Source organism: Anas acuta, chromosome 14, assembly GCF_963932015.1.
Source record: "Anas acuta chromosome 14, bAnaAcu1.1, whole genome shotgun sequence".
Lineage (NCBI taxonomy): Eukaryota > Metazoa > Chordata > Aves > Anseriformes > Anatidae > Anas > Anas acuta.
Window position 1 is genome coordinate 6,516,974 of NC_088992.1, and position 72,089 is coordinate 6,589,062.

Genomic DNA, 72,089 nt, shown 5'->3' on the forward strand with positions numbered 1-72,089 from the left:
GAATGACCTAAGTGAGTGTGGCTGAACTTCTGTCATACAGAGACTTCACTTGAATTTCCCAGAGCTCTAGTACTTTATTGTCATTTCCATCCTAGATGTGTGCCTAGAGATCTGGTGCAGTTCAAAAGTAAATGGATAAGTTATGCACTTCCCTTTGAAATCTGAACTAAACTTTGCGATGAGGCAGTCAACAAAATAAAAAAGATTTATCTGAGTTACCAGTCCCAGCTCTTTCTGCTGATGGAGACTCATGTCCTGCAGCATTACACACATTGGCAGTAATTCCTCATCACTCTTCCCTTGAGGGGGAAGCTGACAAACAGCAAGGCCAAGAGCTGCCTTCAGCTAGAACACAAGCATGTGGTTTGAGGCTGCCTCAGGTGCCTGCCAGGCACATAGCCAATGGCACTGAAGTTTGATGTGGCTGATTTTCAGATCATAAGAATTCTGGATTGCCGGAATGGTAAAAATAACACAGTGCCTTTTAGTTTGTACTGAGACTTCTGCAAATTTAGATTATAAGGCAATATAATAGCAAGATTCAGGAAAACAAACAATTCCAAAAGCAGCTTAGGGGTTCTGCCTTTTGGTCACCTCAACAGCCAGGCTTTGCATCCAGTAGCTGGCTTCATGTTGCAAATCTTTACCTTGTAATACAAGCTCTGAAAAACTGAACTCTGCCCTCTATCAAATGACAACTTTTTTTCAGCATATCCCATATTAGAGGCAAAGAACAGGGGTTATATGGTGTAACAGCGTCGTAGGACTGAAAATAGCTCTTGAAGGAAAACAGAGCCAGTAGCGTTTGCTATCCTCCAGGGTGATGTCAAACAGGTATCCGCAAATAAATCTATAAAATCTTTGTACACAGCACAAAGAGGGAATTATTGATTGTAGCTGCCTTTGACCAGCTAGAGAATCAGATAGGTGCTACAAAGAGATAAGAGCACACTAGACTGTTTGTCAATCTGGCCATGGAACATTTTGCCTTATCAAAATCTCTGGGCAGTCTGAGAAGACCCAGCTAGATTTCAGTCCCTCCTGATGTTCTCCACAATATGACACTGCTTCCCGGGCTCTTTTGCAGACTGATCTGTGCCACAGACCCATGAGTCTCCCCTTGTGGTAATGGCCAGGCAATCACCAGTGAGTATTGCTGTGGGAAACCATGAGGTAAGAAATTCTATACCACAAAATACTTCAGCTCTTCACATGCTAGCTATTCGCTCCAAGGATATGAGAAAGGAGCCTCCATGGAGCTGCTCCCTAACTGACCATCATTAGAGCAGGTACAAGGAAGCATTGATTGCTGGATCTGCTGGAGGAAAATAATCTACTAGGGGACAGATCTGGTGCTCTGTGCTAAACTGTATAATTTGACTCTTGGCCTTGGACAGCCTTGAGGCTGACAACCACTTGCTATGGCTGAACCACAACAGAGACCAAATAAATATTTTGGAATAAAGCCTAAAGATCTAGTTCAACAAAATTCAATGTGTGTTTTAACTGTTGCATCAGGGTTCAGTAACAACAGTAGCTGGCTCATAGTGGTTTAAGCTAATTCACTTGTTCACCCATGTAAGGTAAGCTAAGGGTGCCCCTTCACCCAGGAGATGATAGCATTCAGCTCACCTACAGCAACTGGCTCACTGGATAGACTTCAACATTAACTGAGTGTCCATATTCAGAAGAAAAAGCAATAGTGATGTCTGCTTCACTATTTCTCCTTCTGGTCCATGTAATACAGAGTGCATTGTTTATTTTCTCCACATAGATGTCACACAACATGTGTTACCTAATTATCTCATACCCGTGGAAATGGGGGACTCCTGATGCAAATTTTGATTACTGAAATTGCCTGCTTCTCAAAGATGACATCAAAAGTTAGCAGAGAAATCTTAATCACATTATCAATTTGATCTAGTTATAAGGACCTAGACAAAACCCAGTAGCTAAAAACAGCAAGCAGAGATAATAAACAGAGTTTCTGCCTAGATGTTAGAACCCACCCAGTCAATTACTCCTTGGCACATCACTGCTTAGGAGTGAACATCACTTAATTAATGTAGCAAGTGCAGTTACAAAGGAATTTATGTATTTATAGAAAAATGACATTTTTTTCTGAAAGTAAGGATGTAAAATGCATTAATGTATTTATGCATGCCTCACTTACATAAAAAGAGCTTAGCGTGCTAGTTGATGTTAATAGCAAAGCTTCCACTGACTACACTGATGCATAAATTTTTGACACATGTGCACAAGTCAGGTAGTGTATTTGCATACTAAGCAGGGAATTTGAGTTCTAGCTTTCTGGGGCAGAAACTGCTTTTGATTGTGTGTGATGCATAGCACAGGGAGGTTGACAGCGCTAATCGAAAGTTAACAAGCAGGGAGGATTTGTTCTTTGAAAGCTGAAATTTCCAAGTAATCCTTCACACCTAATCCAGCTTGAGCTAAGGAATGGGAGAATAATTTCAACTGGACATTTGTGACCTCTTCAAAAGATTGTCAGCCAAGTTTCTGCTCTCCCAGAGAGACAGGCATAGTTGTGGCCTGGTCAGTGACATAAACAAGGGGAGAATACTGCACAAAAGCAAACTGGAAAAAAAAAGTTCCATTGCATTTCTCTAAGTTGACTTTTTTGTTGGGTGGCTGCCAGCTGCATGTCAATGCCTCTCTTGTATTGTTTGGGATTTGCTGGTTTCAGCACTAAAGTGAACAGCAATGGAAGCTTTCAGTGTGTTTGAAGATTAATTTCACATAATCGCAACAAAGCTGAAGTCAACAAGCTGAATTTAATTACTACCCTGACAGCTGGGAGGCAATTAATGCCCTTAAACTTTCAAGCGCTCCCTCGCTTGTATTTTTCCCCTTGTCTTACTCCTACTAATTAGAAACATGCTTCAGGGTACAGCTGACCATAGTGTTAAATTACCACCTTGTCATCAGAACCACAAAAACCTCCCAGTTAGTGCTCAGCTCTTTCACCAGATTGAGAATCAAGGCCATCTCTGAACAGTATGTATGAGCTGCAGAGTACTGCTAATACTTTTCTGTCCTACGGTATCTTCCACCATATTCATTCTCAAGGACCTATTACTAAAGGAATATCCCATTTTGACTGTGGCAGGAATATTTTTATCACCTTATATAACCTTTCAGATTTCTGTATTGAGTATTAAAGTATAAGAAAAGCTTTACAAACAGAAATTAGTGTGCTAACAATTTAGATAAGAATATAAAGAATTGTTCCTGTTGTGCTTAGTATATCCCATCTTGGATGTGAAAGGAGTGGGGCTGCACATCTCCAGGGATAGTAAACATAAAAAGCTCCCAGATGTAATGGCATTATTAAGGGAGGGTTGCACACAGCATACAGAATCAGGACCATTATGCTTTATTCCCAAACTGGAACAAATATGGTGATTCAACAGACTGCAACTTGGAACTTCATCCCCAGATAAATTTTCAGTCTTTAAGTTCATTGTGAATCAGACGAAAACTAACTTCTCATCAGGGATTTTAGTGTGTGTTTTTTTATTTTCAATATTACCAAAATTAAATTCCCAAACTAAATTAACAAAATTTAAATATTTTGATTTATTGGATTGACGTAAATATCTCTCACTTCTGTCAATATTAAACAGCATTTTCCTGTTCCAACACCTTCACTAATGCACTTAAAGTTGTTTGTCATGATGACTGTGGTGCCATGTTGAAGACAACATGGAAGTCCACAATATACATCTGCATGTACACCCAGTACATTCAATTACAGAGCCCAAAGAGGGTTCAGAAACAACTCCCCAACAAAACACGTTGTCCATGACACAAAAACAAACAAAAAAAACCAACAATACAGTCTATCACATTACTGAAAAAGTTAAGAATATCACAGGTAGGCTACTTCAGACAAACAAAAAAATTTATTTTGATTTTCCTCTGTGGAAAAAATAATGATAGTGCCCCAAACAGTTACATTTGTAAAATTGTTGGATAGTGTAAAACCTGCATTTTTAAGGGTTCAGATCAGAATACATCTGGCTTTGTTTGAAAGCTACCTACATTGTGCAAAGGTCAGTGGAGCTACTGCTGGGACTGGGAGCCCTTGTGGCTTCCTTCCTGGTTGTGTTCTTGTACTTGCTAAGCCTTGCCACTGGCAAATCCCAACTATTTCTGTGTGTGCTCAGTCTGACTGCTGTCAGCAGAACAGAATCTGGAAAAGAAACTCTGCCCAATAGTTTTGCTTTATGTCTACATTTCAGCGAGTACTGGCAATTAATGATCTGTTGGTAAATTAACACTGCACATGGCAATTGACTGTGGTAATGAAGTTATAGAGTCTTCTTTATGGTTTATTAGTACAATAATAACCCACACTCAGCATGTAATAATGGCACACAGTTAAATTAAAGACTTGCTGATGCCTTATAAACCGTTTTGAGAAACATTCTTGTAGCAATCGGTAATAGTCTTCCCTGTGAGTGCAGGCAGGCTTTGCTCTGTATTCTGTGGATATGGTTTTGTCAATATATTTTTTCTATTACTCTTACATTACTAACAAAGCAGGTCAGATAGTGGAAAAACAAATTGACTGGAGCATTCACTTCAAGTTGAACTAATTTTTAAGCACTTTGTGTGAAAAATCAGTCTTGGCTCCTTCAGACTGCATCTATTTCTTCTGCTATTATGAAATATAACACTAGAGTTGTTCATCACTTTCCTCTCAGACAGAGTCACCAGCTGAATTTTACAGTGTTTCTCAACACTTGGCAACTTGAATTGCCCATGCAGCTTTTTTAAGATGAACAGAGACTAAATCTATCCTCCCAAGTCAGCCAGGTGAAACATAGTGTTGTGACCCAGGTGTTACAATGAACTTCCCTCAACCTTTCTACTTCATATGTGTGACTGAGATCCTCCCTGTTCAGAGGTGAGGCTTGATCCAGACTCCCTGCCTGTTCACTGATCCCAAAAGCGGCAAAGCCTTCACACTGGGCCTGAGCTCTGTGTCCTGAACCAGCTCAAACCACCCAGCCAAGCCTGGCACCAAAGTACTTTTGGATCTGCTTTAGAGCCCCTACTGTAATACAGGAGCATTATTTCTGTCTTTCTTCTGCGGGAATGGCAAGTGCTTTGCTTTATTCGGTGTTGCAATACAGGATTCATGCTGTGAATCACGGGCTCTTAGAGGAGCCAGTAATGGCATCTGTACACCGAATTTAACAACTGACAAAAATATCTGGAACTCTCCAGACTTGTCTCTGTGGGAAGCCAAAGCGATGCTTAGGGAAGCTATTACCTGTTTCTTTCCAGAAAAGATGCGTTTCTTTCCTCCAGCTCCCAGTGTGCCATACTGGCCACTAGAGGACATCCCAGACCTCGGCAACTGCTGGCCCCGTTCACAAAGCCATGCTGACACCAAGGTCCTAGTCTGCCTCAATTCAATATTAGAGCTGAATGGTTTTTAGGTGAGTTAAATTTTTCTCTTTTTGTCTGACAGAATGAATATAGGAATATGGCAATAAACGTGCATTTTTCCTATTCTTTACCTGTCTTGCTTGCTTAAACCGAAAACTCATTAGGCAATGCCTGGGTCTGGTGTGAGCCTTGACTGTAGGTTGACGTATTACCCTGGTATCTGATTCAAGATTTTCTCTTAGACAAAACACTGAGATGACACTGTAGTCAGAGTGCATAATGCACTGCCCCAACAGGAGCAAGTAGTCTGTTCCAGAGGAAACATCTTAATTTGGTTGCTGAAATGTTTGCTTGCATTTCAGAAAGATGTCAGGTCATGCCCCTAAACTAAACAAAACGGCCTTCATTGTGCTGATATAGGCATGCTCACAGGGGTCACACAGGGATTTCTGCATCTTTCACCGGTGTTTGTGAAAGAAAACCCTTGAAACCTTTTTCCTTTACCTTATATAAAAGCTAGGTTACAGACCAGAACAGTGACCACTGCCTTCTCCTAGGAGTCATCTGAGGAGGTGGCCAACCCATAAAACCATGATGTGACTTTGGGGATGTGCATAATATTTCACTTTAGTCAGTGCAGGGAGGCTGAATAGTGGCTCTGAGGAGCTCTTAAAACTTCTCTCCATTCACTGCAGTGGGACACTCATCTTCCTAAACTAAGGCTGCAGATACCTCACTCTATGCCCAGCCCAGTGTTTAGTGCATTTTTGTTTTTTATTTTTTGCACGCGTGTTTGCATGGAACATACAGGATCTAAAACTTCCTTTGTGATAAACATCTATAGATCCTATATCACCTCCTGCTTGCCAGCTTTTGCAGATTCCTCACCAGGCAGTAGGTCTATTTTAATGCCAACTCTCCCTTTATTTTATCCCTTAGAAAGGCTTAATCGACGTTATATAAGTTCCTTGCAGCAGAAAGCTTTTCTTCTTATGAGCACTTTTGTAATATTACCATCTTTAAGACTGTTCCCATTAAAGAGCTTAAAATCTTCTTGAGGTCTCCAGGTTAACCTCTTAAGACTGACAGCATTTTCTAGCCACTTCTGACACTGTCATTTCCTTGAATTGCCAAATTCCCCTCTCTCCCCTGTTCATACATGCACTGCAAGAAGTTTCTCAAGCAATTTAGGGAATACTTGACAGGTTCTGCTGAAGTCGAGTGTCCTAACAGGGGAATGGAGAAGTCAGCAGGGAAATGGAAAGCGTGCAGCTGCATCCTGCTGTTGCAAGACAGTCTGCTTTAATTGTCATTCAGCTGCTCCTAGCTGGTCACTTCCATGCCGACATTCAAAATGCTAATCCAGAGCTTCTCATTAATTAATGAGCTTTTCCCAGTGGGAATCTGCTTACTGGGGGGTATCTGTGCCTGAGATGAGCAGCTTCTCTAGAAATCTAATATCCTCAGCAGGAGATGCTCGGTAAACTCAAATGTGTGCACATGCACTAATTAACATGTAATAAATACACCTAGCAATGCCAGGGTTTAAAGACAGGCTCATAAATGCTGACTGGACTCAAGGAGCTGTAATGACTCCTAATGAGCAATTATGAGTGATGACTTCCTTTTTGTTTAGTGTTTTGGAAAATGCTTATCTAGTGACAGTGTAAAATAAAGACTTGCAGGAGCAAATGGAGCAGCTCAGACTATGGTTCCCCTCCACCAGCCGCTTTATAAAGGGAATGATTTCTCTTGTAGCTATTTCACCAGGGCTCTTTGTGGCTTGTCCTTGCCCTGGCCCTACTAGCTAATGGGACACTATTTCATTGGCCTGTTAGTCACCACTAGATAGCAACATCTTTCCTTCTTTTGCAGTATGGGAAGAATTTCAACTGCATTTTGTTATGGTTCAAGTCATCCTCTCACTGCCCTAAGAGGTAATCCAAGCTCTTTCACTCTATTTCCATAGAAACCACTGTCACACTCTCTCTGACCTTTATAAAAACAAGAGGTTACTGATATTACTCTCTGTTCATTTCAGAAGAACACAAATATTCATACTAAAATAACACAGAAAGCATCTGTTCCTCCTCATTTTCAGAGCAGAGCCCTTGAGGTGTTCAGGGACATCAAACTGGAGAGCTGTGCAACTTCTGCTCAAAAAAATGAACATGGGCTGCATCCCAGGACAGGTGGATGGATTAAAGGACCTCTTGGGATCCTTTTAATTTTAGTCTATAAGGCCATAGCCAGAGCAGAGCTGAATGTTCAGAGGGTGTGAATTTAGGGGGTGTGTGGACTCAGGAATGCAGATTGCATATATTTGTAACGTGCTGCTTTGGAGATTAACTGTAAGGATTAAGTCTGTGACATTCAGATTCCAAAACACAACTCTTTTGTTAAGGAAAAACAGACATCCGTATCTTCCATTTCTGTTTGAAGGCAGAAAGCAGCCAGCCCCACTTTTAACACAAGTTATGCAGTGGACTAGAGACAGCTCAAAACTGATTTCAGAACTTCTCTTATGTTTTAGATGAGGAAACTGAGAAGCCACTAAGGTTTTCTGGTTATTGATTGCCGTGCTTAAAATACAGTGACAGATGCTCAGTGCTAAGACCTACTCCCTCTAATGAGATAGAATAAAAAAAAATGTTTGGATGTTAAAAGGGTAGCATCAGCAGCATCAGCACCTCTGAGAGATCTCAAATCTGAGCCTGCAACTACCTATCGCTTTGTAAAACTTTGATCTGAAGGACCATGGGTAATAAGTGAAAACAAGCTGGCTTGTTTTCATTGATCACATGCCAATAAATCCCCCCCCTCTTGTCATCTCTGGACAATTTCATCTCCATTGCTCCCTTCTCTCTCAAACTGCTCAGACATCTTCATTGAAGAAAAAGAGAGAATGCATGACACATTGTGTTTGTAGGTTACCTTTGAATTCAGACTAATTTGCAACCTGATCACACAATTTCTGAAAAACCAACACATAACAGTGCTTGCTATTTTTTTTTTCCCAGACTGCTACAATTTTTCAGAAAAGAGAATTTATCTAGACAGGAGTCTTGCCGACACTTTAGTACAGAGTTATGGGTTTACAACTCCTTGTACCAATCAAAATATGTGCTCTAAATGTTCTGTTTGCCAAATTAGCCTTGTTAACACTTAATATTTTATTGAAATCACTGGATCTCTATGTCAAGGGAAGTGCTTCATTCTGTTGGCTATGGTGTAGGTGATATGTAACTGAGAGAACAGCCACATGGATGAATTTACTCCTTCCTAATATTGCCAACACCTACTGTCCAGGAAAGCTTCGGTGCTACAGAAAGAGCAGCTGTACGTATTATGTATAGCAAAAGCCAGGAAGTAGAACTACTTTTCATGGTCCTTTTGTTTCATTGCAATCAAACTCTTCTGAGTCCTGTTGCAGACGGGAATGAAAACATGTTTTCTTCTGACCACACTAATTCGCTATTGCAGCTCATGTTTAATTGACTACGAATTAATAAAATAACTGTTATGTTCAAGAAACCAAATATCCACTGTCTCCAAAGGAAATATTTGGAAGGACAATTTCAGTTGTTCTAACACCATTTTTTTTTTTTAATTTCCACCAAAGTCCACTTCTCTTGTATGACTAATAGAGACAGAGGATGTGCAAGTACAGGATGAAAGGTCAGGTTCCAAACCTCAGCTACATCTTTATCAAGCAGAAGTAGTCTGTCATCTGTGCAGTGAGCACATCGTGGCCAAGTGACCTAAGTGCTCTGAGGGACCCAGCAATCAGTCCAGCCACTGGAATATTTAGACTTTGGGTAATGATGCAAAGAGGCTTCATTTTCTTCCAGGAAGTTTTCCCAGCTCTTGATAGCAGTTATGAATCTTTGACTGCATCAACTATTTGCAGTCTGCCAGCAAAACCTCATAGACTGTGACTTTCATAAAGTTTCATCTCAAAAGAATTACACAGGCTTATTTTGCAGTAAGAGAGATTCACATATGTACAAGAGAAGGGATACTGGTCTGTGCCTAACCAACTTTTAAAGGAGAAAGAACAAATGAACAGCTTGGAAGCCACTTCTCATCTCTAGGCAACTGAGACTCTCATAATGGCAGCTAGGCTCAGCTCAGACTGTAAATCAATTCTTGATTACCATATCCAGTGAGAGCATTACTACTTGGGTTACTGATGATGATAAAGTAGGTTGTTAACAATGAGCCTGGACAAAGCGAGTGATTTTAATAGTTGAAATGTTATCCTCTCTAAAGAAGTCATAATAATAATGCAATATTATTGAGCCTTTCTAGTATGAAGGCATCTGTCTGCCTAAAACTGATAGGGTAGAGTGCATTTGAATTTCTTATGCAGGAAAGAAATGATAAAGCTTTATAACTGCTCTCTCTCTCTCTTCTCTCTCTCTCTCTCTCTTTTTTTTTTTTTTTCCCTTTGTTTCCTGAACATGGCAATAACTATATTTAGTCTTTCTCCTTCTTCCTCAATTTTTTTTTTAACTTGCTACACATGGGTACTCATTGATACACAGAACAATACTGGCCTGCTACTACAGGTTTACTGGTTGAGTTAACATGGGAGTAACAGTAAGCATACACAGATATTTTCATATCAGAAATAATGAAAGAAGTACCCTTAGCAAAGGTAGTCCTTTTTTTTTTTTCTTCTTATTTATTTTTTTTCCTGCTTTGTGCTTCCTACCCATTCGTTTGTGAGAAATCAGCACCAGAATGTCTGCACCAGAAGGCGTTGAGTGTTCCTACTGTAAACCAAGCACAGACATGTCCATCCATCAAAAAAGTACCAGAAACACTTCTTTTCCTTTCCAAAGGTGCAGAAAACATGCAGCTTCCATAGATTTGAGTAGGATTCCTGAATGTTCAGCATGTCAGAAACAATGCAGAAAACACTGGTAAATATTGCTTATGCATATGGGTTACCTAACAGCACCTGAAATAGCACAACAGGTTTTCATAACCCTGACCTGAAATGACACTGCAAGATTTGATAAACCATGCTCTGAAGCACAGCAGCACTGATATTAATACATTTCTCAGACACAGGTTTTGGATGACTCAGGAGACTGAACACATCTAATCTTGAGGTCATTGGATTTAAATCCCAATGACTCCTGAATCTAATAACAGCACAAAATGTAGCTCTAACCATCCCAGGCAGGTTAATTTGGAAGGGACAACCTGCTTATCAGGCTTTCCACCTGCCCAAAGTATATCTATTTATTTATTCATCTATTTATTTTTAATAAAGTTGTGTGCTTTGTAGCCACAGACCTGCAGTATCAGAAACATGATTGAACTGTTCATGTGAGAACATGATTTAAATGCTGATTGGTCTGCACCAGAAAGATGTTGCCTGAATCTTTACAAACGAGAGGGCTAGTTAATGTTAATGTATGCAACTACTTATCCAGCCACCTAATTTGATCTGCTTTGGAACTTAACACAACCTCCATCATCAGACTGAGTGACTTTTGTTTAATCAACTCCTACTGCTTAATGAGTGGGGTGATTAGCATACAAGTAGGGGATTTGATGTGTAGTATGTCTGGTATTAGTGGAGGCCAACACCTAACAGAACTTCTCCTTCCTACTTTTCTCCCTTTCCCAAAATGTGGGGTTTCCCATATGCGAAGCGTAATCCCCAACCCACTATCAATTACCTTGCTATTAGAAAATCATTATGGGATTCTGTACCTAGTAACTCACAGGAGCAGACCAAGTCTAGAATATGAACATACTTGGTTATAAAATCTAGGTATATTGCCCTCCCATGATAACAACCGAAGCCCCCTCATGTCTACCCCAGTCAGATGTCTCTGACTATCAGGATTTGAACAAATTCACCTCTCTCTTCTGTAGTTATCTACTTTTCTCTGAAAAACTACATTATAGGAATGTGCTGCTAAAAACTTCAGCATGCTTGCAGTTGTTGCATGTTGCCCACTGCACAGAACTGTTCAGTAATCACCTGCATAATTAAGATTATGTGCAAGACAGAGTGACTTGTCCAAGTCATCAGTGCATACTCAGGATAGAGATAGCCAGATGGGAAGATGACACTGAACAGAATGAACTGAAATAGGGGATATAGAGGACTCTAAGTCCAGCCTGTTATTCTTCTGGTATCTAAATATTATCAAGAAGATGACTGAATCTCGTTGATGAGCATAAATCATGTTTGGATAAACAAGCTCCCAGCTCTGGAACCAATAATCAAATTGTGTTCTTTAAATAAGAGTTATACTTAAAGCAGCCCTCTGAAAGAGTCTTGGTTTTGGAATACGAAATGCAAAAAGGTGTGAAATCCTTCAAACTGGCCCTCACATCAGCTGAAGTTGCAAGTGATCAGCAGGTGCTCAGCACATCCCAGCCTTATGTCTAATTTTACTATAAATTCAACTATTATTGTTATTATTATTCAATTGTTTACCAAAGAAATACTCATACCCTCTCCTATTCACTTCCTCTGAATGTAAATTGTAGTTGATCTTGTGTCAGCTAATTAGCAGTATTTGTGAATCTCATATTCCAAACTGACTGTGTTAAGAATATCCTGGATTATTGTTTGGTTTCATTTGTACCAGTACTGCCGCATTCTTCATTGTTGTTCTTAAACCCGGTGGGGTTCTCATGATCTTTGTATGTCTCCTGTGATTCCAGTATATCCAGGACAGATTTGACTAGGATTGCTGGGCTTGGTTTACACAAATACTTTTAGATAAAGGCTTTTCAAAACTGCTTTTTACATCAGGTACTGCCTAAATAACATGCTGTTTCCAAAGCCTGGAGGCAGCTGTTTGCATCTGAAGAAATGCTCTCAAAATGAGTTTGACAGCTTCACTTCTTGTGGAAGAAGTCACTCATGCAAAGTTATTCCTGCTCATGGATGCTTATCTTCCAAGGCCAGGGCAGAATTGACTTTGGACTCAGATTACCTTTCCTGCCAGGCCTGTGTCAATGCTTCTCCCACATGCCAGCCTTTTTGGAACTGCTTTTAGATTTCTTTAACTGAAGAGTGTATTGTAAAGCAGTGTTATTGTTACTCCTCATTTCTCCTTCCTACACAGCATGAAATTCTATCACGCAATCAAGCAGCTAACCCCAGGACCACTATGTTTAATGCTCTCCTAATGCCTGTGATTAAGAAGTATAAATGCCAGAAATTTATCTAGGTGCCATGAGAAATAAGTATATCCCTCTTTGGGGACAAATTATACCAGCTCTCCAAGGGCAGAAGAGACTGCACAGCAGGGACATACAAGGGGAAGCTTTGGCCAAAACCAGCACGATGCTCTGCACTACCTGAAATGCCCATGCCAAACGGTGCTTTTATTCTAAAGCAGTATTGAAAAACCTCCCATGCAGTGAACTGCTCAATACTTCATTTATCTATTGCATCTTGCAAGGGTATATGGGACTGAGTTAACTCTGCCAAGATTTTCAATACAGGAGGTTAATATAAACCCAAGGCATTTCTTCCAAGCCCTATTGTACTCAACAGCTAGAAATAACAGCTTCTCTGCTTCCTGTACAGTAGAAGCAAAGAAATAGTAGGGCCTTTAGAAGGAGAACCTAAATGCAAGCCAATAATCTTCCTCCTGGCTCCTGCTGGCTCTCGTCTCCAATTACAAAGAAATAATTCACTATCCAAGCTATTTCTACAGCATTTCAAACTGGGCACTGAAGTATCAAAAGTTATTGTTAGCCTGCTATGCTCATGGGAAGGGAAATAAGGAGGAGATAATAGAAAGACAGAAATGACCCAGATCAGTGAGATAGTCTTTATGGTTTATCACAAAGGAGTTTCCCAAGAGACCTTCATGTCATGCCCCATGCACACACACACAGCACAACCCAGAAAGATAATGAGGGAGGGAAAACTGCAGTTTGTATCAGTACGAGCACCGGTTTCTTTCATGACTTTCATCCCCATGAAAACATTTTCCCTCTGTATCTCTATGTGCATGGCCATAGTTTCTCCTCTAGGTGACACTGTGCCTGCTTGGAATCCAGAGCTGGAATGGCAGGAGCCCTTCAGCACTGGAAAAGTCATGTGGAAGAAAATTGCACCAGCACCTGCGTACACTATTCTTGTCTCCAGTGATTTCTGTACAATTCAGAGTTGCTTGCTTAAGGACTCAAACCCACCGAATCTCAATACCTCAGCAGTAGCTGGTATTACACATGCAATCCGTGGTGTGAGCAAAGCTGCAGGAATGGTTTGTGTATGCATATGTCTCTATATACATAGCTACCTCTTGGTTTGTCTGGCTCTGTTTACAAACATCACGAGGCCAAAGACTGCAAAGCAATTTGCAGCCCTGGGCAAATCCGTTTTGCAGTGGATAAAATTCAGTGCAGGAGTGGGCTAACAGCAATGACAAGCTAGGAGAGTAAAACAGACTGACTGAGTCTAGGCACTGCAAAGAGCCTGGCACTTATAGTTTAAGCTGACTGCGTGTGCTCTCTCCAGGGGAGAGAGATTTCCCTGGGGAGGAAGGTTTCAGAAGTTAGGCTTGCATCCGGAGTGCCCTGGAATGCCTCTGATTTCCCCAAGGCTACTCCCTAGTTGCTGTGAAGTAATTTGGATCAGTTTTAGACTCGTGACAGTTCAAACGTATAAATAGTACAAACAGATTAATTAGCAACAAAGCAGGAAATAAATGCAGATGGCTCCAAGGGAGTTAACAGAAATGCTGCTCCTTTTAGTCTGTACCTCAAAAGTTGACAGCAGGGCTCAGAAACTCATTACTTTTCTGAGAAAATAAAGACTAAATTTCTTCTAGTTTCACCAGTTTCAGGGTAAAATTTTGCTTTCTCTCCTGAATAAGATGGCTCCAAAGAATCAGGTCAAAATCTGGATGACCTAATCATCCAGGCACCTAATGCAAAGATATCCAGGTTTGAGGGTATTTTCCTGCTGGCATCATTAGCTACCCTGTGGTTAGGAATGTCTTGCAAAGAACATGGACTAACACAGCAACAGGCTAATGCACATGTCCAAGCTTCAAGTGCAGTTACTTCTTTTCAAAAATCTGGAAGGAGACTCCGCTGGAAGTGGGGTAGAGAAGGTGAACTCTGAAGAAGGTTTCTTAATGACTTGTCACCCCCCAAGAGAAGAAGGACATGGCTTAAAATCGATTCCTTCCTTCTTTGTTTGTTTGGAAGATGGAAGAGTAGGATTTCTTAGCTTGCTCTGAACATGGGCTGCCAGTTTCGCATTGCAGTGTCAGAAGGCCAATACCAGCCCAGGTCTCTGCAAATTGACTCTCAGTTTTACTCTGTGTAATGAATAAACAAACCTTCCTCTGTAAGATTGAATTAATTTGGATTTATTTGCCTACGTATAGACATTGCATATGTTTTCATTTAGGCAGTTTGCACTGTCAAAGTGCCTTGTCTGGCTTAGCCTTCAATTTCTGCTCATGCAGGCAGAATTCAGAGTGGCTTTTGCAGGCTTTCTGACCATGGGAAGGACAAATCCAGCTCAATATCATCAGAGGAAAAGAAGTCAAATGAAGTTTAACTGAAGTACATGGAGTGGTTGCCATAGCAAAAGTGATGGAAGCCTCTTCATTTTAGCTGTTGAGAGCAGGGCTGAGAAATGCATGTGGTACTATACTCTCCGGAACATTTCCGCAGCTGAGATGTACATCTCCTCTAATTTACACTTTCCTGATCAAGAAATGAATTGAGAGAGAAAGGAAAAATTAAGGAAGAAAACTTTCCCCTTCTGAAAAGGGACACCAACCCTGCAGACCTCAGGGGAAGGCTGGTGAAAGGGAAGAGGCTGTGGATTCAAAGGGGAGAAGATACAAGATGCCTCCCTCCAACTGAGACCTGAGTGCAGTGACCCAAACAAATACTCTTTGTTTTGGCCACAGAATCCTATTGTTTGCCAATGGATATGTTGACCCAGCATCTCAGTGAATCTGTCTTTATTTTCTTGCCTCAGTGAACACAGAGATCCCAGGAGTGAATGTTGTTGATAATTTACAATTCTCCATTGAATGCTGAGTTTGTCCCACCAGGTCTTACTCCATTCTGATGTGTTTCTTTTGGCTTTAACTGATAACTCCAGGGAGGACTTAAGTACCTCGTTTATTTCTGTCCCACGAAGGGAAAAAAAAAGATAACAGCAAAGAAAAAAAAATCTTTTATTCTTAACATTCAATTTTGGTATTCCTTCACTTCCTCAAGGATTTTGTTTTCTCACATCACACCCCATCAAAGGCTCTGGTTTGTAAGTGAGTAATAGCTTGTTCTCTGTCCTCTCATCATCCACCCCCACAAATACTCCTGCCTGGCTCCCAGTGCCATACCATCCTCACGTCCGTGCGTGGGTGTGCTAGAGCTTCTGCAGATCAATAGTAATTGGAAAAAAAAACAAATCTGTGGTCTTGCCTGGGTCAGCGCCTGCCCGGGGAGCACCAGGAGTTTGTGGGAAGCATGCTGCAGATGATGCAGAGGAACAAAAAAAGAACTCCTAGGTCCCAGAGTACCAGCTACAGGTATCTGTATCACACAATACTTTTGCAAACCACTTAAGCTTCATCTTATAAATTAATACTTATTTTATGTGTTCTCTCTATACCTAATGAATATTGCAGTGTTGTTGCTCTGAGAGAGCTTTCCAGTAAACCCAGAGTTGCTGCAGCTGGTTTTCAAGGGCAGCACATTCTGGGCTCCCAGTGAGGTTCCCATCATGACATTGCCACTACATACATTTTGGGGGAAAAGTAGTTGTGAGACTGTCTGGAGCCAGGTCTCTTGTAAAGCCCTCTCTTTATAGCTTCCATCTAGCTTCCATCAATCCTTGCCTCTTAGCAACTCATCATTTTCTCTACAATCAATTTTAGCCTCTAAGATCTGCGTCTGAGCTCCCATTCCATTTCAGCCCATCTCCATAGAAAACTGGTAACAAAGAGGTGGGCTTGAGCTTTCTTCTTTCAAAATCTTTCCTTCCCTTTCACTGATTTCTCTCTTGCCATTTTAATTCTGTTACTACAGCAACCTTGTATTTCTTGCTTTGGCGAAGTTGACATGTTAGCATGGGGACACACACAAGGCCTCTCTAATCAGTACTTATGTGGTCTAAAACATTTAGTTCATCTGCTCAGAAGACTTATTAAAATGTTCGACCCATCTGCTGTGGGAGGCTCAAGTGAAGCTGGAGCCAATATTTTCCCACTCGGTTTCCTGTCATGCAGCCTGACCAAAGCCTCTCATTTCAGCAACACACAGCAATGGTGTGTCTCCACCATAAGGCAGAACACTTGCTTGTATGTGGTCTTTGGACACACTTAAAAGAATGTCAGCTCAGTCTACTGCAGCGGCTGTTGGATAAAATGCTGGAGAAATCATTTGCCTTTCAGAGTGCTAAATGCTAGAAAAACGATTTGACTGCGACACAAGAAATTCAGAGGAACATCTTTCAGGATGCTTCCTTCATCCTCAAGTGCTCAAAGGGAGACAAAATGGATGGGACCATCCCCAAGGTCCCAGTCCCTTGAAGGAACAATTTAACCTAGCCAGCAATGTGGCACTTCCTTTTCCTGCTTTTCAGCATCTCGTCGCCTGGAGAGCTGTGCAACTTGCTCTGTTCCATTTTGATCTACTCCACTACTCTTGTCATCCCCGGAGGGAATATCACAATTTTCTTTAATTCCCTCTCCATCCTCTGATGCCATCCAGGCTGCCTGTATGCAATCAGCTGACCCGTGCTATGTTGCCTAAGTCTACAGCTTTCCTGAGGGACTTGCAGGCGGTGGTGATTTTGCAAGATGTATGGCTCCATCATCTGAGTAGTTATAGCCATATCCATATCTGTGAGAAGCTGTATCTGTATCTATAAGAGTTCATTCACAAAAGCATTTGTCTCCAGCCTGCTATGAGTGCTGGACTATTAAAAAATGTGAAGTTTTCTGTTATCTTTGCTTATCAGTTCTGCAATCCTTCCTGGCCATGGAATACATTAGGAAGCTGAAGGTAGTTCCATGCTTATTTGCCCTACAATTTTTTTGCCCTTGAAGGGAGTGGCAGCAAGTCGGAAACAGGAGATGAGAGGTGGAGAGAGTCTGCGTGGTGTAAATTTGGCCAGCAGAAGATGGATGAGTACAATTTACACGGTAAGCACAGCGTGAGGATGAACAGCAAACAAAAATACCTTCAGCCAACTGTCTGGGCAATCACTGTCAATTGACTGAGGCATCTCTGAGAGCAGGTTTAATCACGCAGAGCTCTGCTTGCTCATCTCAGCTAATGGAGCTGATGGGTGCTTGTAGTCAAATCCCCTTCATGGTGATCCTGTTTAGAAACCAAGTTGCATGGAGGGAAACCTGTTAAATAGTCAGTTCATCTCCCCATTACTGGTGGAATTTACTTCTTTAAGTAGCTCTAGGGATTACTGAGGTATTAAGGGAAGTGCTGTGACATTGAATTGTATTTCCTCTGCAAGGGGATGGCAGTGTGTAGCTGTCCTCTGTGGAGATCATGACAAGGAGTCTGTGATTTTTGTGAAGGGCTCTTTGTGTGTGTGTGTGTGTGTGATGCTGTTTTGCTTTAGTTTTATAATGAGGAAAGAAAAAAAAAATCCAGTGTCACTGTCTCTATTAAGGACTTTAAAAGTGTTTAAAAACACCAAGAAACCCTTTAAAATGCAGACCTCATACTAGAGATAAAGCATCGACCCAGAGAAGAGATGCTTTGATGCCTTAGATGTATTTGTTTGTTTGTTTTAGAGGGGAGAAAAGAATGGTATGTTTTACTGATACAGCTATTAACCATCAAGATTGCCCAAAGGCATCAGCAGGTTCATTTAAAATGTAAATGAGCCTTTCCGGCATTCAGTTGCTCAGATTCTACTGGCTGCTATTATGTGAAATTGGATGGGGCCTTCACATGGCACAGCTGAACAGTTAGGCTGGCCTGCCCTCTTCCACCCAATTATGGCCAATGTGAATGGCCACTCCTGTGGGCCTGAGAGCTTCTCTCCAGATTAGGGGAGTTACTTTATTATAGGAGACAGGGACAATTAACTGAGACCCTGCGCTGCTACTGAATTGTCTCCTTGGGAAATACCACTTAGCATCGCAAACAGCAAGTGGGCATTTATTCATGTCCTTCCTACACCCTTTTGGGAAGGATCATTCTTTTGAATTAATGCTTGGAGACTACCAGCTAAAAACGAGCATAAACCACAAAATGCAATTGGACTAAGGAAGGCTTTCTCTTTTAATTCTTAAGCACAGCATGCCTTGAGCTTAAATGGGGCTGCATTCACCAGTGAGATCCCTTCCCAAACAGCGCCCTGGTGAATCGCTCCAAATAACAGCTGAAGGAATACTTTTGCCTTGGAGTGATTCTGCATCAGGGACGTGTTAAAGATTTGCATTGTCACTTTGTAAAGTTCTGCAATATTTTTGATCCATAAAAGAACGCTTGGGAGGCACGTCTCCCACTTAATGGATAAGTCACGCTGGGGTGGATCATCTTGGTCTCCCAGAGAACATTGGTCCCAAACCAAGAATCCTACTGTGCAAAGGATGTCAGGGTTTTACCACTGGGATTTATGTTGATGTGGAACAAAACACAACACCATCACCACTGATTTGCAGTTTGGTGATGGCAGAACTACTAACAAATGAACAAGTGACAAGTGAGCTGAAGGCTCAGAGTAAGAAAGCTGGTTTGTGGAAAGGAGGCAAAAGCAACCAGAGAGATGGATGTGGAGCGGGGATCCTGTCTTTCATAGCCTGATCAGAGTGGCCTTGAAGGTCTCACTTGTTTAATAAACCAAAGTGTAAGAATTCATTTTGGTAAGTTAGGAACAATGATGTGCTTTCATGATGATGATGATCAGCATCATGGAAATGCAGTTTTGCAGATGTCTCTAGGGTGGAGAGTGTTTGTCAGAGTTTCAAAGAGCTTGATTGTGCATGACTGTGCATGTGCACACACACGTGCACTCTGAAAGCTAAACTCATGGATGTGCTTAGCAGAAAAACTTTAATTACACATTTGATAACTTTGTTTAAACTATTAAATAACCATAAACTTTTCCATTTCCTTTTTTTTTTTTTTTTTTTTTTTGTGTGTGTGTGTGTGTGTGTGTATGAGAAAATCACTGCATTTTTCAAAATGTGCTGAAACTAATTAAGTTTAGCTGTTCAGTTCAGAAGAAAAGAACCTTCTTATCTAGCAACAAGCTTCCCAACTGTGCTGCATGTTGCATAAGCAGGGTTAAATAAATAATAACAAAAAAAAAATGGAAACACTAAAGGAGATCTTAATTTCTATTTCTATATCAGCCTTTCCATTGCTTCTGCATATTCTGGCTGGTACTGCAGCCTCTGGATAGGACTTTCGTGCCCCTATTAAATATAATCAAGCACTTGGGGAACTTATTTCCATGTATCTAAAACAGAACCATGATTTGCATGTAATTAAAATAAAAGAGAAAACTAACTGAATCTTTTCCATTGGTTTTGGATATACTGCTTCTAAAAGGAGCTCACCATGCTCCTATAAAAACAATGCCAGTTATCCTAAATGATGCAATATTAATTGTTTCATTTAAGATTTTTAATTAAATTAAGAAAGAAATATCTCTTGGGGTACATTCAAAGCTTGAAAAGGCGAGAAAGCAGCATGATGAGTAAGAAAAATTAATTTCTCTTTCAGTGAGAGATTTTAAGGGAGGGAGAGAAGGACATTTGTTTTTGTCATTTACCAGGATCTTGAGCTAAGGCAGGTGTATTGCCATTTGCAAGCTCTGCATCTTGCAGTATAGGAAACTGGCTGGGATGAAGTCATTCTGACGGTCAATTGTGCTTTAAAAGGTTACTGGAGCGCCACCATCACCCATGCAATGATATAATGACTTATTGTTATCAAAGTCTGCTACACAAGGAACAGAATAATCTAAGCTTCAGCATTGAATACAGACACGTTGCGTTCATTTGAAAAATAAATAAATACATGTGATACCAGCACTGCCTGAAGCTAAGCTGATCTTATCTCACAACATCAGCCTTGGGATTGCAGAACTGTCCCTGGCAGTGTTTTATGTCTCTGCTTTGCTGAATAGTGGAACAAAAAGAAGAAAAATTGTAGGAGTGAAGCTTATGGCAAAAGAACAGAGAGGATGCGTTACACACTTGCAAAAAAAACGTGTCTGCCACAGCAGGGCAAAATGTGCTGAATTACACTTGAAATCCCCACAGAACTTCTGCTACTCCACATTTCTATTATAAGCCCAGCTCTCCTTGAATTTCTTATCCTGAATTTTGTACTGATCCTAGGTAGGCGTCTAGACATTACAGCTCTTTATGCTGATGGGCTTATTGAAAATTGCCTTCCTCTAGCTTGCTCTTCTATGATTAAGTTAGGGAGGAAAATAGTAGGGGGCCTCCTGCAGAAAGTGCACAAGACACCCCAGTTCCCTGAATCCTGCCAAGAGGGTTTTCAGCTTTGCCCTGGTGTGGAGACCCTGCCTGGCAGCCTGTCAGATGGGGACTTCCTCCTCACAGGGAAATGAAAGGAAAACCTACACCAATGTGTGTAAACCATCTTCCACTCGTCTTCCACAGCTCTCTTCCACTGTAGGATAAGGCAGGAAAGTTTTTTTTTTTTTTTTTCATTTAATTATTATTGTTATTTTATTAGTATTATTAGTATTTATTTCAAGAGACAAAGTCAGCATTGGTTGGAGTATCTCTTTTTTTTTGACTTTGGACAAATCCATATTTTCACTGGTGTTCATGGGGAAGGCCAAAGTCTTCACATACAAGGCACTGCACGGCATAACACCTAGAGGCAAGTTCTGAGCATTGCTGCCTTTTGCATAACCCTCCTGATTTCTGAGGGCTTGCAGGGGATGTAAGGCAGCCTGCTTTATCCTGTCACTGCTGTTTCTGCCTCTTCTCCTTGCCTGCACACCCGGAGAGGCTGTGAACTCTGCGGTGGGGGAACTGTGCAGAGCAGAGGGAGGCTGGGAGGTGCTGCCGTCTCTCCTGGTGCTCATATGAAAGAAAACCTACAACACAGCTGGATGCTTTTTAGCAGGATGTCTTCCACTGCATTCTCCTCATGGCGTGGCTGACATTTGATTTTATTAACAAAACAGAGAAACTAGTGCAGAATTAACAGCAGGGGAAAGATTAGATTGCTAGAGCGTCTTTGGTGATAAGAGCACAGGTCCTGAGAACTGGGAGCTGGGCTCTGCTTTGCTGTATGGATGGGAGTGGATTCCTCCTCATGTCTGCCTGCTAGCTTATATTGGTAGGGATTTTAACAGCCCCTCTGTAATGCCTGTGCTGATGTCTCTAGGAACAGGCACCAAGATCTTGAGATAAGTAAAGGCAGAGGGAGCACTGGTGACATACAAAACCAAATTCCGCTCGTATTTCTCTGCAGTATGTGGATTCCTATAAAGCTTAAATTATCGCCCTGCGTTTTATTCTTGCACAAAGTTCTGGGGCAGCACGTACAGGAGGAATATGTTGTGGTTGAGCTGCGGGGCTGCCTTTGTCGCTTGGCTGGGGAGCCTGAGCCTTTGCCGGGAAATCACCAGATGGCGCTATTAGAAACGGTGCTCAAAATATTCCTTTTTTAGGCAATTAAAGCTCGAAAAAAAAGGTTTATTTGTGAAATTGTGACTCAGTTCCTTCAGTGAGAAGTATTTGTATCAGCCAGAACTTGTTCTGTGGCTGAATAGAATAAATCCTCTAATTCAGGGCTAGTATTCAGAGCCTACCCGCGCAGGAGCCAAATGGAAAACAAAGCGTTGTGTAATAAATCACCTGCAACAGGCAGGCAGCTTTTACTGTGCCTCTTAGTTTCATTTCAGTTTTAATCAAAATTCGTTTGGATTTTTTAGGCTACATGGAAAAATCCCGGGGTCTGTACTTGCTTCCCATCAAAGCACAATGGTTATTAAAGTGAGTAAGAAGTTTGCCTGAGTGGGAACCATGTAATAATAAATGGAAGATTTGGAGATCTGAATTTATCACACTTCTTCACTGCTCTACAAACAGATTGACTTCCCCTTGCAACCATTCTTGCAGAGAAGTTTGCTCATTTTGGAAGCTGGAGAAGTTCATTTTCAAGTAGGTTAAGCCAAAAGGTGCCAAAAATGCATTTTTCCCGCAGTCTATTATTGTAACTTACACTGTAAGTGAGAAGTAGCTTCACCAAGGAATTGATTTCTTGCAAAAGGAACTGAAGCCATGGCTGGAAGATGATTTTTATAACAGATGCAGCCCTTCAGCAGGGATTCTCAGCTTCTTTCACTGCTGGGTAGATGCAGGTCTTGAGTTCAATCCTTGTATTTAAATATTTCATTAAGGGCAGGCATGTTTCCTACTTGCATCTTAGGGCTCCAGCTTTCAATTTCTAGCTTATCCAAAATCAATCTTCTTTTTATTTTTAATTAAGCTCTTCTATTGTTTTCCATTTCACCTATCAACTCCCAGAAACGTACAACACTGTAAGCCCTGATAACTGATCTGAAGGTTATTATGGATCCTAGCATTCTAGCCACAGTTTCAGCTCTGTGGGAAAAGCAAAAATTAAAACCAAATTTCTGTTATGGGTGGAAGTTGTGTTACAGAAGGGACCCTTTGTTTCTCTAAGATTTGTAAACATCCATATAGTGTACTTTGCAGTACATAACGTCTAGAGATACCTCATTTCCATTCAACTGCTGCACTCTTCTGTATATATATCATATATATGCAGAAGGAAACATCAGCTCAGGAGGTCTTTCTGGTCTTACCTCACAGGCCAGATGAACTATATGGCTACTCTCCTGACTTGATTCAGTTTTATGGCCCACCTGAAAATTCAGGAGAAAAATATTTGGTTTCAAGGCAAGGCAAAGTATTTAGTATCTGTGTTTAGTATCTTTTTTTTTTTTTTTTTTTTTTTACAACCAAGTAGAAAGATTTTCATCTTTTCAACTCACTCCAAATGAAAGGGAAGCCAAAACAAAATACCAGCCAAAAAGAATACCCCAGCAATCTGCTATGTGCTCCTCTTTTTTTTTCCTTTTTTTTTTTTTTTTTTTTTTTTTTTTTAAATCCCTCACAGGCTCTTTTAAAGGTCTAGTTTTCGTTTTGTTCTGGAATGGAGATGAACACCGAAATCTCTTCCCACCCTCCCACAACCCCAACCGACACCCAAGTTACTTTTTCACCCATTTTTATTTCTTCCACATTTGAGATAATTTCCCTGAAAAAAAAAAAAAAAAAAAAAAAAAGTGGAAAGAAATAATTTCCCTCCCTCACACACACTCCCCATTTTACATGCTGGATTGGCATTTGGCTCCAGGCACAAGTCAAGTTTTAGGCATGGACCAAGGGACATTTGTTACTACTACCTTGACCTCCCTCCTGTTAATTCACATCCGAAGAAAGCAGAAAAGTGCATTTCATGCTCTAGTCACTGCAATTCTATTTTGCCAGCAAAATAGTACTGGGCCATCCTTTTTCCCCGAGAGAGCTTTTCCTTTGGTGTCTGTCATGCCTCATTACACTGAACAGCACACCTTATGCTAGAAAAATAACAAGCAGGAGAAGCGGCAACAAAATGGGCACTGTCATTGCAAGGATCGTACCTCTATTGAAAAGCACTCATCAGAATAGCACGAACACATGTTTTGAATAACGAGTTTCAGTTTCACCTAGCCTTGCTCATTGCTATTGATATTTGCTTGGGTACTTTAGTTACATTATCTATTTGTTTCAAAAGTAGTAATGATGGAGAGAAGTGCAGGCAATGAGCAGGGTGAACCTCAGTTGTACAGAGCCTGGAACATTCTTTGTTAAACAGTGGACTGTGCAATTTGGTGACTATGCAGCAATAAGGCTTGGACTTCGGCACCAAGAAAATGCATCCTGTTTGTCTGGGAAATTTCTTGTTGAAAGGTTTTAAGTGAGAAGAAACAAAACTGATCTATGTAGAAATTCAAATAAAATCCTATGTTTGATACACTTTAACATCTGAGAGTGGTCAAACACTCAAGCAATACTGGGAAAGCTCTGCTCAGTAAAACAGAGCCGTGCAGCCTTATGGATCTGCATGGCAGCAGCCAGGCACCAGGGCTGCATTCAGCACCTCCTGGAAGGAAAGGGCAGAGCTCTTCCTTCCCACAGATACGCTCAGCCAGAGAAAAGCATTACACAAGCTGGCTTGGTAGAAACTCAGAGGATGGGCAGGTTTTTATTTGGTTCTGGTTAAAAAGTGACATAGATGGAAAGCCACCCAGAAATCCAAATCTGTCTGTATAAACCTGCAAACTGAGTAACCTAGGAACCAGAAATGGTCATTGCTCAGCTATGGCCTTATTTTCCCTCCATGAATACACATACATGTGAACATTGAAAGACAGGAGGTGGAAGGGGAAAAAAAAAAAAAAAAAAAAGGAAAAAAGGGGGGGAAAGGAAAGGAAAGGAAAGGAAAGGAAAGGAAAGGAAAGGAAAGGAAAGGAAAGGAAAGGAAAGGAAAGGAAAGGAAGGAAAGGAAAGGAAAGGAAAGGAAAGGAAAGGAAAGGAAAGGAAAGGAAAGGAAAGGAAAGGAAAGGAAAGGAAAGGAAAGGAAAGGAAAGGAAAGGAAAGGAAAGGAAAGGAAAATGAATTTTTGTTTTAGCCATTTGGTCTTGGTCCAAATTATCATAAAAGCGGTGAAATTAACATTTTTAGGATCAGAGTGATCCTAAGAGCAATTAGCCAGGGAGGTTTGTTCTTGCAGAGCATCTGGGGGCTTCTGTTCACCCAGCTGTTGGATCAGCAGCATTTGCAGAGCTGCAGGCTCTCTTCTAGGGCAGCTCCTCCGTGAGACGTGGCTGAGTACTGGGGTCACTACATGCAGCCTGCATCCAGAGCATCAGCAGGAATTCAGGAGGAACTCGGTAGAAGTTCCTCAGCTAAACCTCAACTAAAACCCATCAAACTGCTCTTTTCGTTAATTTTTTGGATGAAACATTTTTTTTGGAAAATCTTTGGGCATGTTTATCTTGCCCCTTGCTGTACCTGCCAGCTGCCTGCCCCCTCACTTCGCCTTGGCTGCCTTGGCTTTTGGGTTCTCTGCCTTTCTCCCTTAAAAGCCGGTTGCCTGGGAATTGTCAAGTATCAGAAATCTGACCTGTCCCCCCCCCAGCCCCCCCAGTCAATAATCACATTAGCACATCTGTGTGACAGAAATAATAGCTTTTGTCTACCAAAGCTGCACAGTCCTGTTGCCAAGCAACTCGGTCCTGAGGCAACAAACCCGAGAGGAACGGGTGTGTGGGAGGACCGAGCCCAGCGCAGGAGCTGCTGCTTGTGCTGCTGGTAGCTATAATTGGGGGAAGCTTGGAATACGCTATTCCGCCAGAGATCTGGGATAACAGAGCCTGCCAGGCTCTGAAACTTTCAATTAGGTGGCTACAGACTGCGTCTGGTTCATCTTGTTTTGTTCTGGTGTTCCGGAAGGGCTTTGGGGATGCTGCGGCAAGCAGAGCTGCGGGTTGGGGTGGTGTGTACCAGTGATGCTAAGACCGCTCCTGAGGAAAGATAAACGCAGTCAGTCTTTCCAAATGTGTGGTAGAGCACAGCCTAAACACGCTTGGTGGTCTGGCCTCCTCGGGGGCTGGGCCCTGTTCCCTCTCCATCATCAAGGACTGCAGCAGCTCAGCTGCTCTGGGTTTGTGTGCCACTTTGGGCAAGGTGCACACCAGCCTGACAGGCACGGCATCATGTGGTTAGAAAAGAGTATCTCACCTGAGACCCAACCCCTGATTTATCAAATATAACCTCGTTCATCCCTGATGGAGAAACGTTCTTAAAATAATAAAAGCTCTTGAAATAAATGGGATGGGTTTTTCAATTGTATTTTCCCAGCTAAAAGAGGAAGGCTGCAGCATGAAAAACCTTGGAGGGGGAAGTTCTTTTGGATGAAAAAGGGTTACATCCTTAGGGGCAACAAAGAAGACTGAATAATTCCCATCTGGAGGCTAGGAAGAGACTTATTTCAAGGTCTAAACCACTCTCCACTGTTACCATAAATGTACTGGTCCAATCCAGGTCTTCTTAAATAGCCCTGTGGGTTGCAGCCAGAATGGACATTGCAGAGAAATTAAAAACAAAAAATGTCTAAATAAAAACCAAACTAACTGTTTTCATGGGGAAAAATAAAACCAGAAGCAAACTTCAACACTGGAGCTTGTCTTTAGAAAATATCCTGAGGAGAACATTGGCAGTACCTAACTCAAGGGTCCTCTTATGGTCGTTTACACTTGGTGCCCTGCCCACTTTCCTTTCATGCAATCCTTTATCAGATCTAGATGTTGACAAGAATTAAGGCGTATATATAGTTACTGCGAGCACTCAGTCCTCCTGCTAGGAAATAGTTATGCTGCCCATACTTTGCTTTTCAGTGCATGGCATCCAGGGTCTCTCTCCTGTATAATGGTCTGGTCTACAAACCAGGTGCACTTACAGCAAGTCTGGCTCTGCCAGAAGAAAACCTAGTATTTTCTACACCTCGGGTATGACCCTGGACAGTGGTTTAGTCACCACTGGCCCTTCTGGTTGTTTATATTGATATGTGGTAAATCCAAGTTCAGCTGCTGACTATATACATGTGTGCACATACTCTGAATATAAGGATTCAAAAGAACCTCTTGGTCGCAACCTCACTGAGTGGAACTGGAAGTTTTCCAGTGATGTAAATGACCTGAAATTAATAGCAATCAAATTCCAAAATGCCTTCGTAAGATCCTTACTGCACCACAACAGCCAGGTACAAAGAAGTCCCCGTGCTTACACAGATATTCGTCAGATAAGAGTTGCGGAAAAAAAGTTGAGCAATTCCTTGAATAAATTATTTAGTGGTTGTTATTCAACCTTCTCCACTTACATGTAAGTCGCTGTATCCAGCTGGGTAAAGAACCATTTTCATAACCTGTCTTGTACTATAAGGCATCTTTGATACTTTCCACAGAGACATTTGTAGTTTGTGTAGGATGGCATAAGTATGCAACCCCGTGTCAGAAAGCTTTTACTTCCACATGAATATTTGTTTCACTGGTGTTTGATGGTTGAATGGTTGAACGTACTGCATCCTGGATCCTGGATTTCTTATAAGTTGTCTCCTGCTCTATAGCAGCATCTAAGGTTGTTTCTTGTTCTAGATCCACATACGAAAAAAGGAGTAATTGTGCTGGGCTCAGCTGTAGTTGGTGAAACTAAACCTTGGATATTAATCAAGTGAACAGTATATTAACAGCATACTAAGTGTGAACATTACCACATTACATTCATATCTTGCATGGCACAATTGCAACTGGCCTAAAATCTGTACATGTTTTCCTTTTGGCTTCCCTGTAGACTTTGGTTTGTGGTCTGAAACACAGGTAAGAAAGGAGGCCTTATTCTTTTAAAAACTCAACACTTCAAAGGGTAAAGAATAATTAAGTCCTGTGAAAGGACAAAGAAGAAGGGGTTGTTTCCAAGGTCCATAGGAGGCGAGAGACAGGCTTTTACCTTGAGAAATTAGAGTATAGCTGATGGCACAAGCAACCTAGGCTTTGCAGCCTGTCTGGGGAGAAGGGAAAAAGAAAAAGAAAAAAAAAAAAGATAACTCTTTAAACTGTTTATCCATAATAGCACCAATTAATGTAGGTGGAAAATAATATAATAATAATAATAATAATAATAATAACAACAATAACAATAACAAATAATAACAAATAATAACAAATAATAATAATAATAATAATAATAATAATAATAATAATAATAATAATAATAATAATAATAATAATAATAATAATAATAATAATATCAGGAAGCAAGAGGAAGCAAGGAGAGATGGAACTTCTCAGGCCCAAAACTTCAGAGCGATAGAGGTAGGATTTCTACTCTGCAAAGCTACTTCTCACTCGTGGTTTAGGGGAACCAGAATTTGGGTATATTGGCTCAAACAAATAACGATAGGAGTTTGGAGAGACCTGAACAGTGGCAACTGAAGCAGCACAGAACTGACTCCAATAGCAGTCTAGGTAAGTCCTGCAGACAGTGAATAAGGAGAGGCTCTGCTTTGAAATCTGTGCTTTCCCCAGCACTCCTGGTTACCTGGAGGGTGATGGCACATGCTGGGATCGGTGTTGGGTAGCAGGCAGACCGAGGATGGCTGTGACTTTGATAACTGCTCATCTTCTGATGATAGCTCTGTGGTGTACATGTTTGGGACTTTGGCCTGTCAAGAGGTATCACAGGATGCTGATACCCGTCCAGACCTTCTTAACTTCTCCACGTTTCTAAAGAAGGAGATGGAAAGAAAGCCAAAGTTAGGGGTCAGGGTAACTACTCAGCAAGAAATCTTTGAAAAACTCCAAAATCTTTCAGAAATGTTTAATGGAACAGCTCTGTTCCATACCAACTACTATTTGCTCTTTGCTCAGCCTGGAAAAAAAATACATGCACACAGAGCACTCAGTTGAAATCACATGCCTCTAGGTCTTGTTATAATAACGCTGTAGTTATTTGTTAGCTTGAAATGCTTCTCCACTGCAATGGGGGGCTTTACTGCTTTACTGCAGCATCTAATTTAATCTTTCAATGAATATATTCCCTTGAATACAGTGTATTTTGTTTGACAGTTCTTAAACGCTTGGATGAATCTAAACATTGAACAACTGGAGTACACACATTATTTTTCTGCAGATTCATTTAGCAATTCAAGCTAACAGCCAGATTATTAATAATGAGCTAAATAAGACACTTTTCTAAGGGTCGATGGGCATTTGAAGTCTGAAAAAGAAAATATGATATTTGCTTCTCAGCTTCCCTCTGGGACAGCATTTGAAAAGTACTCAGATATCCCTCTAGGAAAGACTATTTTTTCTCATGGTTATACTTACACTGAAGAAAGGGGACAAACTAATTGCAAGGGAGAAATGTGAAAGTGATGCTGCTAACTTTCCTAACGTATGTTTTGCGAAGGCACAGGGTTATTGTTATGCCAGGATTTTGGCTGATAAAACAACAAAGCTTCCCAACCTCTTGGCTGCATTCCTTTAAAAAACATCAGCAGCTCTGCAGTATATTGCAGATGTAACAATTGGCGACCAGCTCATCCAGATGTACCTAAATTAGCTTCACAGATTAGCGTTATAGCTCAGCTACTAGTGACAGCCTGAAAAAAGAATATAATTTTGTCTTATGGCTCAACTTTTTCTATTGGCAGAAGTTATTATTGGTCTAACCTTCCCATTCCCACAGCTCATACGAGCTCTGCCTATATTGAAGCCTATATTACTGTGCCCCAGTTACAGAAGAAGATGGTCTCTCCTTCAATGTTTCTGTTTTGATTAAAAAAAAAAAAAAGCAAAAAAAAAGCAACTGTTTATCTGTCATTGCATCAGTTAATATAGGTGGAAAATAATGGACAAGACACTGAATTCACAAACCCTTCTGTAAGATCAAAGCACACTTCAAGATAAGAGCAAGAGCAATTGCTCTGAGTAATTCGGTTGTGTTTGATGCTTGCAGAATCTGAGCAAGATGGACAGTTCAAATGTGTGTATCTGGGGCAGCCCAGATGTCTTGGGTGCAGACAGACATGTAGCATCCCTCAGCTACTGAAAGGTGACAGTAGGAGTTAGAGAATAGGAAAAGATATGTCTTATACAGCTAAAAATTATATACCATTGCGAGTCTACAATTATTAATATCCAGAGAACTGTGACTTTTATAAGAAAGCAAAGGAACACAGTAGCCCTCCCAGATTTGCTGGTGGTCCAAAGAGCCAGGGACAGGCAGTCTGCCAGGCTGAGAGCCCAGCTTGCCCGGACCTGGCGTGCCCTGTCCGGCAATGCCAGCAGTGTTTGAGTTCTCTGGCATTTTCATTTTCTTTCCACCTAGAAATTCCTTCTGGTTGGAATTAGAGGATTTTATTTTGACCTTTGTGCAGTAAGTCAGACACGGAAAAGGGGGATTGGAAATTCCTGGCCCAGACCCATTGCACATGCTGTGGGAAATGGGTAGCAAGTCTGAAACCTCCCGGTCTGGTTGGGTTTTAGGGCACATGCAGAGATCAGCTGTGATCTCTGCTCAGCAGGGATCCAGGGATCCACTACACATGAGCAGCTCTGTACAGGAGGACATGAACTGAGCAAATACACCTCTGTTTATATTAAAACCTTTGCACTTTTTAAAGTTTAAGGCCCAGTTAGCCACTGTAGGGAAGTCCTAGCACCTCATACCAGCCAACACACACAGACACAGCTCTTTGCCTCTCTCCCACGCTGATACTCTTTCACACCCACATTCATACCAACACGGGAAAGGATGGTTCATATGCACAGTCTTCTCCAAACAGCATCCTTTGTTAACTAGCAAAGCTTCTCTTCACCCTGCTTTTATTTGATAGCCTCGTCAGGAGAGTTTGCACCTGTCCTCTCACATTCATCTGCTCTTTGTTTTTTTCTGAAGATTTCTCCTTTTCAGTACAGGACATGATAAGCAGAGGGTTTCATTCAGTATTGGCTAGGAAAAAAAATAATCCTGTCTAAAACAAAGCTACTAACAAAGCAGAATGAGAGCAAAACAGAGCAAGGGAAAGAGAAATAGATAGTGTGCCTGCAGGGAAAGTAGCTTAAGGAGAAATGTAGGAGGCATACTGATTCCAGACTTGCGACAGCTCTATTTTTCATAAAGATAATAATAAAGAATAATATGGTGTAATTAGGGAAAAAAAAAATCATACAAATTTTTTGAGTGCTTGTCTGCATTTTTCACTGAAAGGGAAAGAAACAATGGGGCTGAACTGCTCCTCCTTGGCTGAGCACAGAGACACATTTCCTCAGACTCACCTAAAGGATCTTCTTGTTGAAAGTTAGAAATAGGGATTGGAATTTGAAGAGCTTTTTTTTTTTTTTTTTTAATTATTGCTATTATTATTTATTTTTAGTCTTTATAAAGGCCCCCAAACCAGATGTAAGAGGCTGTCATGTGTGTACTGACCAGCACACCACCACAAAAGCATGCCCATTTGGGTGCTGAAAACCTAGGACATACAATCTGTATTGCTTCCAGAACTACTCCGAACACTAGAAACTGGCAACTCTGCACCATATTTTCACCCTTGTGGTGAAATATTTTCCTGTCTTCTGTGCTCATGCAATGGGGTTGGGGAGCCCCTTTGCCCTCCCATTGCTATGGGTTCTGCTCCTTGCATTCTTCCAAAAGCACACACACAATGCTGTAAATGCCTTCAGCAGCCAATATGACACAAGAGTGAATTCCCATGTTTAAAAAGAGCAGGATCCAGTTCATATGCTCGTCTTACACCGAGATAGGAAGGGTGATATTGCTGATTAAGGGTGGTTGTTACTGGATTGAAAAGCTTTCCAGAGAACCATACTGTACAGACCTGCTTTGAAATCATTCAGGTACTGTACAACCAATTGTCACCAAATTGGATTTATTCCTCACTGTTTCCTATCCTCTGTTGAAAATTACTTTCACTTTAATTTTCTACACAGTTTTCTTAAATAAGGACATCAGTCTCCCTGAAAGAAAATCTTTGATTCCAAGTTCACAGAGTTGGTTTCTAGCAGGTGTATAGCAATAGTTCTGTTGAGAAGAATAGATTGTTTTCAGAGTCCTTTAGCATCAGAAAAGGACATTTTTCCTGTAGTCCAAGATACTGTCAAGCTAGATAGGTAGATTACTACTAGGTAATCCCTTCCCTAGGGATGTGGCTGCAAACCCCATTGAATAATAAGTGGTGATATTCTAGAGGCTATCAAAAGCCCAGTAAGAAACAAGGATGTTGTACCCAAATGCTGACTATTTAATACTTGTCCTGAAATCACCTTACTGGCAGGCCACTATAGACAATACATAAATGAAAAGGCACATGGATAAGATGTGTTTAAGAGATTTTTCTCCTTTGGTGTCATCCAGCTAACCATCTCCCAAGATACTTATGCTGCCTCGCAGCTGGGATCCAGTACAAAAGCAAAAGCTTCATTATGAAATCAGCCTTCACTGAGGAGAATGCTGTTTTGTCCCTACGTTATTGTTGTACATGCAAACTCTGGCGTCACTGTATCACTTCCAGCCATTCTCCCCAAAGGTTTCTTGTGAGTTACCATTTGATTAGGGGTCACCTTTTAACACTATCCCCATTATACTTCTGACTGCATCTGTCTGCTTAATAACAGCGATGCTCTTTGAACACGAGGGAGAATTATCTGATATCTAGGACTTACTAAGGACTCTTTAAGTATTTAATTGTAAGTACACATTAAACCATTGTGAAGTAAATGCACTTTTATCTGGGAGAGGAATATTTAAACCTCAGTGCATTGCTTTTTTATAGTGGAAAAATATAACTTATGCAAGATAGCAATGACTTGTTAAGCAAGTTCAGAAAGAGGAATAACGTATGCTATTCATTACTAGGTTTTGATTGTGATGAGACAGAACTATTTTGGGATAGGTTTGTGAAAAAATATGCTGCAACTATGGCTTTGGGAGATATCATGGTGGAAGTTCATATTACCTTTAATTAAAAAAAATTAAAAGTTGCTTAGGACTTCATCTAGTCATTAGTAACATAAGCTCACATGAATAAATAAATACTACATAACGACATTTACATAGAAAAGCAAGTGAAAAATAATGGGATATTTGTTCTCAACGATTGTCTAACTTAGCTGGCATTCATATTTCCAGGAATCCACACAAAAGCACCAGATGAGGAAAAGGTATGAAATGTTTCTGATTTAAATAGTTTAGTAATGACATCTTTCTTACCAGCCAGATTGTTTTGAAATTAAATTGTGGTCTATGTTTTGAGGCTGTTTCAGACTTGATCGTACTTCTTGGTCTTAAGATCTATCAATTGAAATTGTTATAACACATCTCCATGACTTAATTTCTTTAACAAAAATTGCATGATTATTGACTGCTGAATTTGAAAGTTTCAGAAGTCCCCGAGAGCCTCAAATCTCTTACGTGTATGGATCTGTACAGGAACCCTGCCCAGGGGCATTTGCAAAAAACAATCTTTCTTTGTCGCTTTGCAGATGATGAATGATGGAAGAGAGAGATTAAATGCCTTCTAGTGAGAACAAATCTTTTGCAGAGCCAGCACGGAACACACATTATTTGATTCCCTTTTCAGCACCCGAGCCATGAGATCATTCTGCTCCTGTACTGACATTAAGGAAATAACCGTAAATGGGACCATGACAAGACTGCAAAGTTTTTGTGTTTTGACAATCACCTGGAGGTGAATGCAATGGCCTTGCTTTGGTATTCCTTCCTTCTTGTCCGTTTTGGAAAGTGTGTAAGAATTAATCAATTAATCAATTCTAAAGTTTAATCAAGGGCTTAAGTTGTAATCAATTGGCAGCCCAATGCAACACAAGGATGTTTGCCTGGCTTGTTGCCTGCCCCTCTGAGCTTAATTAGCAATTATCTCTGCTGGGTGACCCCTTGATCCTGTACAGTTTAGCTGAAGGATAAATATATCCAAGTGGTAATTTCACCTTTTGCCTCCCCATTTGGTATTATTCTAAACTGTTTATTAAATTCCCAGCCTCTCCAGAGCTTGCAGGATGGGAAAATCTTTAGTAAAACCTGCAATTACTGTAATGAGAGGATATAATGGAGTTATCATTAAAGACGAGGAACTCTTTCCTTATTTTCCTCTCTCCCCCTTACTTATAACTGTGTCTTTTACTATCCCTCAAACAGAGAAGCATCAGCATTTCTAGTAGAACTCACCAAGAAAAATCTGTGGTGACTTCTTCAGCAACCTAGTTCCTCATAGTTTTGCAAAGGCAGATCTCAACTTCTTTATCTTACCTTTGTGTTACCAGATAATCATACAGCGGAAGTCAGGGCACATAGATGTAAAACATGTTCTTTTAGCATATTTAAGTATTGCATATTTATTTAATTAAAAATACTATTTTTCCCTCTCTCTCTCTCTGAAGGCTCTCTGTAGTGGAAAAATAGCTTACCAGAATCTAAAAGCGTATCACTCAGAAAATCAACCTTAATTTGAGACAGATAAACTAGAAACAGCCACAAAACACTGAACATTTTCTAAAATGTGGAGACCACATTGTAGCATTAGATTAGGACTCTGATATTTGTGTAATTGTTTGCAAAGGCTAATATAAACACAGTGAAAGGAACAACAACAACAAAAAATGTTCCCACGATATTGGCAGATTCTACTGGAGAGTTCTTTTTACAGTAAAAGCTGAATGTTCTTCCCAAACATCGATATCAGGGATTTAGCAACCTCTACATTTATATCTTCACAAACTCATGATGAAAAAAAAAATAAAAATAATCCATCTTTATTAGTTCTGTGCACAGAAATTTGAATAACTGATAAGCTAAAACCAAAGGTCCTGCCAAAAGAACTCAGCTGACTGTCTCAACATGATATTATCATGTCTTGTATCAAGACTACTCCATTAGAGCCGAACTGTCTCTGCAGAAAATATGTACAAGGTCCCAAAGTCAGCTTCCAAGGTGTCTCATCTGGGTTTGTAAAAGTTGGTTGCAAAGACAATCTCCTCAGGATTACAGATTTGACCTACTCCCCCCTCTCTCTTCTCAGGAATGGAAGTGGAGGCCAGGATTGCTTATGCATATAGGGCAATGTGAGGTCACAGCATCATTGGAGGTGTTTGAAGATAAATAGCAGTAATACTGCAGGCGTATAAAACTGTCAAAAACAATATTCCCATTGGACAAGTGGATAAAATACTGGCTTTGCACAGTGCAATATCCCTGGGAGAAGGTCCCTAAATTATTCCTTGGGGTATCTTTTTGCTACAAAGGCATGATGGATGTCCATGCATTAACAGTGCTACCTCAAAGCTACCAGAAGTGTTGACACAGATGAAACATTTTGATGAAGTGCTTCAGTTCAGTTTTATATATTAAAAACTGTATTGGATGGAGAAGCAGAGGCTCTCAATGAAAGCCTCACCTTTGCTCCATTTTTATTTGTATTCTCACAAAGTAGCAAAAATAGAATAAAACAACTGGAAAGACAAGACTGATTTCAATACTCTTATGCCTACTGGAAGCAGGGCCTTCTTTGGGTGGCTGTAGATCCATCCACTTCAAGGGGTATGTACCAATTTAAGTAACTATCAGTTGATGCACTCTTGATGTCTAAATCATCCTTAATAGACTGTGTGTTTGTGCAGCACCTAGCACAGTAGGTGCTGGCCCATATGTAGGTCTCATAAGTGAATAGATAGTTGTGTGAGACTCCTACTGAATAAATAAAGGTGATTCTTTTACTGTTTTTTTTTTTTTTTTTTTTTTTTTTTTTTCCCTATGGTTGTGTTATGACAGCCTAGGAGAAAGATGTCCAAGCCAGCTAATTGGGAGTGGTTGTTGTTGATTCTTTATTTGCTTTAGAAATTACTGAAGCTCTAATGAAGAGCTTGTGAAGGACTGTTGATTTGTGGAGTTTTGGGAACTGAACCACAGAACATTACACAGGTCAGAGAACTGGTATTTTCTAATATCTGTTCTCTTTGACAGGATTGTTGTGTGAGGTTTACAGAGGGTATTTGCTGCTAATTACTGTTAATTTAACAAGAGCAGATGAAATGCCCCAGCGCAGCACAAATTAATATCTAGGGTAATAGCTGCAATGAGGATATAAAGCAACCTTCAACACCTTCAAGTGAGGCTGTATTTTCTGACTTCCGACTTTCAAGGAACTGGTTGTACTTTGTTTTGATAGCATTGCGTGAGCTGCTCTGTCTCTGGGGCTCCTGTCTGGATTAGATGACAGCAGTCCCATTTCACTCCAAGGCTATCACAGGTGAAAGTAGGTGTCACTTCTCTTTGAATTCTACCTTTTCAATAGTTATCTCAAAGCAAGAGTTCTAATGATAACAACATAAACTTCCTTACCAACTATGTCTCCAGTGAAATGGCTTGTGTGTCCCTGGAGGCAGGAAGGATGGCTGGATCTTTCTCTCAATTATTTTTCTAGTCTATTAAATTGTCTAAACTCCAGTTTCCCAAAAATATATAAATAAAATAAAACCCAGAGAGAATAAATGAAAATTGAGGCCTCTGCTCATCTCATCCAGCATCATGGTTTATCATCCCCAAGAGACGTCTTCAGAAGCGTGCTTTTATGACCATGAGAGAAAATAATGATGCACTGAGAAAACTTACAAATGCACAGCCCCATTGCACACAAAATAGATCCCTAAGTGATTTATCATTACCATTTGCAAAACAAATAGGGGTAGGAGAAAGGGAAGAGATGGCTCTGTTTAATTTTGTGCCTTGACACAGCAAAGAGAAGCTACCACTGAGGGTGAAGAAAAAGGATAAAAGCAGGGGCAGGAAAGATGCAACAACTTGGTCTCCTTACAAATGATATATCGCATCTGAAGACTGCTCTTGTTCAACTAACCAGTTGAGAGAAAGTGTGCTTTCGATGTATAATGATGTAAACATATAGTTTAGATATCCCAGACTGAATCCTCTTTAGCTTACTGCCAGTGCTTTGAAAAATACCCGTCTGTGTCTGAAGCTTTGAGAGCAGACAGGATAACACCCTGTTAGACACAGCCCATTTCAAACACTGTGGATCATGTATGTTATTTATGTAACCACCTTTTGGAATATATATATATACTTGCCCATTATTAGTGAGATTTGTTTTCCCAGCTCTGGTTCTCAGTGACTTTTTAAGGAAAAGAAGGCAAAGGGACGAGGTACTGTTATGTGTAGCCTGTCTTACATAGCAAGATTTTTTGCTATTTTTTTTTTTGTCTTTACCCTATCAGACACTCAGGTCATACTTATGTATCCTATAAGGTCCCAATGGTCAGCAAAGATTTTCCACCTCACTGTAGATCTGCAAACTTTTTCAGATTCCTATCCATATCTATTGAATTTAAAGAGTAGCTTTATTTAGACAGATCAAGTGAGCACACAGAGATGAGGCAGAGTATGTGGCACAAGCCCTTGGAGAAGCTTTGCTCTGTTTGCACAGGGTGCCCAGAAAAGCAGAACAGCAGCTGGAGGCTAAAGGTATGGAGAAACAGCTGCCAGGGTTACCTTAGTTATTTTTCTGGCTGACCACTTATTTATGTGCATCATAACTACTTACTTTGACTCCCTAGAGTCTGCCCTCACAGTCCCGCATGTTAAAAATAAGGCTGTAACGGCATTTCCAGTCTTTCTCAATACCAAAGCACAAAACCAAAGAATTCTACGAAAATTTTACTGGAACCACGGATGCTTTGTTACCCAGACTCAGCAGAAGCCATGGGCTTACAGAACCACTGAGGTTGGAAAGGACCCCTGCAAGCCACATGGTTCAAGCCCCTCACAAAGGGCCAAATCTAAAGTTAGATACAGCACGTTGGACTAGGTCACTTTGGGTAAAGTGCCAAACTTTCTGTCTCTGAAGTGAAAAAAAAGCAAGAAGAGAGAATTAGGATTAGGGAAACCTGTGCTATCATGTACTCTCTCATCGTAGTCCCAGGGCACTGCCATGAGTGTTCTCTGTGCTTAGGAATGCAAGGTACACAAAAAAGATGGGTCCTATTGCTGCTGGTAATTGCTACAAACACAGCCTATATGCCTGTGCAAAATATAGTGTATATTCTGAAGGAACAAATGATGCATTTACAGGGTCACGGCTAAACATGGAAATGCTAATTGTGGGTTAGTTGTCCTACACTTCCATCATACTCTGTTCACTTCCCAGTGTATCCTTGCATGTCATGAGGACATCTCTGCTCCTTCATAATGTGCGGGCATGGGAAATAGATTGTAGCATGGTTCAGATAAGATTCCTGCTGATCCCTTCTACCTCTGCTTTCTACCGTGTGCTTTTCTGGGAAGTTGACTCATTAAATAAGGAGCAGAAAGCAGCAATTTACTGTTCTGAACTTGTCCCCACCTTCTTGACAGACACCTGTGAAGTTACATCTCGCACTGTCTCACACAGATGGCTTGCAGGCCATCTCCCTCACCTGCACAATGCCAGGTTGACAACTCTATCACACAGTGAAATGAGATGATTGGAAAACCGTATCTTCAGCTCCTCTGTCCCATGGGTTCGAGAATCAGATTATATTTTCATAGCTTTGAAATAAAATACCATATGCAGCTTGCAAAGCAAATAATGCTGAAATAATCAGGCACTTTTTAATCAATCATTTCACTGAGGAGGACAGTGGTTTAGTTTAAAAATGCTGAAGAGTGATATGGCATGAGTAAATACATGCACAGAAACAGTTCATTTATTTTGGTTTTCCATTCCCCTCAACATGTTGTTGCTGTTTATACTCTACACAAATCAATTTAAGAGGAGCTGGGGGAATTGGAAAGGGTCATATACCCATCTGTCTTCCATAGAATTCATTGAATGGGTTGGACCTTGTGTTTTAGCTCTGCTCGTTGGGAGGGGTAGGGAAGCTTTTTCCTCTCTGGTTAACTAAAAGAGCTCTCGGCCTTCCCCTACAAACCACCTGCTGCTCAGCCTTGCCCCAACAGTACCCTGGGCAATTAGAATATTCTCACCCCATCTCTGAGCAGTCAGCAGTAAGTGCTTAGGGGAAAGAGAACAGTAAAGATGGAGTGTTGTTTTCTGAGATAAACTCTCCAGCCCCTCACAATCTGTGATTTAGGAACTTCTAGAGCTTGGGGTGGACCTAGATCATAGTCTAGATGTCACCAAAATAGTCTAATATTCGCCAGGGATAGCAAACTGTACAGCATGGATGATTTCCCTTCCCAGGACCTGCACTTAAGTAAGCCATGCATAGAGGAAATTTGTGCATTAAGTGTGTGTTAATATTTGGGTAGGAAGAAGAGAGCTAATATGGCCCTAGAGTATCATGTTGGCAGATAGGAACAAGCCTTGTTTGTTAGAGCAGCCTGATTTTTTTGTCTCAGCAGCTCCCACTTGGTCTCTTGGTTGAAATCTCAGCAGGTGACACCAGTCCCCAACTTGGAATTTCTCCATCAGTCCGGCTGAAACCAGTGCTAAATTCCAATGCCTATACTTTTAGCTGAATCTCAGGGAGATCATTGAAGGACAAACAACACAGAGAACTTTGAAGTACACTATGAAATCCAGAAGGCTGAGATTTAAACAATACCTCTTTTTCAGCAGCAGCCTCAGGAGAGGTGGCCTTGCTCTAAAGAGACCAAAATAGAAAAAAAAGAGGCTGGGGATGAACTTCTATCCTAGAACAGAATTGTCACTCACAGCCTGAACTTCAGGGCTTCTCTTCCCTCACACGGGGAAAGCTTTGCTTGAGGAATCAATCCATACATAAGCAGATTTGCCATTTTTGTTTTCTGACATGTAAGAGTCGGATACATGATTAAAAGCAGGGTTTCGTCTCTGCTTATTAACAAAAAATGATGTGGTTTTCAGTTATGAATCCCTTTAAGTGTAATTAAGTATATTGAGAGAGTGACTATTGCAAGAAATCAGCAACTTGGGATGCCATGCCATACCACTATTCAGCAAAAACATTTTCAGGTCTTTCTTCTCCTACAGCATTAATACTGAAGACACTAAGATAAGGATGGTTCTTCTTTAGGACCTAGTAAGTGAATCCTCAGTCATGAGTTCATTGGAGCTGAAGTGTTTGGTCTGCTGTCTGGGGAGTTGATCCAAGCACAGAGAAGGAAGAGAGGAAGAAAATGTTGTCAAGAAATTTTTGGAATGGTGACACTAATCCTGCTAATCTGTCTCTGCAGAGTCACACAGCCTATTTATGGCCTGAACTTCTCAGCAGCTTCAGAGACAAGTGAAAAACACTTGTAAAAATGTTTCTAATAAACCCAGACACTACCTCAAAACAGCAAAAGTAGCACTCAGTCCTTTACAAGTTATGGGTTTAAAATCTCATGCCTTGTTCTTTACTTAAATCATGAATGAATGTTGTAACCAACACTGGTGTTTTGGGACAGCTTCCTTCAAAATCCAAGAGCCTCTTCACCCTAGCTTCCCAGTTTAGAAGGACAAGGAAGATGTGAAAACAGTTTCATTCTGGAACCATTTTCCCTAAGAATTGATGCAGAGATGCTCCTATGATCTGCTAGAGCAGAAATGCAGCAGAGCATCACTGTGTGGGACAGGAGCAGGACAGCAGCCAGACTGATGGCAGTGAGGACACTTCACCCTGGAGCAGGGACCAGAAAGCCAGGGGCTTTGCTGTCCATGCAAATACTCCACACCTGGCTGGAAAAGGCCCTGAATTGCCCTTTCCTCTGTCTAGAAAGGGCCTAGTAACTTTGTCAGGAGACCTAACTTTGATTTTGGCCTTGCTTTGAGTGAGGCCTTGACCAGGTGACCTCTAGACATCCTCTTCAACCTAAATTATTCTGTAATCCTGTGAATCCAGGCAAGGTCAGCAGCAAAGCTACTTTCTATTTCTGTACTTCTATTTCCCTCTCTGGCATTCGCTGGTCTATTTTGCTTGGTACAGGATGTCTCTCACTGTCCACCTCTATCATGTCTGACATAATGAATGTCTGACACCTTGACCAGACCCTCAAGGTGCTGTAACATCTTTTATATTCCTATGAAAACCAAAAGGAATTTCTCAGTTCATGCACAGTTTGTGTCATAAATTTGAACTGATCTCAACAAAACAATGAAACTGAATATTATGTGTCTGCTCATTTTTTCCCCTTCTTTTGTTGTAGAAAAATATCTGGTAATCTACACTCAGACAAAAGGATGGAAAATTCATCATCTCGGAAACCAGCATGGTGGTACCTACAGAAGCACATGAGATACAACAAGGATGCACAACAGAGACGACTCATTTTCAGAGATGGCAGCATGAGGAGCTCTGTTGAGGCTTCTTGGAGCAGGTTTGGCACATTCTCCTAACTTGGTCATGGCTCCAGCACTCTCCCAAGTGTGCATCTGTCACGGTCCTCCCATGCCAGTAACACTTTTACACTGGGTGTTGATTGCACCTGCATGTTTTCCTGCAACAAGAAAAACTGTACGTTTTAAGTGGCTTTTTACTTTCTCAGTGTTTCAAAGAACACAGGGATAAAATTATAATAATAATAATAATAATACAAGAGATCCAGAACCAGGTTGGCAAACATAATCACAAGGTATATTAAAAAGTTAAACATAGCTCGGCGCTTTGAAAACCAGGCACCACGGGAAGCCGAGGATGTGTTGTCCCTTGGCTTTATGTCACTTTTTAAAAGGAACGCTGTAATTGAGTAATCAGCTTGCTGGTTGTCATGGCAATTGCTGCCGGCTGCTGCGGGGAATCAGCCTCCGCGCTTTGTCTGCGCCGTGCTGGGGGCAGCCACCCACCGCTGCTCCCCCCAGGGCCGCTGCCGCTCGGAGCCCGAGCGCTCACCGCTCTCGCAGCCGGAGCCCATGGCTTGGCGTCGAGGGGAATAAATAGAGAGAGCATGGGGAGGCCGTGTCCCGGAGGAGGAATTGAGTCAAAAGCCGATGGCATCTTCCGCTGTTGGTCGTTGACTTGGGGTGTGCCGTTAGGCGTTGAGCAGATGGCAGCGCTAGGGGGGTTTGGAGCTCGTGCTAGTGGGGGGCCTGGGGGGTTTATTCCAGATCTAAATGCAGTGTGGAAAGGGAAAAGTATGTACAGGATGCATACTGGGAAAGCTGTTTGTCAGTGGCCTTTACCTGGTGATTAAAGTCAAGTCACGCTGATCTGCATTTAAACTGTTAACCGAAGGGCGGGCCTGCTAGCAACAGGACGTGTGTGTACGGATGAAAGAAGGAAAACAGGTTAAGTTGAGGTTTCTGAAATGCACAAAGGGAAACAACTCCTTTCATCCACTGCCGGAACTTCACCTGCTGTTTCTCCTGGGGAATCCTCTCATTGGGAGTTTGTGAAAAGTCTTTTAAAAAGTGAAATGACTGTTTTTTTCATAAGAGAAAGGCACAAGAGACTGAATCACATGGCAAACAGATCTGTTCAAGTGAGAATAACTCAAAATCTTCCATTTTGCCAGCTCCTCCCATCCCTAGCTGCTACATTTGCTTGCCCACCCCTCTGCAGACCCGGAGCTATTGCCCCACCAGTGCACTGTAAGATCTCCACACAGCATTCCGTTGCACAGGGTGCAAACACCCCGGTTCCCCACATTTTGAGGAGGAGAAAATGTTTAATTCCTCTTGCTGACTGCAGTCACAGGAGGTGTTTAAAAATGAAGTACTGCATTGGTGAGTATTACCACTTCAGCACCTTGTGCCTGTACTCAGACTACCCGTGGCATGAGTATTGCTGCACTGAACACAGACAGGAGCTCTCCTACAGCAGTAATTTGCCCCAAGGTGGTAGTTAAAGTTGGGTTTTCCTAAGCATACCTTCTGTACTAAGTGGGAAGAGCAGCCTGTGAAAGAGATGTACTCTTCATACTTGTCCCCTTCCAACATGACGGCTGTGGTGCATGTAGTCCAGACCCATGTGCTAATACATCCAGTGCTACCTTAGCTCCCATATGTGATGAAACAGACCCCTTGGTCACAAAGTAGCACAGTCAAATTTTCAGCATGGAGTCCGCAACAAAGGCTGCTCAAGAATCATCCCCTCCACTGGAGCAAGCTGGATCAGGGCAGAGCTGCTGGGGGCAGAGTTATGCCGGCAATAGTCCAAATATTCAGGAGTTCCTGACCAGAGGGCACCTCTGGAGCCACATCCTTAGAACAATATTCTAGCTCCATTTCTCTGTGCAAGCATCTGTTGAGTTTCTGGCCTTAGGTCCCTACCTGCAAAGTGAATATCTTCTTGATAGGAAAATAGATAATTTATCTTGATAGGAAAACAGATAATGCATTTAGATTTATCTTGCTTCAGGCACTGGAATGTTGTGGCTCTGACATACACAGAGAATCAAGGCAAAAACCAAAGTTGTTTAAACACAGATTAGCCAAGACATGGTGGTAATTACAATGCTACCACTCCACAAAGGCTTTCAAACAAACAAACAAATGAAAAAAAAAACCAAAAAACAAACAAACAAAAACAAACAAACAAACAAAAAACCACACAGCACTCCAAAATTTGTATTAAAAAGAACCAAGCACTTATTACCTGTCCTACTAAACAAACAAGCAAACAAGCTCAGAGGGACCAGCATGTTCTTCCTCAAATTCAGGTTCAAGATTTGATTTTATTCAGAAGTATGACATCTTAAAATTTGATAAATAAGGCCTAAAGTAATTGACAAATGAAATGATTGATGCCTCTCCAACACTCTAAAGGATTTCTCCTTAATCTGTCTGATGGCATCTCAAATTAATATTGTTTCATTTGTTTTCTGTCTTCTGTATGTCAACACTGTTCTGGAAATTAGTTCTCATTACTTAGCTCCTTCTATAAGAGCCAGCAGAGACTGTATGATGCACTGTTACTTTACAGAGTTTATATAACTATTACTTTTTTTTCCTCCTTCATTTTTGTAAGGGTAAAATGGTGTGTGTTTAAAAGCTATCTGAACTTCAGAGACATCTCACAGCACAAGAGAGTGAGTATTAAGGCTGATCAAATTTAAGAACATCATAATTCTTGGCAGAGTCCTTTAAAACTTGGTCTCCGCATAGTGCAAATGTTCTGCCATTTGTAATAATCACTTCTCCCTTTACTTCTCTAAGTTCAACTCACTTTGTTTTGCACTCTGTAATGTCCTTAGCAGAATATGCCATGCTTGCTCCTATCTAGCAAGTTGGAACAGTGATAGCAATTTTAATTAATCACTGTAAGGTTCTCTTTTGCATGAAGAAAGCTCAGCCTTTTTGACCCATTAATTAAATTGTGGAATTTACAGTTCCTTGAAAATGTTGAAGAAGCAAAAGATTAGACAGATCTGAGCTTTATTTGAAATGGAAATTGAGACACATTGGAGTGCAGATAGGGAAGAGAGTAGTGACATGTTAAAAAAGGCTTCCAGTTCAACAGCCATCCACTAAGCCAAAGCCAACTGGAAGCACAAATTTTCCGTGACAAAAATAATACAGTGGCAAGAGTCAATGGGTTAGATTTTTAGGGCTAAATCAGCCAAATTCCTTTAATCCCAGCAGAAACTCTGACTTCCACAACAAGAATTTGGTTACCACATTTTTTTGTGAGTGAAACAATCTGAATTATTGCTCTTCATTAATGAATTAAATCCCAACATGTTTAGTCAATGCCCTGGAGAAGGCCAACTGATCAAAAAGATAGAGCAAAGAATTCAGGTGCCTCTGGCCCCAGCTGAGCTCCTGGCTTGCAGTGTGTCTGCAGGCGAGTCACTTGCATGCCTTGTGCTGCAAACGAAACTGCAGAAGTGGGTGTAAGCACCAGGCTCTTATTGTAATTCAAAAACTCTCTCAGTTCTGGAGTAGGAAAAGTAAATATTTTATTGAAAAAGTAGTTGCTTATAATGTTAAATTCATCGATAAGGAGGCTCAGATTCCTTTAAATTCTTTCTGTTGGTTCCTAGCATAAGAATCAGTTTAGTAAAACCAGTAGGTATTTCTTCTGGGAAATTCTCAAGGAATATAGTAGAGAATTGTATATATATTTCTCTATTCTCTCTTGTAAAATTGAATTCATTAACGCAAGGACCTACTGCAGATCCCACTCCAACAAAAAAATGGAAGTCTGACTTGGGTAAAGCACAGTAGCAACAGATATACACAGTTAAAATCACCATCACTTGTTTACATTCTCAAAGCTTTAAATAGCTCCATAATAAATGCACCGTAGACATGGAGTAAAAGATGCTACCAGTCTCAAAGACCCTCAGCATTGACACCTCTTTGCTCCAGAAAAAGTCTGAAGTCTGAATTCAGTTAATGTATTTTTCGGGTATATAGCTTCTGCCTGGCTCTGAGGTGGGTTGGAAAGAAGGATCAGGAAGATCTGGGATGTCAGGGAGAGGGGTATGAACACAGGGTTTGTTGTGTGAAGCAAACAACTCCAATGGTGTGATTTTGGCTTTCCTTTTACATCCTTAATCTTCAGGGCTACTATCAAGAAAAATATGCTTAAGTATGGCTGTACTTTCATGACAAAGTTTTTTTCTCTTCTCCAAAAGACCAAGAGAGTGCTCAAACTGCAGTTGAGAAATTTACAATATCCAAAAGTAATTTATTCATAAATCATTACCAATCATTAAAGATCATTAAATCATTACCAGTATCAAATATTCATCTACTTGCTTTTCACCTCCCCAGACTGTCCATGCTTCTCAAATTAATCTCTCTCAGTCACAGGTACGTACCCTCCTACTCTGATTTCTGGTATCCCCTATCCCATCCTCTATAGCTATTCCAGGGCATGCATATATTTCCTTCGGGCCAGCGTCCAGACAGATTAGACATAGAAATATTCAGCTTTGTACCAATTGGAGATTCAAACTGCATACACATTGCAAAAATCACTCAAGAAACCTGATTTGGTATATGGATTAGAAATGATTACAGTGAAATTCTGTTCTGCCTGATTAGATATTTGTTTTCTTAACATCTTTCCTAAATAAGATGATATTTCTCTTCCTCAGACAGTGACGCTTCCAGGATTTTTTTTCAGCCAGTCATTATGTCTAGGACAAGTCTTTGGTCTCCTTACCCTTGGCATGATAGTATTAACAATCCTTACAAAAACGTTTATCCACATCTTAAGCCTTCTTGGCGGTATTAAATCATCTACCATCCCACGTATACAAGCTGGCTGATGGATGTATGCAAATGCCTAGTGCCAGGGAAAGACTTTTTAATATACAGTCCCAGTAAATTACTGAGATTATTACAAGAGGAGAGAAGGCATGATAAGTTGTTCTGTTGTTGACTATATATTCCCAAGACACAATGGTGATAGACAGGCAGACAGGCAGATAGATAGGTGTTTGGGATACCTATCTATCTGAGAATCTCAAATATAAATAATGTTCTATGTTATCCAATTATTTGCTCTGTAGCTTCTCAAGCTGTATGAGCAGTGCCCTCTTGCTAAGTCTTTTGGGTTTCTTATTTAGGTCAATAAAGAAGTAAACCTTTCCATTTCTATTTCCTTCAAACACATAGATCCCAGCAGTGAGTGTGGTACAGAGAAGCAAGCATTCAATACCTGTACACAGCCCTTTGCTGCCTGGGCTATGGCTGTGGCTTACAGTGGTGTGCCCATGACTGGGAAGAGCAGAGGTGTCCCTGCTCTCAAGGACTGATAAATCCCAGCCCCAAGGATGCGGTGCGGGAGCCCTGAGGCTGGTCCCACCGCGGGGTTTGCCCCTGTGGCCCCAGGAATCACTTCCCGCTGATCACAGCGACGGCTCCAGCTGGAAAAGGGGCAGCAGGTGGCGCTGAGGAATGCACGGAACAGCTCCGGGCTCGTGGAGAGCAAGCGAGAGCTCCCCAAGGCTGATGCTGCTCCCTGCGCATCTGGAGCCGCAGCCGCACCGGGGGCGGTGGGAAGCAGGCAGCCGACTGCACCTTTCAGGGGCTCCTGAGCTACGAGTGAAGCTATTAAAAGAAGGAGAGAAAGGCAGGGGATAGCGTAGGAGAAACCCTAAATCCCTTTTGGAAGTGTGTTTCAGCTTGAGCTCTGATGTGGTAAGAAGTTTGGAAAAAAAAATCCTGCAGAAGGGATGTAATTTGGGAGTAGATCCTAGCAGTTTTTAGAAAACTACCTGATTTAATTTCTACAAAACCTTACTGATTTCTGCACCTTATGAATTTCTCCATAGGGGAAATACTTCCATGACTGAGCTGAAAAATACATTCCCAGACTTGTGGCAGAGAGGGACAAGTTAATTAATTTTCAATACTCAATACCTTCATTTTCACTCAGTTTATTTTGTTATCATTATTATTTTGCATTCAGTGGAGATTTATTTATTTTTTTCAAACCACTCAAGATGTTTTTCTGCTGTTATTTTTATTTCATTACCTACCTTCTGAACCAATATTGAGGCACTTATAGGAGAAGATTTATGGATCTGAAAACAGAAGGTTTGCTGTCAATTGGGCTTGCTTTGCAAGCAGAGACCTGTACCTGAGCAGGTCAGCAGAATGGATGGCATAAAGGAAATAAAAATACATTAATTTTGAAAACAAAAAGGAAAGTGAGATGGGGGGAGATGGTATGCATCTGTTATTTATTTCAACAATTAGCAGCTGACTGTGCTCTGCATTTCAAGCAGATTAATGTCTTATTTTACTTTTTTAACAACAACAAAAAATCTATTTAGTAACAGTACTAGATAATATACTGGGACTTTGTTTATTTTATTACTCTTTTTGTCATGAAGTGTGCTTCATAAAGCCGAATGAAATATCTTAAGTAACTATCAGAACTTGGACCCACATGCACAACAATAATACAAATCCTTAACATTTATACAGCCTTTGACTTGTCAAAGCTTTCTGCAAACCTGAAGTACACAGCCACAGGAGTGCTTTCCACACCATGTATGTGAAGACCATTGCTCCCCCCATTTCGGAGCTATCTGGCAGCCTTCTCCCAGCACTTGTGTTTACTGGTGCCAGGCTGCAGACAGCTGGGCCAGGCTGTGGGCAGGGGGGTTGCTGCAAGAAGGGGCTTCTCAGCAGAGCATGGCACAACTGCTGGCCGTGCACCATCCCAGGGCAGATGGCATGGCTGGCTGGCATCCCAAGCTTCTCCTATGCAAACCTGAGCTACTGGCTTCCAGGAGTTGTCTAAAACCTCCTACATTTATAGGTTGACAAATCGTATTTATCCCTGCAACACATGAAATGGGGGCAACCTTGAATTGGCCTGTGGGCTTGGCATCGGTCCGGGGTTCCTGCCAAGGAGCAAAAATTCAATAGAAATGAAGACTGCATCTCGAGCCCCGACCATATGTGAGGTTTTCTCCCCATGGCGTACCAGCTGCTGGCTATACCTGTGGCCCCAGCTGCAATTAGGATGTGCAAGGACAGCGTGTTTGGCCTCAATACTGCTACTGAAACCCAGTGCTAGCACAGTCCTTCTGTCAGGGCTCAGTGTCTACTTCAGAGATATCTGGGGGCAAAAGGCAGTTAAAATAAATAAGACAACCGGAGAAAAGCTTAGATGAATATTTCAGGAAGCCATCTGTGCTGAGACAGCTATGACCGAGACCAGGCATTGGAGACAAAGAGCAAAAGGCAAAGCAGCTCTATGTCTAGTAAGGAGAAGTTATTGCTAAGCAGTCCTCTGTTTGGGTCATACTTCTTGGAAATTCAAATATAATTCTTCCAAAACAATAGGCCTGTAATGTCCTTTTCTTTAGGCATATTCTTCTGAAGGTCGAGCTCAAGACAACAATTTTCAGCTTGTATTTGCGCTGATTCAAAGGAGAATTTGGAGTATCAGTTGCAAGCCCTGGGGCTCACACTCAGGAGAGCCTTAATAAAGGTTATCCCAGAGCACCTCCAAAGCAGTGGTCTGGAGTTGGCATGTTCCATGGAAGCTTTCAAAAACCTTGCTCTTCTCTTGTGGCGCAGGATTCATGTTGTAAAACATCTGCCTCACCCTGTAGTACGAGGTCTGTTACTACTATGTAAGATCAATTAACAGCTTAACAGCGAGTAACAAACAGAAAATAAAAAAAAAAAAAAAAAAAAAAAAAAAGCTGCTTATGTACATATCACAGTGTGTTAAACAATTTTTCAAGGAAAGGTTTTATTGCTGGGGTGACCTGCCACCTTGTAAGAAAAAGAAATTCCAAGAGAGGAAACATACGCTTAAGATTTCTGTTGTCAGTATTAATAAGACCACACATAGAGCAGTATCTTTGTAAGAGCAAGAAACAACAATATAGCTGCAAAGACATTCATCTTCAAGGGCTTTCCCTTGTGTCTTCACGTTTCATATTCAATGACAATGTTTTTTGCAGTTATCTGGCTCTTGGAAAGGGTCCCCTAATATCCAATTTACTATCATCATCTTTAGTGATGTTTATTATTTTATTTTATTTTATTTTATTGAAGGAAATGGACCTTCAAAAAACTAAAGTCACAGCAAATAACATTCTTTCTGGTTCCTTTTGGTGATAAAATAACAAGATTTGTTTTAAGCCTGATTTTCCAGACATCTGTATCTTTCACATGTGCCTCTGTGTGCTCACATGTACAGTTCTGTTAGAGGTTATACTGCATGAGTTCTCAGGAGGTGAAAGAAAACCTCTTATTTATTTCTGCTTGCTTGCTAACCTTTTAAATCAGAAGAGATCGCTTAATGACAGCATCAGGCTTAAAAGCACTACTCATTCTGCTCCCACCAGTTTGACTCATGGCTGGACTTACTCAAACCTTTCAGGAAGACAGGAGGAGTTTCCTGGGGTATGTTGATCCCCAGCTTTTTTTTAATGAAGATGTTAAAAGAAACAAAAGAGAACAAGATCTCTTGATGCTTTTGGTTTGTCTCGACCTGAGCTTTGGGGAACAGCACAGTACCTTTGTGTTGTCTGAGCATGGTTTCTTCCAGAAGAGGCTGAGCGCAACATTTTCAGATGTATTTAAATGATTTGAAAATGTAACTGTGAAGGTCAGGCTGTGCTGAAGAGCAGCTTATGCATGGTGCAGAATTAACTAGGCAAATATTAAACTAACAAGTTTGGGTACCAGCAGCAGCCTGGATGCAGCGGCAGTGATTAGAGCAGGCTGTGAAGCCCACAGACGAGGCAGGGTAAATCAGCTGCCTGCTGGGTTTCATGCTGCTGGAACTCGACTGACCCCACTCCTGGAGTTAGGCATCGTATTTTCATGCATATCATTGGTGCCTCAGATAACCAACATCCCTGGGAAACACCATTACGTGAAAATGCTCAGATAACCCTCAGGAAAATGGTGGGATCTTGGGAAGGGAGAGCCATTGCAGGAAAACAGCAGCAGAGATGGTAGGTAAAGGTTTCTGGCATAAATCTGCCCCTGTCTTAAATACCCACACATATAACCCACACCATATACTTGTGAAAATACAGGCAGCTTACAAAATTGTTTCCTGTGTATCTCCATCACATTGCAAACACTTCTGTGATGTTGTACTGTCAGTGCTTAAGGTAATATTTTCAAGAGAATTTCCAACTTTGTGGTGGTTGCAGAAATTTCTGCAGGCATTTGGTTTAAAGAATATAGGGTATGAAATATCTTCATGTAAGATGTTGCTGTTTCCTTTAGTGTTATTTAATTGCCTTTACTTAGTTTATCCCCATCTTTTTCTATTCTCATGCCTCAGGTCCAATTTCCATTATGTTTTCACTTCCTGTGAATTTAATTACAAGTTACCTGTCTTGGAAATTTCCTTATAGAATGAGACTTTGTATTCCTCTTTGTCTTCTATTGTCTAAACAAAAACAATTAGTATGTGAAAATCAATCTTCTTTGATACTGAAACCTCATTTCAAACAAACATTTCACACGTACATAAGCTGTTAAAAACTATTCCATGCCCATAACTTTCATTGGTACTTATACAAGAAAAGGTTTTCTATTGCTTCATATTTGGACTCCTTTTTTTTTTTTTTCATTCTCAGAGGGGTCTGCCATATGAGTAACATCACTAGTGTGCAAAAGGAACAGTTTATTTTTCCCTCCATCATTTTCCATGTCAACTGTTAGACTTACAACAGCGAAATCCACATGGCAACTGGGTGCCGTTAATTTTTAAAGTCTGACCCTATGTCTTTTGCATCTAAATTCTACTGTCAGGTTTCATTACAGGAATTCTTCAGGAAAATGTTCTGTTTTGTTATCTTTAAATCTCATTCCTTAGCTGTTTTTTTCTCTCTCTCTTTTTTTTTTTTTTTTTTTTTTTCCCCTTTGAGTTATGTTTTAAGCCTCATGCTGCTTCTTCTTGCTCAAATGCAATAAAACAGGTTAAAAAATATAACTTTACCTACCAACACACTAATTTTATTTCCATCCACATTTCAAAAAAGCAAATTCATTTTCAGACAGAAAATATCTTGATGTAATTTTTTATTAAACTTTAGGTAATATGCTTTAGGCTTTGTCAGGGCTGCTGAAAAGACAAACCTATTCTGAAACATTAATCTTTACTCTTAATGTGCAAAATATTCTGTATTCATAAATTTCTAGACACTGATGAAAATTGGAGCAGGAAAGGGAAAGAAGAGTGAAGAGAAACATTTTTTAGGTTACCAGATAATAAAAGAGTATTCTTAAGTTTTATTGGAAGGTGGCTTCCATAGAAAGGGAATGTGCTGGACCTGCTGACACCTTGCTGCAGCAAGATTTCTTTTCCCAAGTAGCACATGTCTACCTCCAACACATGGGAGCAATTCCTAAGGTCCTCTCCCCTGGTGTTCAGTGCCAGTGCTCTCCTCCTTGCTGGATCTGGGGTAGTAAGTCTCTTGGAAGTCACCTGGACCTTCGAGGAGCTCACCAAGGATGGGGAGCAGTGATCACGGTGCTAGTCCTGCTGCTGGGGTGGGAATGGTGGCGTGGCACAAAGCTGAGGCACATCGGTAGCCCCTGCTCATCCTGAGTCTTCCAAGGGGCTGTTACAATAAGATGAGCATCTGTACAAAATAATAGCATAAATGTTTAGTCATCTTAAATATAAAAGTTGGTTCCTTCCCTCCTGTTATTCTCCCCACCATCAAAAAAAAAAAAAAAAAAAAAAGTAAAATATTATTATATTTCATTTTTATTTGTACTTTCTGAAGAGTAATGCATTTCCATGAAAAGGATTAAATCTCTCAAAGTTAGGTAATAAAACTGAAGCTGTAATGAAACACACTGGATATACAGGGAGATATTTCATTTAGGCAATGGAATAAAAATCTAGTTACATTCCTGATCAGAATAATTCATGACCAAAATACCTCATCCTATTTTTAATTGTCCTTGTTTATCAAATAAAAGTTATAGATGGTTTGGCTAAATCACTGCCTGTCAAGCTGGGGTTGTGAATACCTCGGGGAATCTCAAGGGACACTTCCAGGTTTTAGGACAATTCATTTATTTATTTGACTATACTAATAAAATATATATCCAGAGATTTACATTCTTATTTTACTATTTAAAATGTATGAACCATATAGAAATGACAGCAAGGAGAAGCAGGAAGGAGCTTGTGCAGAAGCCCTGTAAAATATTCCTTTTTCTTTCTAACAAGACTTGGGGAAAAAAATAAAAAGACTTTTCCTTAAAATTGTAGGGATGAATAGAATAGTTACATAATTGAGATCTATTCCTGCTTTTTGAAAAATATCTGAAGTGCTTGATTAAACTAAGAATCGAAACATCATGGCACATTTAATCTGATTTGCTAATAATGGTTGCTGTAAATACATTGTATTTAGTGACCTGACACGATATACTTGTTTGTACACTGAAACATGGGAAAGATACAGCTTGCACATTTCAGAGAAACGCTAAAATACAAAAGGAGAACCACAAAACAGAGTGCAGTAGAAAAGCTATTGTCGTTTATAATGTACTTTTCAAACCAGCATAGTTACATTCATCCTAAGAAAACGTTATTGCCTTAAACCAGAAAGGTTTGCACTAGAAAGAGGTGTTATTAGCTTGTTACCAAAACCCAAAGGTTTTGATTTTTTTTCCTGTGTCTGTGCTGTAAAAGACACTTTTATATCAGAAACATTAATGGAAGATTTTAAAGATTTTATAGATTCCTTCCTCCCCCCCCCAAATAATGTGTGATATTCTAGCAATTTTATGAACTCTCTAAGCAAAGTAACTGCATCTCCATATTCCTCAATGGTTATACCTCTCTGGCTGCCAAACAAACATAACTTTCCCAGATGTGCTCCAAGCATGACTCTTGTAACTAGCAAAGCACACGGCTGAACAACCTGAGATTAGGTCAGATTTGCTTTGCAGCTGCTCCTTCCCCAGGAGGGTTCATTTCCCCTCACCTTTACTACAAGCACCATGCTTCCTTTTTCCATGGCTAGCTTTTTATTCATATTAGTGGGAAGCATTCCACAGTCACTCAGCCACCAGCCTAGTTTCCAAATCTCCTCGCCTGTTCCTACCAACAGCTGCAGTTCAAGTCCAAATTCACCACTCAGGTGAAATAGTTCAATGAGTAATTAGTTCAGTTATTCATTAGTGAATCAGTTCAATACATAATGAGAGAAGACATCCAGCAAACAGGGCCAAACAACTTAAGTAATCAGTTCTTTCATAGACATATAATTACTTCCTCAGATGTCAGATCATGTATTTTCCTATTGATTATTCTATCATTTATTTATCAAAAGTATCTGAATTAGTTACTTATCTATGCCAGGTATGCATATAAGCCCCAATCATCACCATGATATTTTATCTGATATCTTTCAATCTGTATGTTTCATCTCCATTGTCCTTTCCTTTCCTTTCCTTTCCTTTCCTTTCCTTTCCTTTCCTTTCCTTTCCTTTCCTTTCCTTTCCTTTCCTTTCCTTTCCTTTCCTTTCCTTTCCTTTCCTTTCCTTTCCTTTCCTTTCCTTTCCTTTCCTTTCCTTTCCTTTCCTTTCCTTTCCTTTCCTTTCCTTTCCTTTCCTTTCCTTTCCTTTCCTATTTATTTTATTTTATTTTTATTTTTTAAAAATCCTTTTATAAACTGAAGAGAACATACTCCTTACTTTGCTAACTTATCCATCGCATTTTCAAATGCTCCATCACTTTGGCTGCATAATTAGAATAATAAGACACTGTTCTTCCAGCCTTCATGGCATTGATTTAGCCTACAAATATAATCAATGTAGTCTTTCTCTGGCCTTAAACCCCACGAGTGAGTAAGTGTTACCTTTAATAAATTACGTTTTCCCTCAGCATACAGGGCCTCATGTAAAAGCCAAAGGAAGAAGGGAAATCTTACTCCATAACTCAAACATCTTTGAAACAGAAACATTGTTCACTCTGCAAATATACATTACAGAAATGTTATGTATATCTACTATCTATAGAGATATAAGAAAAAAAAATCTTGGTATTTGGTGTGGCAGAGACCGATGCTTACCTGCACAAACATAATGATTTTAGTGTAGCTCCTACAGGGCGAAATTGTACCATTAACCTTGGCATGTGGACTATACTCATTTATATAATATACTCATCATTTTTTTCTATTCCTGCTCTTCCACAAGATACTTCTTTTGCGGCTGGACTGTTGCAAAAGATTTGTCATAAAATTTGAGAGCTGCTTCCATGTAGTTGTGGTGATGAGAGCACATTTGCTCTTCATTATCCAATACATCTTAAATTGCTTCCTGCTCTTGGTAGCACTGATGGACCATTGTTCACAACCCTATTGTTGTGTATAAGCTGTCTGCTTGAATAGTGAGAAACTCACAATGGGACACTGAAGTTGTTCTCTTCCTAACTAAAAACAAAAAAACAAAACCAACAACAATAAAAAACAAGCAGTACAAGTAGCAGCAAAGATTTGAGCAGACTAATCATTTCAGATGCTAAACATCTTTGCCAAACATCTGTTTATCTCAGACTGTGAATGAAAGCAGGCGGAGGTTTGCACAAGGAATGGCTGTGCCACTGAGCAAGGAAAGCCAACACACCAAGGCAAAGCAAACACAAAGCTGCTGCCACTTGCCAAGCTGAATCAAGCCCATGTAATCTTATTTGTAAGCTTTTCCAAAGACGAGTTTGTCAGATGAACTGAAGGTAGTGATGACAGAGATGGAGGAACAATATCTGGTGAACATAAGGATGTATCCAAAATTAATATGGTTAGGGACAGGAGTTCAGCAGGAGCAACAAAGAGTTGTATTCCAACGTAGTACTCTGTGAGAAGAGAAAAATGCCCTTTTCATGTAATGCTAGATATAAAAATATGAAAAGCAGAGACAATCACTGAACAGCTACTGTTTCCTAATATCTACTGACTTCAAATGTTTAAGGGTCTTTTTCTGAATAAGGAATGTAAAATGATGTAAAATAAAATAAGTACAGGAGAGCAGTTGATTTTGAGTGTAGTTTCACACACAAACAACAAAGATATCTGTAGCTTTCCACCTTCTGAAGTCATATGAATGACAAGATAAAAAAATGTTTTTAGTTTATTAATTCAGTTATCCTTTCTTTTTCTAAGGAGCTGAGCTTAGCAAAGAGGATAATAATTAGCCTTTAAAAATGGAAGCATTCAAAAACAGCAAAATAGAAACAAAAGTACAATACGATTGCCGAGACAAAGATAGTGAGAAAAAGACTATAAAAGAAAATGGGAATTCATGATGAAGAGGTTCACTGAGCTATCTCCAGCTCTATTATCAGTGGTGAACGATCAGTCAGATGCACTCTGTGGCATCTGTCATTGCAAATGGATTCCAGGGAGTTTTATAAAAACTACAGACTGCCTGCGTAACCGGCCGGTGCCTCGGCTGACCTCAGCCTGGTTATATTGCTGGGGGCTATACAGCCAAATTAAACTCCCAAGGTTTAAGCTGAGGCTAACCAGCAGAGCCATTCCTGACCCTGGAGATGGATGAGACATTTTGTTATTTATGTCTGGGAGGTGGCCAAGCGCCAGAATAAGCTTTTTACAGCTGCTGTAGCCTCACCTCATTCATACAAAGGGTTTCAGATATTTCTGTGATGTTCAAGCAGTTCAGCTTGCTGTGAAGATGGATTGCAACAGGCCAGAAAATCTGTTCTCCTCATGCAGTGCGTTTGACTTTTCACTTAAGGTACTCAAAATCATGCATGCAATTGCCCTGGCCTAAAATTGCTTTCATTATTGCCTCAGCAGAATTTGCTTTCTGGTTACCACTGTAAGTTTCCAACCAAAAGTCAAAACCTTCCGTGAAAGGCAACATGCTTCCAGGAGAAATAGTACTTACTGGTCCTCAAACCCCAGAAAGCGTGGAGGAGGCTGGAAGGGCTGGTTCCTCCCACCAGGGTTGCTCTTTTGGGGGTTTCTGGCGCCCTGGGCAGGTTGGGCTCCTGCACCCCAGCTATTAGTCCCTATATTTGAAGACCTCCAAATGACCCTTTCATTATCCTATGATCTTTTTATTTTTACTTCCTCAGCCCTACTTATAGAAAGATTGTCACGGAAATGCTCCAAAAGTAAAGTCAGCAATGTTAAAAATGCACAGCAGCACTGCAAGTATTTCAGCTCAGAAGGATTATCTCATGGCCACATGCGATAACTCCTAACAAAAGCTTCGTTGACATCTTTGTCATCTCCACAGGCATCAGAAGCTCAAGAGATTAAGAAAATTTAGTCAAAGTTTTCTAGATTTTAAACTCAGAACTTTAAAAGACTTGGAGATTTAGGTAGCCACTGGTAAGCTCAAATGGTCACCTAAAAATAAAGACAGGTTCACAAGTTCCCATATTTCTTACAGAACTTGGTTATGTGGTTGCTGATGCCTATAAAATGCTAAGTAAATGAAATCTTCCCCCCGCACTATTTGGGACTGTGGGTTTTTACCTATATTCTGGTGACTCTTTGAAATCTCTCTTCTAATTCTGACGGCATGCAAGCAGTAAATCAGCAGGAACGTATCTATTGTCACCTAGATGTGGCCTAGAGCCACAATATAGCAGTTCATGCCTTTTTTTATGAAGCTTTTAGCAGTCTGTAAGTTAAATCAGAAAAAGCTGATTTCAAACCTCTGACAAATTTATGAGACACAAACTCACTAAGTAAAGCTGCATATCAAGAAAAGGCAAAAGCCTTGTTCCAGATTTGGACAAGTCAGTAAAACACTCAGAACTGGCAGAGCCAGACCTGCTTGGCTAGCTGTCCTACCCTGTCATGCCAGCTCCGGGCCTTTTCTGTTAGCTAAATATCTTCTACCTCCTCTTATAATTAATTCTGGATTTTAAACTCTGTCCAAACAATACAAATAGTCATAATCCATGCTTCTTCAACTGCAAAGTGTACACAAGATGAGCTGTTTAGCCAGCGGAATGGAGGAAAAAAAAAAAAAAAAAAGCCACACAAAAAATGGTGTTTTATTTTCTACAACATCCATCCAGGTTTCAATGTGCAGCAGAGAAGGTGACTTTCAGATTCCAGGAAAAATATTTGAACACCTCAAAGTGACTCTGTATCTCTTTCTTCACTGCAAACTCCAAGTTAGAGCCTATGATAACTTAGAATTAAGCTAACCTCCACGGGGGTGCTGACGGTAGACACCTAGCTGTATTTCTCTAGGGAATTTTTAGAAAGTCAGTTGCATTGTACTATCCCAGGGCACAGTGCTGTGCAGACAGGATGCTTTCTTCTTCCCACCTGCAATGTTTTAACAAACTAGGAGGGAGACAGATGGAAGGACAACTTCCCTGGGTTATTGTTTATCTCACAGAAAGATAATGCTGCAGTTTGTCATCCTTGCTTACTACTGCCTTTGCATTGTGAGCTCCATCTCCTGAGCACTTCCCTGCTCTTACAATAACTGGAACAGTGAGCAGCAGCTCCCCTCTCCCTGGACTTAGCTTTTTCCCCTGAATTTCCCAAATAACATTTCTTTTGTCCACCATTTCCTGCAAGAAGTATTTGGCTGGAAATGCTATAAGCTAAAGGGACGAGGGAAGCACCATCAAATAGAGAAAGAAAAGAGAAAACAGAAATGATGACCAACTTGCTGTGTTCCATGAGAGCCCAGCTCTGAGGGAAAACGAACATCAGCTCCTGAGATACCTGGGTACACTGATGTAGGAAGGAGCGATCTGGGCAGGGCTGGTGGAAACCTCCAAGCAGCAGAGCCATCGGCAGCGCTGAGCAGCCTGAGCGATACCTGGGACTACTGTTCCGCTTGTGCAGCACGTGGCTGGACTCTCAGTGCCAAGAAATTAAAAACCAATCAGCTTTATTGGCCTGTCTCTGCCAGGACAATTAGCACTCATTTCTGACAGCATATGCCCATGCACTGAGCTGGCTCACAGGAGCGCATCCCTCCTAGCCCGGGCTGCTGCTCCACTCGCTCCGGGCACAGCAGCAAAGGTGGCTGCTGCTCCTGGGAGCCCTCTTAGGCCCCCTATTTCTGCAAAACCATTGCAGCAATGAGCTGAGAGGTAGCTGCAGCATCCTTCATCCTTGTGGAAGAAGGGTAAAACACCCTGGTCATTAGTTCCCCTTGGATCTGTAAAACCAGAAGCATTAAAATGCTTGTCTCCTTCAGCTGAGAAACACATTTCAAATGGAGTGATGCACATTTGAGAGAAAGATGTAGAAGATCCCTGTTTGCAGGCTGCAAGAGGTTTCCCTGATGCCTTAATTAAGTGTGTATATTTGGGAGCGCTAAATAAGTAAATTGAAGCTTAGATATTAGCTCTTTGAGAGGAGCTGTGTTTTTATATCTTGATTCTGCATTTATAATTACATAGATCACATCAAAACAACATGTATTTAAATCAGACTCTACTTCTAAATATACCTAACCTCTACACATAAAAATTCCCAGCAGGTGCCTTGTTAAACAATAAGGAACATAGGAGGCAGATTGCTGTTATGAAGCCTTCGGTGAAAACTAACTCTAATTGTGTGCTTGCATTTCTTTATCAGTTGTAATAGTAAATCTCTGTGGTACAAAAAGAGACTTTTACACTTCAAGCTAGAAGGCTAAGTAGTGTGATTTCAAGATACCATCTGCCTTAGTATTTAGGGCCTAAAAGCTCAAAGTGTTAATATTTAATTCTGTGAGCACCGTAGTAGCTTCGAGACTATAAGCCTAGTCCCAGACGTCAAATAGCATTTTTTTTTTCTTTCCTTTCCATGCACCAAATTTAAATGAAAACAAAACAAAACAGCCACTATCCAGGATGAAATATCTGCTCTCCCCTGCTCTCCAGTCTCCCCCCCAAAACCACACAAAATACAATAAGCATGTTGGACACAATCTAAATATTATCTATGGAAAAGATAATTCTTTGATATTAATAAGTCTTTTATTTAAAGATTTTAAAATTTAAGTTTAAATCTAAAAGCCTTTCTATTTAGCTTCAGTTTTCCTTCTCCTTTTACCAGAGCATTTAACAAATCTGGTAGGAATTTTCAAATGCAGACGCAAACTCTGTTTTCAAGTAGAGTCTGACAAATACATGAACCTCTGAATCCTTAGCTGGCCCACACATAATTTGATTAGTAGCCTGAAGCAACACAGGTACTTGCACTGGTTTGTAAATAGCTTGTGCATTTTTCTTGAAATACAAGTTCTGCTTTTTCATTCCTCCATACCTGAACAACTCAACTGTTACAGTAAAAAAGGCTGAACAACAAAACATTTTAGTCTTGCTAACATGCAGACAACTTAAAATTAATTTTTTTTAAATAATAACAACATATATATTTTCTGAAATAAGCTAAACTGTCAATCCCTGCAAAAGTTAGAACAATAAATAAGAAGATGGCTGCTTTTTATTCCCCTAATCGGCTACAGCCATGTACAAAAAAACATCCCTACCCTCCCAAATCACATAAAAAATCCTTTAACTAGCCGCAACACCTTTTAGATCAGGAAATCAGGTCTGAAATTTGAAGTGAGGCCTGTGGCCTCTTGGGAAATGTAGTTTAGCAAGGGGGCACCCATCTTGTTGCAGGCTTCTTCTCATCACTAAGGAAATTAAAGGAGATATTTTTACTAAGAGTTTACTTTTATTTACTTTTTAATCCTGCATGGCAGGTCTTTAAGCAGTATCTTTTTAGATGTGACTTGACCGAGCCCTTTTCTAATTGAAAAGAAAATTTGAATTCCTAGGGAGGAGATTATGGGTAATCTGCTGCTTTAAAAAGGCATGAGCGAGCACTTTTTTGGTTTAATTTAATAGGGGTTGCATGGTGAGCTCTTGAGAGAAAGAAAAAATGCTGATGGCATTGAGGTTAGAAAAGTGGATGTTTTTATCATATCAGAGAGTATAGATAGAGTCCTTTGGCAGGGTCTTTTTTGCGCTGGGCACTGTAGATGTAAGAAATCCAGACAAGAACAGATTTTGGCCAAAATAGAGGGAGTAGAATAACCTCTAGCAAAGGTTGAACAAATGCTGCTCAGGTGAGTGAGGAGGTAATTAAAACAAACAAATAAACAAAACAAATAAATAAACAAAAAACACTTTTAAAGCTATTCTGTATGTTTTCTGAACCTTTTTTTTTTAACAGGTCCTAAGCATTCAATCAGCAAATGTTTTCTCTGTAGCTATGCAATTCCCTTAGAGAAAAGGTAAGTTTTTGAGCTGTGGTTGATCTTCTTTAGGTGACCTTGCTCTGACCTTCACTTATCCATTGCAAAAGTCCATTTATCAGCCCTTGTTGCTGAAGCACAAGGGGTACTCATGTTTCTGCCTCACCTGAAAATACCTAGGGTGTCTTTGGTGTTAATAAGGTCTCATTAATTTCTCAGCTAACCTCGATTATCTACAGAGGCAGAAGATTAGCACCTTTAGAAACAGAGTGCGGGGGTGTTTCCTTTGCTCAGGAATTTGACTGTATTGACTCTGCTGAAGTACAATTAAGTATGAGAAATCTTGTTTGATCAACATCCCTTCCATTTTGAGAGGTGCAAAGAGGTTTGAACTCTGTATTATGCAACAGACAGCTTAACTGGTTTCCCTTCATCCCAGTTTAAATGCAATGATGGTCTAGGCAGAGCCTTGAGTAGGTGTAATGGAAAAAGACCTCTCACTTGCTTCTCTCCATATTGGCCCAAGATACTACAGGGTTAAAGGCAAAAAAAAATAAAAATAAAATAGTGTCATCAAGGTATGTGTGTGCCTGAAGTAGGGCTGCAGGCAGTCTCCACGTTGTCTGCTCTTGCCTCCATGGTTCAATTCAATTTTTAAGCAAGAAAGTTCCAAAGCTCTACACATCTCATTTCTTTTTCCTCAGTCTTTTTTCAGCTTTTAATTGTTGCTGAATGGGGAAAAAGAGCATGGGTATGGGGCACACAAATCAAATGGTTGTCCTAATTCTACCCCCTCCTTGCAGCACCTTCTGGGAGGCTGAACGAACAGCCCCACCTGGTAGTCTCATTTATTAGAAAACATTAATGAGTGTGTTCAATCTCAAGTGAAGACCCTGTTGTGCATAGGTCAGCTGCATTTGAAACCTAAGGAGACCCAGGGAACTGTTTTACTGCAGGATATTAATTAGTTTTATTGAAAGCAGCAGCAGTTTAAAAACATAACAAAAATACTTTTTCTATGGCTGTTCTGTTAAGCATACAAACTCTCAACTAGTGACTGTGAGGAAGGGAGGAGAGCAAAAAGATAACTGCTTGATTGTAAAAGAAGGAAAAGTATTACCATGGGCATTTAACAACTTATTATAATAGCCAATGATATCATCTTGATTTCACAGTGAAACTCAATTTTAAGTGTCAGCAAAGCATTCTTAAACTGCTGAGCAGATGTCAGCTGCATATCTGCCATGTCAGTGATCAGGAAAGATGTTTTTCATGAGCAGTGGCGGAGTCATTGCAAGGAATGTTATTCTTTTCATATACTTTGTGATGAATTTGGAGGGTTGCAAGGCTTAAAAAATAATTCCTAATCTCTGCAAGTCATGGATTCTGTCCATTTATGTGATTTTATACAGAATGTTTTCTGCAGCTATTAAGAGGCAAGTGAAAATCCTACAAGAAGCTAGGATAAGGGGCTTTTGGAGAACATTTTAGGCAGGGCTGGTATTTCAGTTCATTATTTTCAAACTAACTTCTCCTGCTGCAAATCTTTAGAGTCTTTGTAGAGTCTGGGTAAATTCATAAACTATTCCATAAAGTACTTGCTCAGCCTTTTTTAAAGTGAATTCAGTTCTGCACCTGAGCATCCTGTTTCGGCTTCCTCTTGGCTGTGCTGTGACTGGAGTTTTTACTGACACACAGTTCTTGAAAGCACAGCTTAAATCCTGTGTGAATAATGATACTAGAAAGGAGTTTCGCCCACCTCACTATTGCTAGTTGTATATTGCTGCTGGAAGCTAGATAAGGCGGTGAAGCATCTAGAATAAGATGGGTGGTGCATTATGAAAGATGTTGTTTCTACTACAAACTGGGGAGGGGGAAAGAGTGAGCATTAAAATCAGGAGTATGAAGCACTGATCAGACAAACTACCCACTACCATGTGACTGAACATGAATAGACTGTGCACAGATACAAATCACATAAAATCTGCTGTTTTCAAACTAGATTTCCAGGCTTTCAATATTTGGCCAGTCAGATTTTTTCTGTGCTTAATTTTCCCTGAAGTAGGGGACTTGCAAAGCATCCTCACATCTTCCTTGTAGCTATTTTTCCAGTGTTCAGTGCTGGAATAGTTCCACTACTTCCACTAGGGTTAGATACATTAAAGCTCTAAAAATGTGTTGATCCTCATGTAAGTGAGGACGGGGCCATGAGTTCTTCTGAGATACATCTTGGTTCAGCTCTTGATTCTGCCTTGAACTTTGAAGCCTGTGAACCTTGCTATAAATCTGCTCTCTATGGACCAAGTTAGATACTGCTTCCCTATGTTTAAAATAATACCTGAGGTTTGAATGAATAGTGCAGGTGCTTAACTGGGCAATGAGATCCCAGCAAACATGGACAAACACAGGCTAGATTTTTCAAAGGAGCTCAAAACTCCACATACACCCTGTGTTCAGAAAATCTGTCCACTATTTTAAGTATTGCTAGCCTTTTCTGTGCCTGTGAGATTCTACTCTTTTTCAGTAAATGCTTGCAGTGCTGTTTTGTGGGTTTTCAAAGCACAAAGTTTTTAACTTCAGCTTATCCAGGAGTTCGCAATGTGCAGCAGAGGTTGCAGCCCCTAGACACTGAAGCAGACAGATCATTTTTAGCTGTGCTTTGCCAATGTCTCATCAGGATCAGTAATTTAACTGCAAAAGATTTCTCAGTATTTTAAGACTAGATTAAATTGTTCCCATTTTAAGGTTAAGAGTAGTGCTTCCTTCATTTTTCAAATTTAGGTTTTCACCCTGGAGAATACAAACTACATGGCAAAATGCTGATTCTCAATTCCAGTGCAATAAACAAAGAGCACTAGGTAGAGCAGCACCAAGTACAACATGACAGCATCCACAATGAGGGGAGAAAAGAATTCTCTGATATTTCATTAGCTATAAATAATGTAGATGAATATTTGGATGGGAAGAGATGAAACTAGGTGATTTATTCCTCTTTTTTCCCAAGAGGATAGATTTATAGTGACTGCTGTGAAAGGATCTGTAAGTGGCTGGGCATGTCAAATGGAGGTCAAGATGGATAGTGGAGGAGTGCAGTCACCTGTGGTATTATTTTCTGGCCATGACTGGATGAGGAGGTAGAATGAATATGTGGTCCTACTGAAACCTGCCTTTATATCTGAGTTGCCATTTTACACAGCAGCCAGGGGCCTGCTTCACAGAGGCCATCAGCAATGGCATCCTTGTTCTTCTGATCTCTTTGGACAGAAGATGCACGTTTTGCACATGAATTGGATGCTGGTTCCAGCATCTTCACCACAGGGTGTGCTTCGAGCAGGGCTTCTTGAAGTGGGAGTAGCCATTTCCCATTCATCAGCCTGATTTTTGTTCATGGAAATGAGCAGGAGATGTAAATTCAATCTCTTCCTGAAATTCAGCTCTCTAGAGGTGCTCCCCCAATCCCAGCATCAGAAGAAATCCAAGAGCACCAATTCTCCAGCCTTGTCTTGCAGTTGCCACTGTCTAAAAACATCCTGCAGTGCCCGGGAAAACACTTCCTACTGTTAACCTTTTCCCTGCTATTTATCAAGCTTTACTGGCCATAGAGTTCAGAACAATGCATTGCATAACATCAGACAACTTTCTGTAATGTTTGCTGCTTTTGGAAACTGCTTCCTCAGTAAGAATGAATCAAAACCATACTAATTTGTCTCACAGCTCCTTGCTTGGCTTTGAGTTTTTTCTTGCAGTTGCAGAATCTCAGACTGGCTAAGTAGCTTTCTTTGCCAAATGAACGTGGAGTCCAGTCCTTCCTGAGTCTGCTCACACAGAACATAAGTGCCAGGACATGAGAGAGTAGCCCTCTTGCACTCTGGAAATGAAAGTACACCTGTGCCAGCCTCTTGCTAGACTGGACCACTGTCAAGAGATTAGCAAGCACTAACATCTCTCACTTCAATATTTTATAGATAATTTGCATCTCCAAGAGGTATGTTGCATCACCTAGTTCACGGCTCCATTTCCGTAACAGCAAGTAACTGTAGTTCTTATTATCAAATCAGAATGACCTGCTTCCAACCCCTGCCATGGGCCAGGACACTTCCCACTAGATTAGGTTGCCCAGGGCCCCATCCAGCCTGGGCTTAAGCACTTCAGGGATGGAGCATCCAGTTTCTGTGGCTTTAATGCTTAGCTTCTTCTGCCCCACCAGTACCACCAGTATGTTGATCTTTTTTTTTTTTTTTTTTTTTTTTTGAGTCCTTTAGAATAAAATACTGCCATTACTGCTGGACTTCTTGCAATTTTTCCTCACACAGTAGGAAACTAGTTGGATGTTTCTGAACAAGACACTGGAGCAGATCACCTAACTAATGGACTAGCACCGACCTTACTCCAATTGCCAAAATTTAGTGAGTTTTGAGGTAACTGGACATGTTGCTCTGAGCTTCTGCATGCTGCTGGACATTACTAATAGTGAGAGTCCTACAGCTTTCTCTGCTGATGAAAGAAGGGCTGGAAGGGATGTCAGGAAAGTAACACATGCCCATCTTCCTGCTCTGAAGCAGAAACTGCTCCTCCTGAGCAATTTCTGCTCGATGTTGGTCTAATCAGTACTTATAAATCTCTAAAAGAGTGATTTTTACAAACTTCCTAGCTAGCCTATGCCAGCAGTTTCACTTGTAGTCATTAAATAATTAGTACGCTTGCTTTAATTTGAATGAATCAGGCTTTCTTTCATCCAGTGATTCTTTCTGTGCCTCTGATATGTTGGATAATCATTTACCACTTGATATCTTCTTCTGAATATATTTATGCATTGTAGCCAAGCCACTTCTGGGTAACCTAAATAGATTTTGATAAGCTAAACAGTCTTTTTGCTGATGCTGATCCTACAGATTAGATCTGAATTATAATGCTATCATTCTGATCAGCCCATGAGAAAGAAAAGACAACTTTTTTTTCTTTTTTTTTTTTTTCCAAAGACAGAGTCAAATGTGGCATTGAACATTCAGTCACTGCTATATCAACCAATATTCTGGGGACATAATGTTTTCTAGGCTTTTTATAGCTGCCTTTAAAATACTACTACTAATAAACAACCTCTACCTTTTTGTTTTGGCCTGAGATTGGTAAAAGAATTGCTGTTACTTGACCCTAATGGCATATCCTACCCAGCTCAGCTGTCAAGTTATTTCATGGCAGAACACTTTTTATTCTTAAACACACCATGAAAAGAACATGACTTCAGACACTTTCTTAGTCAGACTTATGTGTCTATATAGCATAGGTCCATGTCTTCCTGACATACTAGAAAGGTGATCTGTCATGGCATCATTTTTGAATAACTACATAAGTTAGACAGTCTCTCAAGGTTTTCCATTTGAAACGCCTGAAATCTGATTTTGCAAATTTGTTGCATTGCAACTCTGGTTGCAAAGGTAATCTCTTGTGAAGCATGTGTAATGTCTCATGAAATTTGTGTATAACTGAATAAATACCTTATGCTTTTCTTAGAAGGAAAATATATGCACTTTTTAAATCACTACTGGTTGTGTTAATTTGAGTTTGTAAAGGGAAAGGGGAGAATTACAGTACTTATTTCAAACTTAAATTTTCATTTTCCCCTTTGCATAACCATCAGATTATTATCATCAGTATTATGAGAACTGAAGTGAATAGAATGTTTGCAACAGAGACCCACCCTGAATATTTTATGATTAAAAGATGTCCTAAAACAAAAGAAATTACTTCCATGGGGTGATGTATTTCAATAGTTTTAAATAATTGTAGTTACTAGTGACACTGCTGTTGATTGCTGTAATGGGTCAGCATTCAATTTACACTAACACTGAAAAAATAAGCTTCAATTATAACTCCAATCTGCAACCCACTTCAATTAATTGAAATATTTCCCTCGACTTGAGTGGACTTTACTGTGCAAACAAGCTCTATCCTAATCACCTAGGAGCTATCACTGCTGAGCTCTGCAGGCTGAGGCAGAGCTTTTCTTGCACTATTTTTTTTCTAGTTTTAGTGCTAGTTTTTAGTGCTAGTTTTCTTGTACTGTTTTTTTTTTTTTTTCTTTTTGTTGCAGTTCCTGTCCAAGGCATTGTCTGGGCTGTTCACAGAATGGGGTATAGACCCAATATGCAGGCCACAATAGGGTCTGCAGTACTGAAGACTCAGGGGACTGATGCAGCCAGTGCGCTCATTTCTCCCAAACACAAAACGTCTTGTACGTTCTTCAGCTGGCCATTTGTGTAGTAGCACTTCATTCTAGTGGTAGTGACATTATTGAGAGAGAGATGAGTTAGAAATGACTCCAGAGATCATTAAAATCTCCATGGAAGAGGAAAGAAAGAAGACTTATTTGGCAAGCTAGAATTGCTCAACACCAGGCAAATCGCATGAACTGAATAAAAAGAAATGTGCCAGGGTTAATTCTCGAGTAGACCACCGAGTAAACTCTTTGGCCAGAAACATAAGATCTTCACTAAACTGTCCTATTCCTGTTTTCTCTGTGCTCCTAATACATATACTTATTGTATGCTCAAATGCTATGCACCATTCTTTAAATTTCAAGCTAATGGAAAAATCTGTTTTATATTGTTGTTAGGGTGCGTGTAACTTCAGCTAAATGCTGGGAAAGTGCAGGAAATCAATAGGGTTCTATTTTGCATAAAATTAGCAGTGTGGAATTTAAGTGACTGCCTTCTGTACACAATTTAATTATGGGAAGCATGACCCCCTTTGAAACTGAGCCCAGGAAATGCGTTTCTCTGCAAATGAACAGGCATTCTATTATAGTGTAATGCACTGGAAAAGACTCCAATAAAATCGACTCTCACCCTAATTTCTGTTTTTTTAGAGTAGTTCCTGTAAGTGAGGAGCACTGGAAATCCTCTTCCAGTAAACTTTGGATCGAATATTGAATACAGTACCCTCGGGATATTCTTCTTCTCCATATTGTACCATCCCCTCACAATCATTCAAAGGAACTGGCAGTTTTGCTTTGCTTTGCAGAATTCTTGTGTTCTTTATAGGAAAAATAAATGAAGAAAACATACCTGTGTGGTCAGGAGAAAATGTCATTAACTGTAATATTGTTTTAGTTTACTTCCATTATTCTATTAGAGAAATGAATGCTCCACCGTTCAAGTAAATTTCCAGTTTCAAAAAAGGAATCATGATTTAGTTAACATAATCTATTCTCTGTCTGTATCTTGCTCCTTTGTTTTTCAAGGACTCCATCAGGGCTTGGAGGACTTCATGGTTTTGTTGTTTGTTTTTATCTTTTTGGAATCTATAACTCTTTATTCAGTACTTTCTTTTAAGAATTAGTAACTTTTAGTTCTCTTTTTTTTCCCTCATTCTTTCTTTTTGCATACTGAACCTGTCATTATATACGACTGATGTGCATGCATTTGAGTTATCCATGAAATCAAAAAGCTATTGAAGTCAAAAAAGGAAAATTCCATCACAGAAGATGGTTAATCTTGATCTTTATTACACCAACGGCACATGCTTCATGGGTTGCTTTTAAACGTTCCCATGAATGGTGGTGGAGGCTCTGCCTCTCCCCAGCCTTTAGATCTATTAATACAGCCCCAGATGTTGTTAACACCTTTCTATTGTGCTTTCCTGAAATAATGTGGGATGTAAAATAATATGTATGGTAATAACTGGTATCCTAGCCTGAAAATCATGGTGACTATAGCATGCTGTGCTCATTTCAGGACCTAAGAGCACCTGAGTTGCATATTTTAGGTGATGATACTGGTTAGAGGCTTCTGCCAAGAACAGCCTTGGTCCAAATGAAAGAAAGATGTAGATGAAGCTCTTATGATCCAGTGAAATCACAATGCAGAAAATGTCTCCTTTTAGTGATGTGATTAAAGCTCAAAATATTCTAGAGATTTGCAAATGAAGAACAACAAAAACAAATGACTACTCATTTCTAGCTGAATTGTCAAATCCCTTGGGTTTACAGAAGCAGAATGCAAATTTCTGACACACTCTCTTCCTCTCTATCTTCCTCTTTCTTTTTTTTTTTCTTTCTCTAAATTTTCTGAAATAGAAAAGGCAGAGGCATCAGAAGCATATGACAACCTTTACAATATATGTTTAGACTACATCTTTTGGAGCACTTTGGCTAAACCTGGACAAAAACACATTTTCTCTGGGGGAGTGAAATTATGAGTTAAGTGAAAGAATTTGGATCAATACAAGATGAATGTTTGGTTTGGACTTTTTTTTCTTTTTTTTTTCCTCCTAAAAGAAATAAATCAGAGCTCACAGAATGACTGGCTGGTACATGAGAAGAAATAAGCTTAGGATTCTAGGATTCAAGGGACTGTCTTCAGTTCCCTGCTGTGATTTTACCCTTTTGAAAAAGTCTAACCCTCAACATCTATGGGCTTGGGCTTCTCTTTTGCCAAGTGTCAACAGCAATTTCCAGGGTGTGGCAAGGATGTATACATTGTGGATTCTGGCATTTTTAGCTTTTAGGGAAGCTGGAGGTAAGGAAGGTAACAGATACTCAATCCCTTCACTGATGTGTTCATGCACTCTTCCTACTTACCACGCCCTTCATTAACTGTCTTGCACTTTCTGTGCTTTAGTGCCCCTCTAATTTTATTTCCTCTCTGTGCAAGAAGCAGATATGCTGTGAAGAAACATGGTTGTTTTTCATATGAGGCTCTAGCTGCCATGCTAATACAGCCATTTTAAAAGTGTTATCTACCCAGCAAAAGCAGGAGTGCTTTTCAGTGAGACTTCAAACAGCATCATAAACTGTTTTTCTCACAACGAGACCTCTTCTACCTTTTGAAACTTTTGCTAAGGATTTTCTGCATTTGTATTTCCAGATGTCCTTGAAGGAAAAGGAGGGAGGGAATGGTTTGCTGTAGCAAACTGTTTAGAATAAACTTTTCAAAATTTTCTGCAAATGCTTGAATTAGCTACCTCAAAGGAGCCTCCCACAACAAGAAATCTTTATTCTTTGTCCTCTCTTCTCCTTTGCCAATAAGGAGGAGGGAAAGGAAAAAGGCAGTATAAAACCCTAATTTTCTTTCTCAAATGTATAGGGCCCAACAGGATTGCCAGAAGTCTTTAAGTGTCTGAGCCTTTTGATATTTAGAAACTCTCATCACAAAAAAAAAAAAAAAAAATAAAAAAAAAAATTTACATTAACAGCTAACAGATACAAATAAAAATATTCAACATAATAAGTGCATAGAAGCTATGAAGCTTCAGAAATACCCCTCCATAGCTCTGAGGGCTCTGGAAACCTTTGGAGGAAGAGCTCAGAAGAGAGTTTTTTTCTGTTTCTTGCAGCTGCTAGGAATGAGATTACGGATTACAGACTAGCACTGCATTAAAATGGTATTTCTTCAGGCTTGTGATTCAGGAGTGAAAATGAAATAATCAGAGGTAATATACTGAGAAAGAGGGGCTAAAGCTTTTATTGTTTGGTGTAATAGCACTTAGTGCCAGAAAGTTACTTGTCCTTATTGGGAATTAAGAACAAACCTATGCCATTCTTCTGCATTTCATGGTGTAAAAGCAATGATGTTTATTTGGATAGAGCAAATAAAAACATGAGACCTCAGACTAGGTGCTGGAGAAAGGAAACCATTTCCTTTTGCAAAGCAACTTTGCTTCCAGCTACTGTAAGAAGGTTTTAGAGAGAGGTGCCAGTCCTGTGGTGTAGATCAGACACAACAGAACAACTGTGCAAAGTCCACTGCTGGCTCCTCTCACTCCCCTATGCTTGGTGGCTGGGAGCCTGCTCTGTATACCCCCTTTTCTGATGTGTTTTTTGTTTGGCTGGGGGGGAGATTGGATTGTCCAGTGATTGGAGAAAAATATGAGTGTGTTTACCTGCATTTCAGTCGCATGACATCTGTGTTTCCTGTTGCTCAATGAGAGGGTAGAGCTGTTCATTACCAGCTTTGCAGTCTGCTTATATCAGAATTTCATTTACTATTGGCTTGACACTTTGAAATTGTACTATGTATGAATTTTGGAGATTTACTCCTTATGGGAAGCTATGATTAGGGAGGGCATTTTAGAATATAAGATGCATCAGAAAAATATTGTTGTTCTGAAGGCACAAGAGAAGTGCTCCATTTTCAAACCTGGTGTGATATAGGATGACAGTATAATAAGAGCCCTTCTTTGTATGATTTCATTGTGAGCTCTCAGAAAACACATTTCATTTCCCAAACCTCTCAAAAGCTCTGCAAACACCTGTCACTGGAGAATAGGCCAGCTTAGTTCTGCTGCCGTTATCCCAGCCTCGGAGGGTGCTTAGCAGAAGAACAGAACACATTGCTATCCATCTCCCCTCCACTGGATAGCAGCTTTGCTCAGTTAATTATTTTTGGTACAGCTGCCCCAGAGAATGCTTTAACTATGAATTTTTATCCAGCTGCGACAGGATAACAAACAAAGAAATAAATAAAAGTCAGAAACAGTGAATCTGAAGGAGCTGACTTGTGAAAGAACTCTTCTAACTGTGTTCACTGCTGACATGTTTCCTCAGTTTTATGGCTGTGTGTGTGTCTGGTGACTGTAGAAAGGCTTGATTTGCGTTTTCCCAAAGGTCTCTTACAATGCCTATCGCACCTCATCATCCCTTGGCTCTTGCAGCTTGTAGAAAACAGCTTCTACAAGAAATGCTCAGGGTTTCGAGAAATGGCTCTTGCAGCAGACACTTGCCAAAAAAATGCATTGGAAAGAGTCACTTGCTGTGTACAAATAAAGCCAGTGGATTAGGGCTTGTATCCCTCTTCAGCAAATATCTCCCTGGGTATGAAATCAGGTTAAATCCAGTTTAGCCTCCAAGATGTATTCCTGGATGACATAGCCCATAAGGATGGCATGTAACTAATAAATTAGCTGCAACAAGAATAGTAGATCCTAATGTTTGTGCTTGTTTGCCAGTGGTAGGTAAATATCTTTTTAGATATCTGCAGTGGGAAATGGGTGTATTTGTGAATGCAAATTGAGAGGTCTGCAGATTTTAGATATTATTTTGCAAAATAATTTAAAATAGTGTATTGTTGGGAAGTAAGCAGTTGGTAATTGTTAAACTGTTAGAATAAGATTACTGCTATAGGAGAGATGGAAAATGCACTGTTCTAAGTATGTATCTGGAAGCTTTTGTTTGTTTTCTAATCCTTGGTAATGAGAGAGAAAAACAAAACAAACATCTACTATGAATTACCAAGGAATTGACACTGATTCTTGTTTTTCCTCAAAATGCACGCTGCATGTTGATCTTTTGTTCATTGCAGGCATTATTTTGTATATTCAACAGTCTGTTATTGACCTGTAATTGCCATGCCTCTGGTTAACAAAGAGAGGCAAGAGGTGTTTCTTGCATCAAAACCTTGCTTGGTTAGATACTGAAGATGGCTCCCAAATTTGTTCAGACCTCCAAATTGGAAAGGCTCTTCTCCTTGCTGAAGGGTGATGAATTTGAGTCCCTGATTATGTTCTGTATCATT